General features: G+C 34.8%; 6 protein-coding genes and 1 pseudogene across 6 annotated transcripts; 3 read left to right on the top strand and 4 right to left on the bottom strand.

The window, feature by feature from the left end:
- The first annotated feature begins 5,501 nt into the window (after nucleotides 1–5,501).
- DER1 (DERLIN-1) lies at nucleotides 5,502–15,500 on the top strand. Its single transcript, XM_086452663.1, has 7 exons — nucleotides 5,502–5,660; nucleotides 10,836–10,971; nucleotides 12,651–12,724; nucleotides 12,856–12,949; nucleotides 13,100–13,228; nucleotides 13,329–13,489; nucleotides 15,069–15,500. The coding sequence occupies exons 1-7, from the start codon at nucleotides 5,644–5,646 to the stop codon at nucleotides 15,181–15,183; spliced, it is 726 nt and encodes a 241-aa protein (XP_086308789.1). The 5' UTR covers nucleotides 5,502–5,643; the 3' UTR covers nucleotides 15,184–15,500.
- Nucleotides 15,501–17,025: 1,525 nt separating this feature from the next.
- On the bottom strand, nucleotides 17,026–21,231 carry LOC147397163 (serine/threonine-protein kinase Aurora-2). Its single transcript, XM_086452662.1, has 9 exons — nucleotides 21,053–21,231; nucleotides 20,395–20,511; nucleotides 19,034–19,180; nucleotides 18,830–18,925; nucleotides 18,367–18,462; nucleotides 18,172–18,268; nucleotides 17,933–18,050; nucleotides 17,572–17,644; nucleotides 17,026–17,472 (listed from the first exon to the last, which is right to left on the bottom strand). The coding sequence occupies exons 1-9, from the start codon at nucleotides 21,086–21,088 to the stop codon at nucleotides 17,371–17,373; spliced, it is 882 nt and encodes a 293-aa protein (XP_086308788.1). The 5' UTR covers nucleotides 21,089–21,231; the 3' UTR covers nucleotides 17,026–17,370.
- Nucleotides 21,232–23,567: 2,336 nt separating this feature from the next.
- Nucleotides 23,568–26,563, top strand: LOC147397162 (proline--tRNA ligase, cytoplasmic pseudogene; annotated as a pseudogene).
- A 313-nt stretch (nucleotides 26,564–26,876) lies between these two features.
- LOC147397161 (uncharacterized) lies at nucleotides 26,877–29,840 on the bottom strand. Its single transcript, XM_086449738.1, has 6 exons — nucleotides 29,478–29,840; nucleotides 29,345–29,398; nucleotides 28,493–28,550; nucleotides 28,201–28,335; nucleotides 27,253–27,420; nucleotides 26,877–27,103 (listed from the first exon to the last, which is right to left on the bottom strand). Exons 1-6 carry the CDS (start codon nucleotides 29,555–29,557, stop codon nucleotides 27,005–27,007), a joined length of 594 nt encoding a protein of 197 aa, XP_086305864.1. The 5' UTR covers nucleotides 29,558–29,840; the 3' UTR covers nucleotides 26,877–27,004.
- A 3,081-nt stretch (nucleotides 29,841–32,921) lies between these two features.
- Nucleotides 32,922–39,301, top strand: LOC147397160 (SNARE-like superfamily protein). Its single transcript, XM_086452660.1, has 4 exons — nucleotides 32,922–33,108; nucleotides 33,404–33,490; nucleotides 38,764–38,832; nucleotides 38,921–39,301. Exons 1-4 carry the CDS (start codon nucleotides 32,968–32,970, stop codon nucleotides 39,053–39,055), a joined length of 432 nt encoding a protein of 143 aa, XP_086308786.1. The 5' UTR covers nucleotides 32,922–32,967; the 3' UTR covers nucleotides 39,056–39,301.
- Nucleotides 39,302–39,971: 670 nt separating this feature from the next.
- Nucleotides 39,972–45,857, bottom strand: LOC147397159 (CRS1 / YhbY (CRM) domain-containing protein). Its single transcript, XM_086452659.1, is given in 10 exon segments — nucleotides 39,972–40,439; nucleotides 40,560–40,649; nucleotides 40,746–40,805; nucleotides 41,044–41,336; nucleotides 41,785–41,941; nucleotides 42,075–42,425; nucleotides 43,577–43,707; nucleotides 43,810–43,899; nucleotides 43,902–44,289; nucleotides 44,795–45,857. Coding segments are annotated over 10 exon segments (2,679 nt in total). The 5' UTR covers nucleotides 45,836–45,857; the 3' UTR covers nucleotides 39,972–40,361.
- Nucleotides 45,858–52,222: 6,365 nt separating this feature from the next.
- Nucleotides 52,223–54,781, bottom strand: LOC147397158 (RNA-binding (RRM/RBD/RNP motifs) family protein). The gene is made up of 4 exons (XM_086452658.1): nucleotides 54,463–54,781; nucleotides 53,181–53,392; nucleotides 52,763–52,922; nucleotides 52,223–52,654 (listed from the first exon to the last, which is right to left on the bottom strand). Exons 1-4 carry the CDS (start codon nucleotides 54,494–54,496, stop codon nucleotides 52,488–52,490), a joined length of 573 nt encoding a protein of 190 aa, XP_086308784.1. The 5' UTR covers nucleotides 54,497–54,781; the 3' UTR covers nucleotides 52,223–52,487.
- Between the last annotated feature and the right edge of the window lie 1,885 nt (nucleotides 54,782–56,666).

Raw genomic sequence — 56,666 nt, 5'->3', positions numbered from 1 at the left:
TCAAACTCATCACCCTAATCTCTTGCATGTGTGCCATGTGTCTCTTTTTTCACTTATTGATTGAAGAGTACTGATTTTGTAACTTAACTCGACATGATAACTCAAAAACTCACCGACATGGTAGGTGCAAGAATCGTAAAAAAAATTCCCTTGGGATACTCAACTGGACATGTTTTATGGGGATGTGCAGTTGTGTATCCCAAGGGCAAAAATCTACGATTCTTGCAAGGAATACATCAAATGAGTTTTTGAGTTACTCGCTGGGTTGAGTTACAAAATCATTACACTTGATTAAAAACTTAAATTTGTTTGGACCGATTTGTATTTGATAAAAAAAAAAGTAGATTTTGTCCCTGGCTATGACCATCCTCTTTGGGATAAAGGAAATGGGTGGGCCACTTCAAAACTTTTAAGGAAGAAACCCTGATATTTTAAATTATTTCACACCACTACATTTTTGCCAAATTTTGAAATACCTCTTTGAAAATATCACCTTCAAAGTTTTTTCCAAGGTTAAGGAGGTAAAAGAGGGACATCCAAAGAGAAAAAATAATAAAGTTTAGAGATATTCTTAGAAAGGGAAAAGAGAAAAGGGAATAATTATTTTTGAGATTCATTATTATATCCCTACCCCAATTAATGTATGGGTAAATATTAGGATGAGAGCCGTTGTGTTTTATCATATAGATGATCCATGTGTGAAATATTGCTCTCTTTCTATAGCTTCCTATCTAAATCTACTAGTTTCTTCATTATTTGTAATAATATTTTACTTAGGCGGTTGGAATATTTCTATTCTGTACATATTCATTCTTGAACTTTTTGGAAAAAATGAAGTGGTTGGAGTCTTTGGAAATCAAATCAATGCCCATATTATCATTGTAGCAAAAAAAAAAAAAGATTTCTATAATGACAAAGTGTTATGATTTTCTAATGCCCCCACGACACATACCCCCGTACGCCCCATCACAAAATAGTAAATCAAGTTGCTGCGAGATACGCATAACCACAAATCTTTTCCTTGTGGTGGGGACATGTGTCAAAGGGGGGCAACATATTATCACGACTCAATGACAAATTTTAAGTTCTATAATTTTAAAAGGAGCACAATTCTTGAAAACCAATGGCTCAAAAGTTTGAACCATCAGTTGTAAGATAATCATCGATTTTACATAATTTATCATTTTTCAATGAACTAAATTGATATCCATGAAAATTTTGGTCGAACTTGGTCCAACCGTCAATCTGGTCCAATATTTAGAACATTGGTAGAGTGTCACACTAAGTTACTTAATTTGGTAGGTTTGAATTTCACTTCGTGGTTGACAATTCGATAGTTTAAAATGAATCTGAATTCCAATGCATGAGTATAATTCAAGCATGGTAGAGCTATGTCATTTTTGAGTTTGAAGATCACCGATACGAGGATTTGGAGTCGTCACCATTCTTTTTTTTTTAAAAAAAGGTGTAAATGGTCACCTAGAAAGTAGTTTTGAAATAGTGAAATAATGTTGTGACTCTCGTATGGATTAGGATATTAATTTACCTACGATTTAGGTAAGGGTTCGGTTAGAGATCGAGGAAAATGTTAGGCACTCCTATCTTTCTACCAAAAGATGGTAACCTTAAAATACATGGCCATTTTGGAAAAAAGAAAGTTGAAAAATACGATTTGTACCCCCTAAGTAAAAGAAGACATTATTTTTTATCTAAGTCACGAGAATCACCCCATTGAGAGAGGGAATCTCAATCGTAACTTTACCTTAAAGTCAAATAATTTTGAAGACTTTAGACTTTAATGGTTATGAGCCCAGTCTTATGAAAGAAAGGCTTAATTATCTTAGCCTTAAAACTAGTTTTTGGTGGTGTGTGCAAGTTGTGAGTCGGGATTAAATAAATATTTGTTTTTTTTTATTTTAAAAGGCTTCAATCCTTACACTTTCGACTGAACAAAAGTTCGATTTACCGAGAATAGGGGATGGTGAATATTACATCTTAGGGGGTTTTTAAATCAAAATTTAAAAAGTGGGGGTGGAAGATAGGAGATGGAGATGAAGATGGGTGTAATGCCTTTTAAATAAAAGCCTAATCTGACCAGCTTTTGAGACCTTGTTTTCTTGTATTTCTTGTTTTCTTTCTTCTTCTTCTTCTTCTTCCTCTTAGGTCCTTAGTAAAATTGTATGAGTTCTTTTTAAGAGGAGGGAGGAGAGAGAGAGAGAGATAGTTAAATAAAGTTTTTAGGCTTTTAAGGGGGCTTGAGAACTTAAGAAATTTTGTGGGGGGTGGGATTTTTATAAGTTTTGAAGATTGATTTTAGGGTTAGAAATACCAAAAATAGGAAGTTCAGGGAAAATGACATGAGGTTTAGGCATGAGGTGTTTTGCATTTTGATGTTGGGATGGGTAATTTGGTAAATGAAGATGGATGGGTTGCTTTTGACCCAAATCCATGGATAAAATCCAATTGGATTGGGTAGGCAACACATTCCTAAGTTGAATGTTGGTTAGTGTTGAGGGGTGTTGGTGTTAGGTTAAAAGAATAATTATGTAAGGAAGGTATGTATTTTGATTTTAGGAGGGTGAGTTTGGTGGTGATTTGTGTCCAATGGTATGGAGTGAGTGGGTTAAGTGAGTTGTTTAAGGAGAAATGGTGTAAGGATGACTTGTAATGGAGATTTAATGATGTTGGGTGATGACATGTGGTATGGGCTGGTTAGCTTTTGAAGGTGATGATGAGATTGGGTAAAATAATATTGGGAAGTGGGTTGTGGTGGTGACAAGTGTCCATATTGATGATCATGGGTTTTTGGTGTTGATTGATTATTTGAGTAGGAGTTTGATTTTAGAGTGGATTTTTGCATGTTGGGCTTAAGTTTCGGTTGTGAATTAGGTTAGAAATTTCATCGGAATTGCTTAGGTCTAGGGTTAAGGCTTAGGCTTGGGTTTGATTTAAGATTGGGCTACAATGAGGGTTTAAGGTGTGTAGAGATTGGTGGGTCCCAAGTGGGCCTAGAAATGGATTAGAGATACGATTTTAGATTTTGAGTTAGACTGATAAGTGGTTGAAAAAATGGTAAGTAGGTTTAAAAAAAAAAAAAAAAAAAACCTTATTGTGAGTCCATGAGACCTTTAGAGGTCTTAGGACCCATATTTTGAATAAAAGATTTGAGTATGAAGACTTGGGCCTTGAAGCCCGTTGACGATTTTTTGGGATAAAAATCCATCATGGACCTTTTTTCGATTGGGGGCCGTTCAAATTGGAGTGTCCATACATGACAAGGGTTTTTTTTTTTTTTTTTTGTGGATGGGTTTCTGAACCCGTAAACCCAACTAACAAGGGTGAGATACCATATTAGCCTAAATCCCTAGGGACACGCAAATATCCCACAAACCACACATACCAGGTAAGTAGGGATAAATCCATGTGGATGGACAATGAGGGGGTTTGAACTCAAGACCTCTCCATTTTTGGAGTAATGCCTTGACCACTGCGTTCAGCTTGGCAAGTCACAATAATAGATGGGTTCGCAAATCAATTATATGAGCTGTAGTACAAACTAGTTCATTGTAATGCTTGGTGATTCGGTTGAGTAGGAACCAATTTGGTAACACAACCACCATGTTTTAAAGGTAGCTATTTATTTTATGAACAAAGTTGAAGTGACCTCAAGAGTGGAGCTCTCATCGCACACCCTGATGTGAAAGTGTATGGGAACCATAGATGCCTTCCTCGAGATGTGAGTGGAAAAACACATATGGTTCCTGTCCACTTTCACGATGTACGATATGAGGTCCAATCTTGAGGTCACTCTAACACGACTCTTATTTTATATTTATACTATATATATATATATATATATATATATATTATATATATATATTTTGACATTTTCATTTCTCTTTGTTTTAAGGGATATTAACCCCCGAAAAAAAATAAAAAAAAAACTTTGATGTTAACAAAATTTTCATAGGATTAAAAACTTAATCTTAATTTAATCAATTTAGTACAATAAATAGTATTGTCGAATGAAAATTACAGTCATATACAAAACACTATATGTTAAGTGGATTGAAGCAAATAGAATTTGAGGGTTTGAGAACAATACTATTGTCCTTCTCATTTACCAGGAAAGTACTCAAATTGATCGAATCGATTGAGAGTTTTAATTGCCTTTACCCTTATTATGTTATTTGTTTACTTAAGCGTACGGTCTTAGCTCCACTAAGGAGACACCATTCATTGTAACTTACTAACTTCGATAAAAGAAAATTCTTATAAGTAGTGTAGTTGTGTTGAAAAATCGATATGAAATGATTTTTCCTGGAAAATATGATTCATTGGTGTGTGATTGCTCATTTTTGTGAAAAATCATTATTTTTTTTCTTTTGAAAAATCATTTTTTTTCTTGTATATCTTAGCATGAAAATATTCCCCAATCCAACTTCTGAAAAATGATTTTTTATTTATTTATCTAGAAGATAAATTCCTAAGGCTATTTTCTTAGCATAACCTTGTCCTAATTAAAAATCAGTTCTCTTTTTTGACATTTTCCTATATGGTAAAAACTATTTGAAAGATATTTAGTTTTACTAAGAAAAACATTTCTCTTCAATAATAAATTAGACTGATGATAAAGAGTTGTGCTACATTGCCTACTTTGGACGTTGGGTCCAACATTGAGTTGACCAGGCAATGCACAGATAACCATAAATTTATTTCTTAAAAATATAAATTAGAAAATTAACGTTTCTTTATGCACTGTTAAGTCAACTCAGTGTTGAACCTAGTGTCCAACGCATGGTGGTCTATATGCGGTTGAGATGGCTAGGGTATAGAACCATAGATCTTTTGAGTCATGATAATTGGACTCCATTTTTTTGTATGTTCCCTTTGCAGAATCGTTGATTCAAGAGTCTAAATTTTTTTTTTTAATTATCAAGATTCCTATCTTTTTTACTATGTATCTAGAAGAAAAAGATCTATTGATTTGTGTCTTTGCCACGTCAGCTGCGTATGTTTACCACAACTCAATAATTTATGTAAGATTCCATCAAGAACCTAAGCTGTTTGTTGGATTATCAGGTTTTCGGCTGAAGTTGAAAGAGAAATGAAGTTGGCAGTCACTCCAGCATGACTCTTTTTAAAATAATAAAACAATGGAAGAAACGAATCCCACTCGTTGATGTGAAAGTACAGAGAAGGATGGCGTGCCAGCTTTTACTTATAACACACAAATCCAAATGATATTGGTGTGTTGCAAGTAAAAGTTAATGTAGCAATATAATTTTTCTTGAAATAAACACTGAAAATTATAGGAATTTATGCATCATTATACCCACATCGTACGGTGGAGAATGAGTTCATAGCTGTGGTATTGTGATTTGTGGTCAATATTAATTCTCAAACAGCTTAGAAATTATTTAAAAATAAAAATAATTATTTTTAAGCAAATGTAAAGTCATAACTCGTGCGAAACAGATGCTTCTGGACCCTTTAAAACTGGTTATTTTTCTTTTATATTTTGGGTTTCTTGCTGCAAGTTTAGAGAGATAGAGTCCAGACCCTTTCCTTCTTCTTGAAGAAATAGAGAGAGAGAGAGAGTTGAAGTGTGGGGTTTTCTTTGAATCGGCTTTTGGGACTGAAATGTCTTCTCCTGGAGAGTAATCTTCTTCTCTCAATTGAGTTTTTGATGTTTAAGTTATTAAACTCTGTAAATGTTAATATTATTCTTTAAAAATTACAAGAATAATATTAGTTAGGTTGTTTTTATTTCATTTGAAATGGTTTCATAGCTTCAGGAATCTGGATCCTGTTCTTGTTATATTCTAATTTGATTTGATTTGATTTTTTTTGAACTATCTAATTATGTATTTAACCTGTTATAGATTTTCCTCATTTTAACTTGTATGTAAGGGATGCCTCAAATTTGTGGACTGTAGCCTAATCTGTCCACAGTAGGAAGAATTTGAGTTTGATATAGAAGTCATGTAAGGCTGCTTAGGGTGTGATTTTCACAGTATATGCGATCATGAATAGTATAGGGTGGATATTACTTTATCTTTGACTACCCTTTCAATAACAATTGGTTTTGATAACTTTATGTAGAATTTCTCAAAACTTTCGATTGTATCGTGGAACCGATCTTCAATATGTATTTTAATAGAATTTTGTTTCCTCTCCGTAATATCTGTTTGTATTGTTTAAATTTGATGCGTGTGAAAGTCATTCAATCTGATGGTGATTGAATGACTTTGTTAAAGAATCAAAAAAGAAGGAAAAAAAAAGTGAAGAGAGCACTATATCGCTTTGACGATTTTGTTTTCATACAGAATTGTCTAGTTTGGGAGTAGTTTCTTCCTCGTGGTGGCATCATAGCACTTTCTATGTATTGGGAGGTCTATTCGTTTTTTTTTCCCTCTGTTTATAAATCAATAAATTTTATTTTATGGATCAAAGGAAAAAAGAAGAACAGCAGACCTGATGTTGCAATCTTATAGAGGAAGCTCTACGGCTGCACCGCAGTATTTTAATTCCCTCAATGAGCTTTAGTGCTTTTGTTGCCTTTGAGTCACTTCCCTAACTAGCCTCAAGAAAATGTAAATGATTCTTTGCACCCTATTTTTTCAATTGAACCCAGTTCCTGAAGGCTTCGGATTACAAATTAAAACCCTAAAATCAGCACCCTAAAACCCTTTGCTGAAACCCATTAAAACCCTAGATCAATGTTCCATTCTAATTCTTGTTCCATATTCTTCAAATTAAGACATTGCTGTCCTACATCAAATGTGGACCTGGAATAGAAGATTCTATCTTGACATTTCCCTCATTTTTTACCACAAGCAATTTTTTTTATTTATCAAGAGTATCATAAATGATATTTCGACCTATGATATTATGACCTGTCTGCAGATTATGCTTGTTCTATATGTCTTCTTCTGACCTCATCTTCTCTTTCACACTTACGCATCTTTTACAAAATCCCCTAGTGAAGAGTGGATGGAACTGATCACCTTCATCAATCTCATGGCAAGAGCTTTGGATTGAATTTTTAGAAAAATTCCCACTACTATAATCAACCTTAAATCCTTGGCCTTTACCACAAGGCTATGAAAGTGGTTTTTATGCCTTTATTAATAATTATTTATCTAGAAAGGGAAAAAAAGAATCCTCAAATGTTAGAGGTATTGTGTTTTTTTTTTTTTTTGGTTAGTATAAGATTTTATGAATACTTAAAGGAGATACACGAAACAATGGAGGTCGAGGAGGCCCCTAAGCAGAAAAGCAAAATAACAAAAACAAAAGAAAATACTACTAGTTACACAAGCTATTCCATCTAAAAATGAAGTCTTCGAAAGAGATCCCAGCGAAATCCTTGCTTAACTTAGCCCAGAAAAATAGTAGTCTTAAAATCTCCATGTACACCGTATGTGATTTGCTCTCCTTGCACTAGAACACCCTGTTGTTTCTTTCTTTCCAAAGACCCCAAGCAATGGCCGCTGGAAGAATAGCCCTAAGATGTCTTTTTCTATAAGAAAAGATGTTGTAAGCCCACCCTTCAAGTATCAAGGGAAAATTGTTGGGGAAAACCCAAAACATATGAAATAAAGAAAGAAACGATTTCCAAATAGTACTAGAAAAAGAACAATGAAGAAGAGTGTGGTCCATAGATTCGCCATCTTTCATACAAAGGGGACAAAAATTTCGAGTGATCCATCCATGAGATGTCAGATTGTCCAAAGTAAGAATCCTCCCTAGGGAAGCATGTCAAACGAAGAAAGATACCTTAGAGGGAACAAGAGATGACCAGATAAGAGAAATAGGAAAAATAGTCTTCGAACTAGGACTCAAGGCTTTGTAGAAAGAACACGCAGTGAATCTCCTGTCCTTAGTCTTGACCCATTCCCACCCATCTTGGTCGTACTTCATTTAAGAGATTTAGAAGAGATGTTACCTCGGTTATCTCCCAATCATTGAAATTCCTCTTAAACCCCAAGTCCCAGGAAAAAGTGTTCTCGTTATGGATTGAACAATGCTTTATTGAGCAGTTTCTATATAAAAAACAAACGTACAAAGATGGGTATTGAGTTGATAACGTCGAAATCCCACACCACCTATCTTCCCAAAACCTCACTCTATCCTCTAAGCCTACTCTAAAACTGACCTCTCTCTCAAAATCGCTAGTTACCTTGACAATCCCCTTCCACACACTGCAACTGGAAGTCTCTTTGGCTTCCCCGTTATACCACCCGAGCCTCTTTTCCCAGTACTTATCACAAATCACCTTCCTCCACAAGCTATCCTTTTCTTCTTCAAACCTTCATAACCACTTGCTTAAAAGGGCTCTATTAATTAACCTTAGTCCTCTAATCCCCCAATCGCCATTCCTCTTTGGGGGTGCAAATCAACTTCCACTTAATCAAATGGTACCTCCATGCTTATCATTCCACAAAAAAATTCTTCATGAGTCTTTCTATCCTGATCTCTACAGATTTTGGCATTGAGAAAAGGGAAAGAAAATAACTAGGAATGCTAGACAACGTGTTTTTTATCAATGTTACCTTACCTCCCTAGAGAGATACTTCGCTTTCCACATACTCAGCTTTTTTACCATTGTCAATAACACCATCCCAAATACTTTTACTATTATACACTTCTACTAGGGGAAGACCTAAATAGGAAGAGGGAAGATTGTCACTAGGGCACCCCAAAATAGTAGTGAAAATAAGGAGATCGATGTCATCCCTAACCCCAAAAATCTTACTTTTTTGTAAGTTAACATGAAGACTGGATATAGCCTCAAAGCTACTTAATAACACTCACAAGATCCTAACCTATTCTCATGAGTAGTCCAAGAACACTAAAATGTCGTCAGCAAATTGAAGGTGGGAGATCAATAGACTCTCATTATTTACTCTAAATCCTGAAAGCTTTCCAACTCCCACGACTCTTTTGAACAATCTCCCCAAGGCCTCAGCCACAATCAGAAAAAGGAAAGGAAATAAAGGATCACCCTGTCTCAAGCCCCTCGAACCCCTAAAGAAACCTGTCGGAGTATTGTTGACTAAAATGGAATAAGAAATCGAGGTTATAAACTTCATAATCCAACCAATCCATTTTCTTCCAAAACCCATCCTCCCCCTCATGTACTCCAAAAAATCCCAACACACATGATCATAGGCTTCTTGTTCTTAATTATCGAATCTAGACACTCATTAGCAATTAACACCATCTAGGATTTGTCTCTCCCTAACAAAAGTTCCTTGTTCCACATCTATAAGACTTTTCAAAATTTCTTTCAATCTTGAGGCTAACACTTTAGAAATGATTTTGTACACTAAACCAACCAAACTAATGGGTCTAAAGTCCCCAACATTGTCAACCCCCACTCTTTTAGGGATCAACACCACGAAGGTATTGTTCAAACCATAGTCCAAGCAATTCTTCTCCTGCAACTCCTTAATCACTTCCATAAGATCCTTCGACACAATGTCCCAACAATGTTTAAAGAAAGCCATGGTGAAGCCATCCGGACTGGGGGCCTTATCTCTCTACTCATAGAAAACACAATAGATCTCACCTCTTCTTCTTCAACCGGCCTCTCCAACCAAGTTTTTCCTTCCAGCAACAAAGTATTAAACTCCAAATTATTTGGGCGAGGTCTTAGGTTCTCCTTTCCCTATAAAACTCTTTGTAGTACCTCACCACACCATCCCTTTCCTTTTCTCTTTGTATTTAAAGGTTTTCATCCTATGCGCTTTGTGTGTAATCTTAGTCTTTTACGGGTTGGACATTTTAGTGAGGGTACTAACTGTTTCTTTCTTAGATACTCATCGTATAAGGTTACAATAATTTTATTCTGTTAATGAGAAATTTCTGAGTTAGTGGACTGACATTTTTTTGAGCTTATCTTATGAGGATGGGAATTCTTCATTGTAATTTCTTTTCATGAGATGGATATGGGAGTTGTTTTGTAAGGGTCTTGGAATCCTACTGTACAGTCATCATGGGTGTTTGGTCAAGCAAACATACCACTTTTGACTAAATGCAGATAAAAGTAATGATGGAACAAATTAAAATTTAGGGATACAAGTCATAGACAACCAATCGGTGCCATGCTATTAAATTGTACCTTTATAAGGTAGTAAACAAGTTTTTTTAAAAAAATAGTTTTTATTGTGTAAAACATAACGGGAAAAACTTTATACTTTTTTTTTTTTTTTTGGACATGCTATCTATACTAGAATTTATTCTGGACATGCTATCTTAATTTCTTGATGTATGAAGAAATACTTTATTTTTAAAAACTTTCTCTCGCTATCTCCCTCTATGTGACTTACCGTTTAGGTTAGTGGACAATGACAATGTTGGCCCCTTTTTGGTTTGAACACTTGCAGATTTTATGAACTACAAGTTTTTATCCTACTATACTGGGATATGGTTACACTTTGCAAGTATTATCTCCAAGGTTTAAAATGCGCTTGAATGATGGCTCTACATTATTTACAGTTTTACGCATTTCATCTACTTACATTTCCCAGAATAACTACTATTTTAAAGTGATCTATGGAGTAGTATTTCCTATTAACGGTCTAAATTAGATGTTCCACACAAAACAAAGCTTTTCTCAATAGGGAAACTAGAGATAGTGACATTATTCGACCTAAAATGAAGCCTTTTCACCAACAGTGGCATTTTTTTCTTCGTAAGGCAATTGTTTCAATCCATTTTTATTGTCATTGAAAGCTTTATATATCTGTATTTTCTTGAACAATTAACCTCTGTCGCGGCTATTCTAATTTCCATCCCAATCTTCTTCTTGTTTCACATTGTTTCAGATTTTATAATTCACTTCCACCCATAAGCAAGGCTTATGGTACCCTGTGTTTGCTGGCCACTGCAGCATATCACTTGCATCTACATGATCCTGCTCATACTGCATTGGATTATGACCTGGTATTTCAACGTTTTCAGGTATGCTTTTCCATCTTCTGCTGGTTTTCAATTATATGTTGAAATATCTAGAGCTACAATCTACAACTTTTCACTTTAATATGGGCTTTTATTGTCATGTGTGGATGATTGGGCATGTAAATTTAGACCATCTATCTGCCGCTTGTATTTGTTTCCTTTTATCTATAATTTTTTTTTATAGACCATCTATATTATAGAACGACTTTATATTGACCATATGATAAGGTCCTTGTCCATGTAAACGTTTGTACGTGTTTTGATTGCTTAAAGTGTGAGGCAGGGCATAAGCCTTATAATCAACTTTTAAAATGAACAATAAAGATAAACAGATAAATAGTAGGATGAACTGAGTAAAAAAAAATACTGACATGTTATTTAATCTATAGTACCAGATTATTATTTAACTAAGAGTGGGGTGTGTGTTTGTTTGCGGGTGGGTTAGGCGGTGATAGAAAATAAAATTCAACTTTATATGCAACTATAATGTGCCACGACCAACATATGCACACCAGGGTTTATCTTTGATGTGTTCTCAAAATTTTAATGGAGAAACTGTGCGAGCTTTTAAATTTTATCATGGTATACTGCAGTTTGAAAGCTCTGCTTGGAGGGTATCCTTGAGGCATAAACCTCAAACGCTGTTTTAAAAATACTGGCCAATTCAGTTCGCTTAATGTCATGTCTATTTTGTCACGAGCTGGTTGGTTTGATGCTTTGAGGATTTCACATGTCTTTTGATATGTATTATTGTATTGAAAATCATGGAAGTTTAAGTTGAAAGTCAGTGGAAAGAATCTTTGTTGGGAAGTATAGGTAATTCTATGTTCTTTTCACGTGTCTTTCCTATCTATTCCAATTTTTGGTTGTATATAAAATTATTGAAATGATTTTTCAGAGAACTTTGTAGTTTGTACCTCCTCCAGATGACTAAATGTCTTATCATTCCTTTTCAATTGACTGGATGAAGTCAAAAAACATTTGGTTATCTTAATATGTCAAATGTTCTCTGGAGAAATCATGCCCTAAGAATTACTCTTATTCATAAAAGGAACAGTATGCGTGAACACGCACACACACAAGTATATGTATTTGTGTTGTGTGTATAATACTTTCTTATCATATTTTATGATAAATAATTATGTTTGTAGACCCCTTTTGGACATTTGTTGCCATGGGCATTAATCTTCATCAACGGTAAGTGCTCATATATACCCATAAGATACTGATACTGGTTGGGGGTATTGTGCCAGTGCTGGTGACTATTATTCTCATTTCCTGTTGTACCACTATTATTTTCTGGACTCCTAACTGTTCCCGTGCTTGTTTTGCAGCAAACATATATAAATAGTATAATGTTGTTTTGAACTATCATAGAACATTGTGCATGATTGGAAGTTTTTATATGTGGCATGATGTTTAAATACTAAACGCTGATACTAGCTTTAAAAATTTATGCTAAAGCATGTTATCAACATATTCAATGAGATGCTTCTATCAGTATCTGTTCTTGGATTCCACGAATCAGGAATTATATCCCCTTTTGCCTTTCTGGTGTCTGTATCTGAGAATCTGGGATCATGGTTCCTCATAGCTTCATGGCTCTTATTTATCTGAGGTCCCTTTGCTTTTCACTTTCTGGTGTCTTTATGTCTAAATGTTTCTTTTCTATTTATTTCTAGGTATGGAGACTGGTTACAAACTTTTTCTTCCTTGGCAAATTTTCTATCAATTTTGGGATTCGTCTCTTAATGATGTAAGCAAAAAATTTCTATCAAACTGCCTATGTGAAGCAGTTAGATGATTGTGACTTTACAAAGCAATTCTCTGTAGTTTTCCACGTTGAGGAAATCTACTGTTTGATAACATGGTGTTTCCACGTTGCAGAGCAAGGTATGGGGTCCAGCTAGAGAAAGGACCATTCGAAAGGCGTACAGCAGATTTCTTGTGGATGATGATATTTGGAGCCTTGTCGTTACTGGTGTGTGAGATACTAGGTGGTCTTTTCCATTTTGGTAGTCATTCTAAAGAACAGATGTGTTCTAATGATTGCATGATCATTTGAGTACACAAATTTATCTATTTTTAATCATTTTGTGTCCTGTCTTATTCTCTCTTTTTGATGCTGTAGGTATTGTCCGCCATCCCCTTTTTCCGGACATACTTCTTAGGGATCTCTTTGGTGTTCATGCTTCTCTATGTCTGGAGTAGAGAATTTCCAGATGCCCAAATCAACATATACGGCCTTGTGGCACTCAAGGTATGTGGACTTCTGTTCATCTTTTTATAAATATATATTTTACTGCTCAGATATTAATTTGGAATCTCTCTTATTTGTATTCATATTTAATTGCTTTCAGGCATTTTATCTCCCATGGGCAATGCTTGCTTTGGATGTTATTTTTGGTGCACCCCTCATGCTAGACCTGCTGGGCATCGTCGCTGGACATTTGTATTATTTCTTGACAGTGTTGCATCCACTTGCCGGTGGAAAGAATATATTGAAGACTCCAAACTGGTTGTATCCTTCCATTTTTGTTTTCTTTTTGTTGAAATCTGACACCACCATTATCATATCTTTCCTTCAGGTGATTAGACATTTAATTTCTGTCAGAAGTTTTTGCTACTTAGGTAAGGTAAATTTCTTGCATGGCCACTAAATTTCTATGGGAGTATCATTTAAGATTCAAGCTGTAATCAGCACTGTTCAATACCCCCATCTTACGGTTATGGCCCATACAAATGGCATAGCCATTTGCATGATGGGGCTGTACTGGGGATCTTCTGCACAATAATATTGAGCTACCATCCAACAATGATTCTTTATCTGAAATATTTCCCATCCCTACTGTATCTAATGAAAATGTAGCCTTTGTGGCTATATTTATTAAAAAAATACCCCCTATATTATTAATTCTTGCTAATATCATTATTTAGGGAGTTCTGTTATATATGCAGGGCACCTTTATAACCATCCCACAAGAAGTCTTGAATTACAACATTCCCAAGTTATTTTTTATAACTAACCATATCCACTACATTTATTAAAAAATGTTTTATTTTTTTGTTTGGAATTTTCAAAATCCATAACTTCCAAGCTTCAGGTGGTTGGAGATGAAGATTGTAGAGATATAAAAATAAAAAAACTCTCATTATGTTTGTTTACAATGAACGCTAATATTAAATTTTTTTATATAATTATAAAACTGTATGAAATTTTCCGTTCGTCTTACAAATTTGATTTTCCACTATCTATAAAAAAAAATCTGGCAACTATGATCTCTAACTACGGATTTGCCATTTTTATATTTTTCTTTTTTCTAATACTCTTATCCAAAATCCCCTTTATTAATCTTGAATGAAAATAGTAAGTAATGCTATTACATACGTAACATGTGCATTCTCCCTAGTATTCTTAATGATCGAAAGAAGGCAATAAATTGGATACCTACAATCATCCAGTCGGTTTTTCCCACACCCTGTATCTATGCTGCCATGTGACAGCTATGGCATTTGTGGACCATATATAGGAGAAGAATCTAGAATGTTTGCCTTTCCCCTTTGAACTCTTGTGGTTCATTCTGTTGGAATTTATGGGTCATTTCATTGGTTGCATGCTCGGCACCCGTGGGACGCTACTGTCTGCATTTTTACTTCATGCACTACTATGGTGCCTGATGGGCATTGTTCTTAAGCTCCCAGCTTTTGTCTGGGTAGTGATACTCTACTGTCTCCAATCTACGTTGTCCATATTCCAATCTATGTGACAAGTCGTCCTCTTGTGCTGCTCACGTGCCAACGCTTTTTTCAAATCGTTCCGAATTTGTTCTAATATTTTGTTTTCACCTATTATTTATATATTTTTCTATATAATTTTAATTTACATATTAGCTTATCTGAATACATTCTTTCTCAATTCTACACTTGATTGGGGGGCCTACTCCTTGTGCTGTTTGCTAGGGTTCCTATAGAGAGTTCCTATGTTTAACATAAAAACCATTTGCTTGCTATCTGAGATCGCATTTGTATGCCATTGATTTCAGTTTATATATTATCATATTTTTGTGTGTTATGCTATACCCTTAACTTGTACTTAATAGGCATAAACTTGTCATGAGGTGGGGGATTGGATATCAGGCAACTGGACGACCTGTCCAGCCTGATAGGACGACCAGTGGTGTGGCTTTCAGAGGGAGAAGCTATCGCCTTAGCTGATAAGAAGATCGCTCTCTTGCTTCACTCATCGGTTTGAATATCCAACCATCATCGATTTTCTCACCAACTTTTAGATGACACCGCCAACAACACAAATGAAGTTCCTCATGCTGGAAGAAGTAAGGGCTTTCTTGAGATGGTAAGAGACATTGCACAGCTTGGGAGAAGAGCTACCTTTACATTTCTTCCTGCCCACTTAGTTGTTTTGGACTACAAAAAGGGAAATAAACTTCACTCAAAACATTGTAGTTGAAGATTGATGGTGCTTTGTACTGCATAGCTACATAAAATTTCAATTCGTCGGTGTTTGTTTTGAATCTTTTCATTTTTAAATAGGCATTTAAAAATGATTTTGAATTGAGGTGCCATCGTGTTCAAGTCTATTTACATGTTCTCCCCTAAAGTTGAAAACACTCCCATCAAACAATTATTTTTAAATGGCAGGACTATCCTTATTTGCAATTTTATAAATTACAGAAGAGTAGGATTCAAAGATAAAAATATCCATCATTTTTAAAAGCTAGAAATCATATGGGTATCTTTGGTTTTTTGTTTTTTTTTTTTTTGTGCCTAAAATAATATAAACAAATAAAAATACTAAAACAAGAGTTCTAATATTTAGAGCATTACAATTCACTTTTTTTTTTTTTTTTTAAATTTTCTTATGGTTTGAAAAAGTAAAATTAGTTGAGGCATAAAATTAAGGGAATCTACCATGATTTTATTTAATTGGGCATTATAATTATCTTTTGTGTAAGTGAACTATATCATTTGTATATTAAAGGTATTTTCTGTTGATTAAATAATGGTTTTGAACATTGAAAGGGTTATGTGGTAATGGTGTCAGATGTTGAACAATATTTTTTTAATGGTGTTGGAAGGTTTTTTACTCGCAGATACATTTGGATCTGATCTCTGCAAAATAAGGGATTATCTTGTATATAAAGATTCATGATTTTGTAGCTAAGTTGAAAAAGTAAGGTTTGGGTTTGGATAGAGTTGTTTTGATATAGTGGAGAATGTGGTAATAATGAGTCGTGCTGGAGTGACTCTCAAGCTGGAATCTCACATCGCACTTCTTGACGTGAAAGTGGATGGGAATCATAGATGCTTTTTCACTCGTATCTCAATGAAAGGCATCTATGGTTCTCATACACTTTATAAGCCAAGAAAGGCGATATGAAGTTCCGAAGCCCGAGGTCACACTTCAGCATTATTGGGAAATAATACATGGACGACTAGATTTTGTGGATCCTGACGGATGATCTGGATCCTTATGTTACAAATATGGCTGCTTTAAAGTTGAGGAGAAGAAACAGGGAGAGAACGGATCTGGCCCCCATCAAAGTGGATCAAATCATATTAGTTGTTCTTATTTTCATGTTCATAACAATTGATATTAGAAAGTTGGGCTGAGGGTTGTGGGCTCAACTACTCACAAGATTTCCTTCAACTTTGCGTTCACATGGTGATATGAATAACACAAAAATGCATTTTCTCTGGAAAATAATCTCCTCATTTTGACAGGTAAACATAATCTAATATATTTCTCCCTAGAAAAACGATTTTCTCATCGTCGAAGTATGGGGTTTTTTTTATTGTTGTTCTCTCACAATTAACTGGGGACCCAACAAAACTATACCCTCACTTTTGACACTTTCCTAGGCAAAAATTTTATGAGCAAATCCATTTCTGAGGGAAAATGATTTCCCTCAGTTGAACATTTTATCTAAAATCATTCACTTCCCTGATAAATGAAAATTTTTTCTTCCCTAACTTCAAAATGGATTAATTTTGTCCAAATGGAAATAAATGCAAATCAAATCTAACTGAAGACTTCATTCTCAATTCCTTACTAATGCCATATATTGCCGTCACATAATTTGGACGAGCAGAATAATAGTGATGGTTACATACATGCACAGGAACCCCTATATGCTAAAGAAATGTAAAAGAGATTGTTACTATAGACGACATACCCGAGAAGACTAAAAAAGCATGCAACCTAATTAGTGAGGGTTATATGCCAAAGAAATGTAAAAGAGATTGTACTATGGACGACAGACCCGAGAAAAAAGCATGCTTTGCCAGGAAAAGCTTGCAATTAACATGATGGGATGATGTTGTTTCAGCCAGTTCTATAGCACTCGGCCTTAAAAGAGGGTGAAACATGTCCAGCCCTGCAAATCATCCCCTATAGATACCCGAGGGGTCTGCATTTTGAATGATCCAGGGATGTTCAAGAAGCTTGTGTAGAGGTAGACGTTGTGAGGAATCCTTGACAAGCATCTGTTGAGAGAATCAAAATTCAAACCAACCATAAACACACGAGTATCTCTGGCACATATAAATATTTACGAATAATATATCACAAGAGATCACACACACCTGGCTGATGAGGTCCTTTGCAGCAGCAGAAACAAATGGTTTAAGGGGAAACTTGAGATCCACTTTTATTATCCTGGATATAACAAGAAAGGAAAACTCCTTAATCCTATAAACAAACAGTTTCCATTAAATTGATATGCACAAAAGAAAGAGCAGAAATTATCATATTTAGCGAACATCATACATCTTTGCACAAATTAGAAGATAAAATAGAACTTTTACTTATCCAAAAGAAAAGAAAGAACATATAACAGAACATTGAAAAAGAAACATCACATAAGAAAACAAAGCCACATATTTCAATTCCCGTCCTCGAAGACCAATGAAAATCGTGTGTGAACCAAAACTGCTGCATGCATACCTTCTATAAGTGTCCGAATGTTCCTTTGCCTCAAATGGAGGGACCCCATAAAGAAACTCGTAACACAATATCCCAAGACTCCAAATGTCCACGCTTGCATCATGTTCTACACTCTCCACTGAAAACAAAGCAAAAAAATAAAATAAAATTTGCATTAGCTTTACATGAACCTCGAAGGTCGTAATAGAGAAAAATCTACAGACCTTGTAAAACCTATTTGCATCCTTGATCATACATACCCATCTCAGGTGGGAGGTAATCCAGTGTACCACACATGGTCCGTCTACGGTTAAATGTATGCACAGACCAACCAAAATCCGCAATTTTCAGCTCACCCTGCGAAGAAAACCCAATATACAACATAATGAGCACGTGAATTGCTTCATAACGAGATGAAGGAAAAGGAACAATGGCTCAATCACAGACTACTATACCTGGGATCCAATCAAAAGGTTCTCTGGTTTGATATCTCTGTGTATAACATGCTTTCCATGGCAATATATTAAAGCTCGAGCCAAGGATGAAATGTACTGGTGCCATCCATTGCATGCACAAGAACAAATTCTCAAATCAGATATACTTGTATCAATTGAAAAACATGAGAATTAAAGCTCAAGCCAAGGATGAAATGTACTGGTGCCATCCATTGCATGCACAAGAACAAATTCTCAAATCAAGAGAGGGGAAGTAGTATAGGAAGTTGTCATCAACATTCTAGCTCTAAGTTTCTTTCTGTGCAAAACCCTTCAAATAATAATTGTTTTGTTCTTGTTTTTTTGTTTTGTTTTGCTCTCAACCTCCTTCTGTACTTCCCTATCTTTGTTTAATGACGTTTTTATTTGTCAAAAAAAAGGAGAGAGGAAATGCAAGCTGGCAAGAGTGTCTGTAGAAACTCACAGTGGCAGTGCGTTGTTCACTGAAGTGTTTGCATCTCTGTAGTTCCTTATACAGTTCACCTTTTGCTGCATATTCTAGTATCAAATAAACCCTCGTCTGCAACAAATCAAAGAAGAGTAAAAAATGTTCAGGACTACTAATCTTTAAATTAAAATTGAGTGCTGCATATTGCATATAGGAGTGGCAGAATGAATGTTTCTGAACCTGATCATAGAAGTAGCCGTAGAGGCGTAAGATGTTGGGGTGGCGAAGATGGCTCTGTATCTCAATTTCTCGGCGCAGTTGATGTTCAACCTGAGACTGTTTCAGCTGGCTCTTAAAGAGTACTTTCAATGCCACTATGTGATTGCTCTGCTTCAGAATAATGAATAACTCAAGTTATTAGTCCATGGTAAAAAGAAAATACTAATTTAAATTTACAGGAAAATAACCGAAAAAAAGTTACAAGCAATTCGTGAATCAAACATTCAGCTTCACTTCTAAAAGAAATGAACAAATGATATGGGAAGACGATAGCCTCTTTGAGTACGAAAACTTCCACTGGGTGGACCCCTAATAGACCTTAAATGCAGCAAAAAAAAAAAAAAAGGTCTAGCAAAAGCAACATAATTTTGAGAATTGCAGGGGAAATCAGCTGGATACAACATAATCTAATTTGCAACAGAATAGAAAAGTAGCTACGATTTCTGTCACATAGTTGATCTCAGTTGTAGTCAAAGTGGACTCAAACTTCCCTTTCAAGTGCATTGGTTCTCCTTGCACAAAATCTCGTCTACAATGGTTCATCCACAACATTGTTTAAGAAAATTAAGACAAATTTTGTACCCAAACAAAGTTATAATTTCTCATTAATATAAGTGGAATCAAACTGCTCTTTGAGGTGCTTTGGTTCTCCTTGCACAAATCTCAGCTTCCATGGTTCATCCACAACATTGTTAAAGAAAATTAAGACAGCTTTGTAACCAAACAAAGTTACTGTTTCTCATTAATATAAGTGGACTCAAACTGCTTTTTCAAGTGCATTGGTTCTCCTTGCACAAAACCTCATCTTCCATGGCTCATCCACAACATTGTTTGAGAAAATTAAAACAGTTTTGTGACCAAACAAAGTCATAATTTCTCATTAATGTAAGTGGACAAACACATCTTTATCTTAGATCATGTACATGTATAACCAGAACCTTAGATCAAAACATCAAGGAAACATAAAAAGAAAAAGATAAGAAAGAATACCCAGAACACAAAAAAGATTTACACCATCATCTTTGAGAAAGATAATATCTGCCAATACCTGCCCGAAAATCCAAACCTTGAAACCCTAGTTTCAGGGTTTCAAATCTATCACAACACAAATTACAGACAGGAACTAAGAAACCCTTCACTCATCTACCATGAATAACAAACAAAAATCCATCGGCCATCGCAAACGAATTTAAATTCGACGTACAGATACCCAACTAGAATAACAAATCACGAAATCCAGAAACTTATAAAGGAAAAAAAGGGAGAAGCAACAAAAACACCAATAAATGTAAATGGAAGAAAATTATTTGACAATAACAAACCTCCTTTTCCCTCGCCAAATACACATGGCCAAACTTTCCTCTTCCAAGAGGCTTTCCAATGTCAAAGTCGTTGAGAATCCACCTCCGTTTCCCCGTCATCGTAACCTCTGAAGAAGCCTGAAAATTTGAAACTCTCAAACTTATCATCCATCCGAAACCTAATAATCCTAGATAGAATTGTCACAGATGAAGATCCTCACATATAAAATATGTTTTTGGAACAAATCCATGAAAAAATAACATTCCTGAAAAAAGAATCAATTTTATTTCTGTAAAGGCGGCGAAAAATTGATAAAAATGTAATCCTAAATTCCTGTTTCTATCCCCAATTTAATCCAAAACAGATGTTTCTTAGAACCATTTCAGGTAAAAACTGCCGTTTTTTCCGCCCAAAATCGTTATTCAAAGAGGGCTGACCTTCCTAAGAAAGTACAGGGATCAGGAACCCTAGGAAAGAACACAGAAAACTCCAAATTACCAAGAAACTTTCCTCCCTTCTTTTGAGGATGTTCCCCCTTATAAATTACAATCCTGGATTCGAGAACCCCCTAATCTAAAACCCTAATCAAGCAAACTATCATCAAGAACCTAACCAACCAAAACCCTAATTCAACTTCTTTTCTAGAACCATGGAAGATCTAGCATCTTTTTCGCTTACCTTCTCTTCTGGATGGTTTTCCGAAGCGATCGTCATGAGAGCAAGAGAGAGACGAAGATGAGGGAGGACCCAAGACGTATGTGTTGTTGAATGATCTTGTAACGGTCCTATTGCTGGAGTTCTTATTATATTTTTTCAAAATTTAGGTTCGGCTCTTCCAACGGTCGGATTTCTAGAGTTTAATTTTGTTTTCTTCTCCAAAAATTTGATAGCTTCGAAATTTGAAATGTGCATGAGTTTTGATCCAGTGCACCTTCGTGCAGTAAAAATACCACACTCCCATGATTTCTGCCGACACGTTTAGGACCAAACAGGGTTTTCTGGTCTTTTCACTCGTAAAAAATATATATATATTAAAGGCCTTTAAATAGACAAAAATGTCTCTTTCTTAGACCTCTCAAGTCAACTTCCAACACGTTCGGGAAACCAAAACTAAAATGAGAAACCCTTTCCTTACTAAGATAGTGAGGAAAAAGGCCTTACCAACCTTCATCCACCGTCAAAAATATCTTGAGATGCTTAACGTAAGACCTCGAGAATTTGTTTTACAAATCTCAATGACTTATTTTACGAATCTCGGTGTCCTTTTGATGAGGTTTAGTAAGATTTTTTTTTCCTCACTATCTTGGTAAGACTAGTCGGACTCAACTAAAATTCTAGGTAAGAGTTTGATATCTCTAGAAACATTAAACTTAATGTTACATAATGTTTTGGGAATCATTGATCAACCAATGTAGGGGTGTCAATGGATAGTCGAAAATTCGAATTCGATTCGAATTTGAATTTGAAAAATCGGATTTTATCCAAAATTTTCGAATATTATATTCGAATTCGGATAGTTTGATATTTTCGAATCTTTATCGAATACAGATTCAGATATTAACATTTCGAATCCGATTCAAAATAATATATAATATATATTATTTTATTTGATTAATTTTTTATATAAATAATATAATATAATATTTTATTTGATTTATTTATTATATAAATAATAGAATATATAATAAGTTTTTTTTAATAATGAAAAATCAGTTGGATAAGGCAAAATTATGTTTTTATTATTACTTATATATACAAATTATTTGAATTCTGGATAGAGTTTTAGAACATCCGTCGGATTCGAATTCAGATGTAGATTTGGATATTGCTGTATCCGGAAGTCCGTTGATATTCCTAAACCAATATACACAAAAATCATCTTGAGTGGTATGTTGGTTATATTTGAGTATTTTTATATGACGTCTTTTGGTACTCATATTTGTGATTCTAAAACATCAATAAATTTGATCTTGTTGTTGGTCATTGCAAAGAAAGATGTTGAAATCCACACAAAAATATTATAAGGGATATTTACAGGTCTAAGTCATCTAAATGAATCTTGTTCTTATAACCCGTTCATACTAGACTTCTATCATTGAGCGTGAGCTTATATTTTTCTGTCCACATTCTTTTGGATTTTTCTTTCATTGTTTTAAACTTTTATTTGAAAAAGTCCAATGATTTTATTTGACTTTCTCTTAGTTTATCATTTATTAGAGTTATAGCTACATTTTTAAATTTTTATTTTTTATTTTTATCTTCCATAGTCTTTTGCTAATTATGTAATGAGATGTGATTTTCCCCCACCTTCACCCTCACCCCCACCCCCACCCCCACCCCTGCATGGCTGTTTAGAGAACCATATATTTTCCTTGGGATACATAATTGCACATCCCCATAAATATGTGTAGTTGTGTATCCCAAGAAAAAATTTATGGTTTTATGCACAGTCATACAAGGAGTGTTTGGGGGGTGAGGAGTTTGTCGGTAGTAAGGATGAAAAAAAAAAAAAATCCATCCTAGTGATAACCCCCTTGCTTTTTCACCTAATTAGAGAAGAGTAAGTCTAGTCTTACTTGTTTAAGGGTTGTTGAACTCACCTTGTGGCATCAAATAACATGATCCGATGCCACAAAGATGTATAGGAGAAAATTTTAAGAAATTTCATTTTTTTATTTTTTAAAAAGAATTGTTTTTTATCATTTAGTTTTTATTTTACATTTGGGAGTTCAGTAGTCCTCCATTTTCAGAACCTTGGATTAAGCCCTTTTTATATATTTTGAATTTGGGTTTCTTAAGAAGTTCTATCTAGTGCTAAAGTTGAAAAAAAAAAAAAATCTGATTCACATTTACAATGTCAAGTTCAACGTTTTTTTATTGTTGAGTTCAATATTTTTTATTGTGGAGAACCGGAGATCAACATTTTTTATAAAAACATTGATCTCAATAGTAAAAAATATTGATCTCAAGTTCTCAACCATAAATTGTTGATCCCAGCAACAAAATTATTTATATCAACAACAAAATGTTGAACTTGACAATAAAAATGTTGAATTCACCATTGGCATTCTTCTTGTCATTATCTTCTAATTTAATAAACAAAGTGGTTATCAGGCTTAATTCGTGGTCCATCTGCACATCAGAAAAGAAATTGCGCTATCTCATACTAATAGTTTCTTTATACAGGTTGGGGTGATGGTGATGGTTCATGGAGATGACAAAGGCTTGTGTTGCCACCTAAAGTTGCATCTGTCCAAGTTATTGTGGTTCCTGTGCCTTACAAAGATGCTAATACACAAGCTATCCTTGATGCCTGCTCCACAAGTATAAAAACATTGAGCGAAGCTGGTTTCAGTGTTGAGGCAGATTTAAGAGATCATTACTCACTGGGTTGGAAGTATTCACATTGGGAAATGAAAGGTGTTCCTTTGAGGATTGAAATAGAGGCAAAAGACATGGCCATTAATCAGGTAAGCTTTAATCTAAACTATCTTCTTGGTATGTATTCTACGTAATTGTTATCCTTTCTTGTTGGAATTAATGTACACATGTTAATAATGACGTCTCCAACTCAATATTGATATGTCCTGTTTTCTATTTATGTTCTCATTACAACTCTGGCTGCTTTTGTTGATTCAAACCCCAATGAAGCAGTTTTCACTGCAACTGGATCTTCTGCGTGGAAAAACTTAATACACTATTTCAATATATTATAGGAAAATGCTGGAATGACACAGACGGAGACACAAAAGTGACACAAATGATGTGGTGGCGCGCACATAAACCGTAGATGCTTTTTACTCGTATCTCGTGGAAAAGCATCGACGGTTATGTGCGTGCCACCACATCATTTTGTCACCTATGTGTCACCCCAGCACGACTCTATATTATATAGTACACTAAATATGAACCGAATTAGGTTATTGGGTGACAGTGTGTTGGACATTTATATTCCTCTGCATGTCTTTATTACATAATGTCATTCCCATTCGTGTTTCAGTCAAAATTTCCTTTCCCATGAGGCTGGCTCTCAGGGTTTCTCTAGCTGTTTGATTTTGTTCTTTTTCTCTGTTGGCAAGATGACTAGAAAGGTTTATTGAATTAAAGCATTGTTTTATTTTTTATAATTTTCTTTTTGTGGATTTCTCCACTCTTTAGCTGATGCTAAATTTTTTAGACAAATTTATGTGCATTATATGTTGTGGACCCAAGTAACAAAATAGTATTTTTTATTTTTTAATTACAGTTTACTTTCATGACTTGTCAACACTCAACATTATGATTTTGTTGCACTTGTCCATGTACTTGAGATGACTGCTATGTCTTAAGTAGTGTCCTGTAAGAACAAGTTATATTCAATTTATACACAGGTGCATGTTGTCCGTCGTGACAACTCATCTAAAATGGACATACTGACATCCGATTTGGTGGAGCAAATTAAAGATATCTTGGATAATATTCAACAAAGCCTATTTGATGTTGCAAAGCAAAAAAGAGATGCCTGCTTTAAGGTTGCAAAGACTTGGGTAGAATTTTCCACTGCTCTTAATGAGAAGAAAATGATCCTTGCTCCTTGGTGTGACAAGGAGGTATGGTTTTCATCATTATGGTATATATGGTTTAATCCTTAGCATTTTATATTGTGATAGATCATGATTTTAGTTACTGGCATTTATGGTTATTGGTGGGGATATTGACACTTGCCCCTATGATTGCACGATCTTTGTTTGTTTGACAACTTTAAGAAGAATTTTGACCGATTTCTATGATTCTAACTTTTCGCAGTATTCCATTTTCGGTAAACTTGGACATGTGAACAAGAGGTCATGGAATAAAAGAAGTTAATGGTGTTAGAATTAGTCAAAATAGCTCTATTGTCTCATTAGCAAAATCAGTTTTGCTCCCCAGTTAGCTTTTGGAGGTCATGGAATAAAGAAATTAATGGTGTTGGAGTTATTCAATTCCTTGGAAATAAATAAAATAAATATGAACAGACTTCCAACAAGAGAAGGCCCTCGATAGACTTGAATGGAGGAACAAAGATCCGTTTTAACTGTCCCCCAATCTCTGGGATAAGGCTTCAATGATGAAGATGACAAGTAATGTCTTCTGATTTGGGGTTTCCGTCTGCCAAATTTTTATTGAGTTCTCTATTATTCTTCGTTTGATATGGTGCATTGTAGTTTATTTGTATAATTGTAAAGATTGGTAAGGGTGACTGGGTGTGCTCCCCATGTCCCAACTTCGAATCCTATATGCCCCTCCACTTAAAAGTGGCTACATTTAAATGTTGAACACGTGCTAGGGTGGTTTGTACGTGCGCCCGCCAAAGCAAATATATATATATGAAAAAACATATGTAAAAATAATGTAACATTAATAAATTTTCAAAATATGGGTTAGAAGTTTCAGATTGGACTGATTTTTTTTTGGATGATCTTCATCATCACAAAAATCAGTCCAATCAGAAACTTCTAACCCCATTAAAAGTGATTTAGAATGTGGACCGTCGATTTTTTGCCAATTTTTGTCAATAATTTGTATATCACTTTTGATGGATTTAGATGTTTCAGATTGAGCTGATTTTTTGTGAGGATGATCTTCTCATCATAGTGACCATCCTCGCAAAAAATCAGCTCAATCCAAAACCTTTAACCCATATTTTGAAAAACCATTGTTTTTACATATGTCCCTTGAACCACCCCCTATATATATAATTGTAAAGAGTTGTTTTGCTGTTTAATTCTTCTTTTTTGCTTTGCATTCATCACGGTGTTTATCTTTTTATTTCTCACAGTCGGTTAAAAACAATGTGAAAACATGAACCAATGGTGAAATGGGAGCAGCCAAGCTCCTATGCAATCCCTTCGATCAGCCCGAGCTTCCAGAGGGTAGTATTTCTATAATTTGCAATTGAAAATTGATTTTCCTTCCACTTGAATTCCTGAATTGAATTCTCTTAGTTGGGTCATGGTGTGTTCCATGTCCTTTTACAGTATTTTTTTTTTGTGCCATAATCATAATGCATTGCACTCTTTGCAGGAACACTTTGCTTTGCCTCAGGAAAGCCTGCAAATAAGTGGTCCTACTTGGGTAGGAGCTACTAAATCTAGGCGACACAGTCACCCGTATAGCATACACTGCGGGGCATGGACAGGAATGCTCTACCCTTATAACAGCCATACATAGAATTTTTTTTTTTTCAACCGAACAGAGAGAAAACATGAAAATGATTGAAAATTTTGAAATATGAGTTTTCATCTTTAATAGGTGACTTAAGTTTGAAGAATGATTGAGTCTGTTTCTTATTTTCGTATCATAATTGGTGACTACAATCATACTAGTAACCTTGAATTTTGAAGAATTGAGACTGTTTGAGTACAAAATAACATTGATTAAATACCTTAAATATGTGAACTCTATCATCTGTTTGGCTACAACAATGTAATTGTAAAATTTTTTTAAAAAAAAGAGGGGGGGGGGGGGGGGTTCACTAGTTGAATAAAACATTACTATCCAAAATCTGTTTTTGAACCGCAATGTGAGGTATTTTATATGGGTGGACGGGCCATGGTTTGATGGTTCAAAAGGTTCTCTCTCCCTTGCTGCCATTCCACTGTACGGGACACACTAAATATCTCTGGCATCTACAGACAATCCAGGGCTACCCACACATTCATTGCTGTGAAGAATTTGATTAACAAGTTTATTGATCCCAGTTCCTTTAGCCTACATGGAAGTGAGAATATTAATTAGTTTAAAATAAGAGAAAATAAATTAATGAAAAAATAACAATAAAATGAGTAAGATCGTGTCTTTTTCAAGTGTTACTATACCTGACCATATTTTTTTTTAATATAAGTAAATAATATCCTTACCTTTACTCCAATGGCGATAGCTGTTTTTAACTTCATGAGCTCACCTAATCTTAGGGAACCACCTTTCTTATCTTTGATAAAGATCAATGGCACCTGCCTTGATGAGGCCAAGCTAGGAAGATGCTTTGTTAACCATCGGGGGTTGCAATCAGAAGCTAAAAGCACAGCCTACATTCATGACAAAGATAACATAATTATATGGTTTCTCTTGATCATCATCACCATATATACCCACGTGAGTCGTGAAATTTAAACTAGTTGAAATTATATCAAGAATCTGGACCATTGTCCCTTGAGCCCATTAAAAAATGTTATAGTGCAAATGGTGATTTAGATATCATGACGAAGAGACTGAATACATCACAAATACTAGGAGTTCGAGAACTCAATGTGATGGACACTATGGAGTATGGAGTATACATGGCTAAGGAAACATTCAGTCCTTATAAATGAAAGATAATCACTTTTTTTTATGGCAATTGTAAAGAAACAGATATAGAATCAACTATTGAAAAATATAACCAAAACTTGTAGTGTTTAAAATGGGAATCACAGATTGCAAACAACTTAAGTTTGATAAGTGTATATTTTCCTCCACTCTCGAGTGTGTCATACCTTAGTTAAGCTCTGTGACCCTTTTATATTCATAGTTCTCCCCTTCTCCAATAGATCGGTCTTTTGAAGTAGCTGGTGGGTTAACATGGCATCAGAGCGCTAGGTTCGTATAGGTCATGGGTTTGATTCTTTCCACCCTTATGGGTGAGGGGGAGTGTTTAGTGTATATTTTCCTTCACTCTTAGGTGTCATACCCCAATTAAGCCCCGTGACCCTCTTATATTCATAGTTCTCCCCTTCTCCAACAGACCGGTCTTTTGGAGTAGTTGGTTAGTAAACAAAGTTGATAAATGGAAAATATTGAGTCTAAGAGAGAACAAAAGAGTAATTAACCTGAAGCCGAACTGAAGAAGCCTCGTGACCACAACAGTCCACAGGAGGTTCTTGAGCAAAACTTCCCAAACCAGCACTTGGCGTCATCCGCTCCAACACACGGGTGACATCATTGACCCCAATTGAAAATTGTTGCTACAAGAGACCACAAATTTCAACATAATTTTTTTCCTCATAAAATGCTAATATCCAGAGAATGTATAGTCGCTTTTTTTTTTTTTTCTTTATTGTGCTGGAGAAGAATCTTCCAAAAAAATGAAGAAAAAAAATGTTGTATCCAAGCACAAAATACCTTAATCCATATTTTTTCAGGCAACGCTCCCTGTGAGATCTTCGCTGACTCTATCTCCCTGTTAGAAAAATTATACACATATAAGAATAATGAAAAACTCCAAGGGGTTGGCCTAGAGGCAAGCCAAGCCTCGATAAACTTCTCAACAAAGAATAGGTCAAGTGTTCAAAACCCCACAAAGCTATGAATTTTTTTGGGGCCACCCTCCAGGGTCATGTTGACCCTTGACTCAACCTGTTGCACGTAGGACTTTCCAAGGGGGCGGTGCATGTTACCGCGGGATTAGTCCCACCCAAAGGGTGGGGATACCCATGTTATCTTTAAAAAAAAGAAAGAATAATGAAAGACTTCCCATAGCTCTGATGGTATCCCGTACCAACTAACCACCGAGGCTACAAAATCGCTCTCCTAAGAAAATTGGCAATGCACACAATGCCAAGCCAAGAAAGCCAAACCATCCTGAAGTGGGCTGAATTCTAGGATAGTCTCACTTCAATAAGTCTAATTTATTCCTTAACAAACTAAAAAATATAGCCCACTATAAATCAGTCAAAATTGTTACATAAGTCATAATTTTTCACCAAAATACACATTTCACAACAAGATGATCTAATTCACAAAACCAAGATAATTCTTTGAATTAAAAAAAATCCAATTGAAGGATATAAGTATTTTCTTATTTAAGTGAACAAAAAGAGTAATTTTGACAATGGGAAATACTAATAAGAAATCAAAGCAACAACTGGTCGACGAGATCACGAACCAAACAGTTGAGATGCCAATTATGTGAGTCATATTTAAAAATAAGAAAAACTGAACCCACTATACTTTTAGTGCTCTTGATTTGATTACCTGTCCAATGATTTGAGAAGATGAACAAGACGCTCTCCTTCATAGATATTAGACCTAAACCCCAATAAAAATCAAATATAAAAATTCAATCTAAATCAAATAACATAATGACATTGATCAATTGAGGACGTACTGTTGTTGTTCTTGTTGATAAGTAGAAACAGATTTTGGGGCCTCAAGGGAATTCTTGGACTTCTTATTTCTCTTTCGCATGGTGGGAAAAAGGTTTGATATTCACAAAGCTCTCTTGCACTCCAACTGTTTGAAATCACAGATTTTGTGAGATTTTCGACAGACCGAACGCATGAGAAGATGAATCTCGCAGACTAGAATGCTATTGCGGAGAAATCGGACGGTTAGAGGTGCTCGAAAGTGAATGAGGATTCTGGATTTGAAGGGTGGAGATTGAAGAGAAGGGCTTGTGAGGAGGTGAGAGAAACAAAGAGAGGAGATAGTTTTTGGTTCAGAGAGAGAGAGAAGGGTGGTTTTATTTGTTTTGGCCTAATGAGAGTCTGTCTCCAAATCTCCATCCTCTAACCATGGTTAGACTTTTAAAGCGTGGTTAATGTAACTGTGGTTAGACTAGTCTTGAATTCACGTGCGTTGCACGTGACATTGAATATTTGAAGAACTTAAAAAACGTGTTTTCTAGGAATTTTAGTGTTGCCCCCAAATTTGGGGATGCTAGGGATTCATTGCAAAGGTCATTGGGTAAACATTGAAATTTGGACAAAATTTCTATTTTACTCAAAATAGTCATTATATATTTAAAAAATTAAAAGAAAAAAAAAAAGAAAATTACTAAAAAAGGGTTAACTATTTTAATATTTACAAAAAAAAAAAAAGATTTTATTTATTTTAAAATTTATCAAAAATGAATTAAGTCGTTGGACGGTTCAATATTTTAGTAATTTGTTGGATTGTCCTGCGTTTTAGGGCCTGATTGATTCAGCTGCCAGAATCTGCTGTCAGTTTTTGCTGTCAGAATTTGCTGTCAGAATCTGAAACACTGAAAAGTTTACTTGATAGAGCTTTCTAAAAGTGTTATGCTGTCAGAATCTGGTAATTACTGCTTGATACAGCTTCAAAAATCTGCTGTATTAGGGTAACTAAATTTTAAAATTTATCGAAGCCAATTCACAGAGAGACAAAGAGATGGTAGTTACTTTCATGCATTTAAACAACGTTATCAAATTTACACTAAAAAAATATCACTCCAATGTAATTTACACTAAACAAAGCATTTAAAAATCTCTCCAATATCAAATTTATGATTCTTAGTGTAAAGGTTGAGTTGTAAAGGACAAAGCCCCATCAAAATGTTTTGAGGCGACATGAGCCCATGTTGGACGCTGTTATATAACGTTCCCAACGGCCAGATTGGGCTTACAATACTAGAAGGAAAGAATTTTTTTTCACCACAATTGAAATATGGTTGGGCAGTTCTTTATGATTACAACAGTGAAAAATGAATCAAGAAAGGCCAATAATAATAAAAAAAAATAATTAAAAGAAGCAAATACAACAATCAACTTATTATTAAGATGTGTCAACCGTATACATGAAAAAATGGGTTCAAGGTAGAGAAGAATATTTGGGTCCTTAGTCCTTAGTCCCCACTCATGTTTAATTGTATACATGTTTAACAATTCTAATTAGAATGGTTACAAAACAGCCCCTAAAACTCTTAAAATCCCTAAGCTCCATTAACTCCAAAAACAATTACTCATGACTCTAATATACAGCCCAAGAACAACATAAACATAGAAATTAAATCCCTTGTGAAAATTATATTCCTTCCGAAAACTAATTTACTGATTCATCTAAAATTGCTTCCTCCAACAATCATTCTAAACATGCACATAGCCAAAGGAATGTCAACCCATTCATTCAGAGCATCTCATGATAGTTCCTATCATTTTACTCATCTAATCGTTTGAGTTGTTCCACCAACTACGCAAAGTGAAAACTACATATTGAGACCTTTGTCACGCAAACAACTACTTCAACAACGCCTGAGTAACACCTTTCAATAACAAATATGTTTTTTCACCCCACTAACCATCTTTATAAATAAATAAAAATACAAACCACTCCTAACATCTAAGGTGGAATCTAAGCATACACGTTCATAGTATAGGCACGCGTTCATAGTATCTATCAAAAAAAAAAGTATGGGTATACCCATAAATATATGCACGCATTCGAAACACACTGTGACAAGCAAAAATACCATTAAAAAGTGCTCCCATATGATATGTCTATATACTTGATCATATAGGGCATATCTATATACTATATCAAAGAAACATAATTTACATCTTGAACATTTTAATTGCTCATAAATAGCCCTAAAAATGAACACAAAAACATCCACAATTTGGAATGGAAGAATATTTGGGTACACCCGATCAATTGGAATGGTAAATAAAAATAAACAACAAAAATATACAACAATTTCTAACCCAATCAATTGGTGAATATTAATTTTTTCTATTATAATTTTTTAATAAAAATCTAACAAGAAATTGAAAATTAGAAAAACCCCAACAGAAATTTTTCTGTTAATCGAACATTGAAGTTGGAATTTCGTAAAAAATCGAAATCCATGACAGAGAGAGAGAGAGAGAGAGAGAGCTCATAGGTCTTCTTAGAAGCTGCTGTGCGAATGAATCGAAAGTCGTCGATCGGAAAAGGGGCAAACAGAGAGATTGAGTTCGCTTGGACTTCGAATCGTCGTCGTCAATGGCGTCGATCGGACTCGGAGTCTTCAATGGCGTCTAAACGCAACTGCTGTGCGTGCTTGCTGTGCAGGTGAAGAGACCAAACGATTAGTAGATCTTAGTTGCAGAGAGAGTGATGGGTTACAATCGGATTTCAAGGTCGTCGGTTTAACCAAGACAACGTCTTCGTCGTCGTCGATGGGTTACGTTCAAAAAACTGATCGGTGTCGTCGAGGTGGGTCGCCGTTAGCTGTCGAAATCGATGAGAGAGAGAGAGAGACTGATAAAGATGAAAACAGTCGAAGTTTTAATTGCGGACTGAGTGTGTAAATTTGATAAATGAAGAAGGGTAAATTTGTCATTTCACTCAGACGCGTTAAAACGCAAATGTGCGAAGCGGCTCACATGGGATTTTCAAAACACCATTTTCTTTTTCATATTTGCGTTTACAACTTCAAAACGCCGCGTTTAGAAGCGATATCAAGCACACGAAATTTCATAAAATCCAACTTTTTGACGCAAACGCCGATAAAATTGCGTTTAGAAGTGCAATTAATCGACCCTAGTAACTCACTTGATTGTCCAACATTTTAAATTGAGACTAAATTGCTGGGCTTTTAGAGAAGCTATTAAAATGCTGGACAGTCCTGTGTTTTAATCATTTTGGAGGGCATATTTGGTAATACAATGGCCAACTTAATTTGTTTTTGTAAGTTTTTAAAAGGTATATATTTTTTTTAAATATTAAAATATTTAATCCCTCTTTTAATAATTTTACCTTATTTTAATTGGGATGTAATAAATAAAAATTGGGTGCCAATAGGAGGTCTATATAATATATACAGACTAGTGGTACGAGAAGAGGAGAAGAGAAGAGGGAAGGGGAGGCGTGGAAAAGAGATGGGGATCAGATTCATACTGATGGTGAACAAACAAGGCCAAACCCGTCTCGCCCAATACTACGAATACCTCACTATTGAACAGAGAAGGGCTCTAGAGGGCGAAATCGTCCGAAAATGTCTCGCTCGTACAGAGCAACAGGTACCATCTCCCTCTCCCTCTCGATCTTCATCCATATCATCGAGATCTTGTTGAATTCTTCTTCAATTATGATCAATTCTGCCTTATTTAATTGGAATTCTTCACAAACATCAAATTTTGCGCAATCAATCTGTACCAATGATCATACCCTAGATCAAACGTTTCGATCAGAAGAGAAAACAATTGTTAAGTTTTTTACGATAAAAAATTTCATGAATTAGGGAAAACATGTTTGTTTAGAAATTTTATTTTCTGTTTCTGATACAAAGATTTTATTTATTTATTCCAAATGAAGTGTTCCTTTGTGGAGCATCGGAACTACAAAGTTGTGTACAGGCGCTATGCATCACTCTTTTTCTTGGTTGGGGTAGACAACGGTGAGGTAAATCTCTTTACATCTTTTTTTTTTTTTTAAAAGGAATATAATTCTGCTACTTTGCATGTGTAAATCTGTCCTTGGAATTAGTAAATTTATGTATAGAATTGGTAATACATTTAAGCATTTCTGTGTGATGGCATATTTTTACCCAATAAGAACTCTGTCCTCAACGTGCCAAAGGATTCTAGTAGACGTTTAACATTTAACGTGAGTGATTAATAAAGGGTTGTTGAACAACTTATATATGTGTGTTTATGTCATTTTTTTTAAAAGAAAAAAATAATTTGTTCCTAATTATTTGATGGATAGGATTGGTTAGAAAATTTAATTGGGTGAAGAAGATTAGAAATGATTCATGGGAGGTATTCTGTTTGAGTAAATACTTGTAATTGAGTATAATAGACTGAATTTTATTTATTTATTTTTGGATGAAATATTATGGTTGAAAATTGTCTTACCTTTTGGAGATTCTATTTGTTCTTGTTGGATGGAATCTTTACATTTTCTTGTTTTCTAATGCTTTGATTTATCTCTCTCCAAAAGTTTTCAATTGCACCGATTTGAAGTGGGTTTTTATTTTCTTTTTCATTTTTTTGTAAAAAGGTTGAGTCCTATAACTTGCTGACATTAAAATTGCCATTGATGTTCCATTCCATATGGTCAAAATATCTTTGAGAGCCCCATATGGATTTGAGAGACATGGGTGAAGTTGTCAAAACTCTTGGTGGTTATAAGGTGATAAAGCCTTGAGAGCCATCCGGTTTTATAGTCCTTTGTACATATTTTTGTTATGGTTGCAAGAATAGCAAGGAGCAAAGTTTATGAACAAGATGAAAGAGATTTTTAAGAATGCCTACTTAAGAGAAATAAAATGCAACATTAACTCCTGTCATGAATCACTAGTTCCCAACTAAATACAAAATCCATGGATTGGACTCTCCTTGACCTTATGCTTTGCCTTTTAGAATGAGGTTTGATTTGGAATTTGGGCACGGGGGGGGGGGGGGGGGGGGGGATGTATTTTCTTAGCAATATTTTCAGTATTTGTTGGTTGATCTTCTTTTTGATTATTTGGAAAATCAATATGCCTTGGATACTAGGTTCTTATTTGGACTTTCATTTCACTATGTGATTGAGATCTTAATAGGCACTTTTAAGAAACGAGGGATGAAGGATTTATTAAAAGTTTTTGCGTAGTGGAGGGATAAAATCCCCTCCCATCTGGACCATTAATTTTGCACCAATCGGCACACATGACAACGTTTGAGTGAGATTCTATCTAATTAGGAAAGAATCCCTAATTTATGAGGATTATTACCTTTTAGATAATTACTAATTTGTCTGGGGGTAAATGTGACAATTGTAATCTAATTAGGATTAGGAGTTAGTTTTTTCTATTTAAAGGAGGCGAAAACCATTATAAAGGAGGAGGAAGGAAGGAGATTGAGTTGAGGAGGTCAAGTAATGGAAATTCATTATAGTGGAATGGCTCTCCGAGCCCGTGAACGTAGGCATGTTTGTCGAACCACATAAAAAATCATTAGCCTTCTTTATTTTATTTATTTATGATTTGTGTGTGAAATCTAGATTTAAATCGAGATTTCAAAGTAAATGCCAAAAATCGCATCTTCAATTGGCGCCGTCCGTGGGATACAAAAAAGGAATCACGAGAAATTTACGGTGATGGGGACTATCCCTAAAATCAATTCTTCGTGGATTTAGGGTTATAGATTTAATCTTAAAATGGGAAGAATCATAATTTGGTGGTTGAATTCTTTAATGGTCCGGATCGTGGTAATTGATATTTTGCAAATCTATATGGGATATTAATTATAGTTTTTTTGCCAGGTGATTCATGTTTGGTGGATATCTTCCAAAATCTTTTGGGTTCTAACAGTTGTATGGTATAAGGTTAATGGCAGCAATAGGTTGAAGGGTAGCAGCAGGGTACAAGGATTTTAGGTTTAAATGGAAGCCATTGATTGCAGTAGTTCAGGTATCAGGGGCGTAACATGGTTTATTGGAGGATTAACAACATCCAAGGAGAGTTAGGAGCAGATAATAGATCTAATTGGGTCGTCAATACCATCACAAAACGTGTAAATAAAAGTATGAAGAGGAAAAGGAAGGCTTTGATATTGCCCAGAGAAAAGCAACATGTACATTCTCAAACATATCCAACAAAAGAGAAAAGTATCACATGAGCTGTGATGCCACCAAGTATGTATTGCTATACTCAAGCTTTCTAGAAAGGGAAAGGTTGGGGTAGTTGCTTCACATGTACATCATTTCTTAATATGCATTGAAGGATTCTGTTAGTAAAATTGAACAGGAACATAAAAAGTGATATTTAAAATTGGGTAAAATATAATAGTTAAAGAGTCAAAAATAAATTGGAACCCCCTCTTGATAATGGAATTGTGTAAATTATAAAAGGTAAAGGATTGGCATCAAACTTGATGTTCATTGGGATCAATTGAGTTAGTAAGTCTAATTAGTGGGTCAGTGACTCGAGTCATGAGGGTTTGATTCAACCCAATTTGTAATTTGGAGACTCAATTGAGTCGAATGGAATAATTGGGGGCTCAATCCAGACTCAGCTCGATAAGCCGAGTTACTTAATTGTTGACTCAATCAAGTTGATTTAACTGAGTCATGAACATAGAAAAGGATAAAGGAAAATTAGAAGTATGCATCATATCAATTTTTTATGTATTGCTAAAAGCTAAACTAAGGAGGTATAAAAAGAGAAATTTGGGTGCATGGCTTTACATCATTTTGGATGTATATGATCCTCTCTTTTGGTTTGAAAAGTAATCAGAAACATGAGGTGGGAAAGAGGGAACTAGGTATTGGGCATATACATCACTTTTAATATGTTATTGTTGGTAAAAAGGTGAACTTGCTATATTCTGCTATAACCAAACTTTCATAAGGAGGTAATATAGCCAGGATACATTACTATAACCAAGTTTGCAAATATATATGTTAAAATGGTTGCCTCATTCATAGAGCAATCTAAGACATTTTAATGGTTGCCCCCGTTTAGTAGTCTTGGGGGTTGCTAGTGTTGAGGGCTACAATGCAACCAAGGCATGGGTGATTTTGAGAAAATCCTAGGCATTGGATTGGGAAAATATAATCTTTGTGGCTTATCTTGCGGTGCTGTGTTGCTAAGAAAAGGACAAAGTATGAGCTAAGGTATACCCGGGTTGAGTTGAATGCTTGGCATATACATCAATCTTGGATGTGGGTGTAAAATAAAATCTTTCCGGAGAAGTATAAAAAGGATAAGCAGACCATTTATTGCACCGAGCGATTGACAAATAAGGTTAGAGGCCAATCTCGTGACCAACTAGACCGAGTGTAGGGACTCTATTGAGTTAAGAGGTTCAATTCATTATTCGATTTCTGATCCATCATGGTATACTTGAGGGGCTAAGTGTAAACTCAATTATGAGGTAAGAGTTTAACTACCAAATTATGATCCTTCCCTTTGTAAGATTATATCTAAAATTCTAAATCCACGAATAATTGATTTTAGGGATAGCCCCCATTACCGTTGATTTCTCGTAGTTCTTTGTTCGTATTTCATGGATGACACCAATTGTAGATGCGATTTTTAGTATCCACATTGAGATCTCGATTCAAATCCAGATCTCACACACAGGTCAAAAATAAATAAATAAAATAAAGAAGACATGATTTTTTACGTGGTTCGGTAAATGTGCCTACGTCCACGGGTTCGGGGAGCCATTCCACTATAATAAATTTTCGTTACATGACCTCATCTCCTCAATCTCCCTCCTTCCCCTTCCTTTACAATGGCCTTCGCCTCCTTTAAATAGAAAAAATCATAATCCCTAAATGAAAATCCTAATTCTAATTAGATTACAATTGCTACATTTACTCCCATACAAATTAATTATAATCTAAATGGGAAGAATCCTCTTAAATTAAAGATTCTTTCCTAATTAGATAGAATCTTACTCAAATGTTGCCATGTGTTCGTCTTGAGAAATGTGCCGAATGATGCGAAATTAATGGTCCAGATGGAGGGGGTTTTATCAATCCACAGGTATAAACTTTAGAACAAAGAGGAGGCAAATTTTTTTCCGGTAGGTGTAAGACTTAAGGGAAAAAATACAAGGAAGTCGAGAAGACTACTATAGACATAATGAAATGCCTACCAAAGATAAACAAAATAAAACACTAACTACCCTCCTGAAATTCTAGATCCCACCTTAGTACAAAATCTTTGGTTTGTAAGTTCATCTCCTTCTTGGTTGTTTGCAAGATCAATACATGTCTCATCTCCACTTTGCCAATGATAAATTGATTTTACGATTTACATCTCAGATGCATTCTTTGATTTTTTGGAATGGTTATCTAGCTTTTATGTTAAACCTTGGCAAAAATGAAATAACTGGTGTGGGAAAGAGAGCAATCTAGAGAAAGAAATTGGCTAGTGGATAGCAAAATGGGAAGTTCCCTTTTGAGCACTCTCAATCTTATGTTTCTCCTAGAGCTTTGAGACTGCAATCAAAAGGCTTGAGAAGATTAGCTCCATGGTAGGAAGAGTTATTTGTCAATTGGCCAAAAACATGGTTCAAAGTTTCGTTCTATTTTGGAAAGCTTCGGTCGAAGATCATTTTGATTTTTCTCCTGATTGAAAACATTGCCTTGATACGAGATTTTAAACCTTTAAGAGGAAGGTTATTACTACAGTTAAATATGGTGATGAAGCAAAGGGTTGGCTCAATGGGGTGGTTCAGTCTAGCTGTGGAGAGCGTGTGTGGAAAAGTATCTCATGGTCTACCTATAGTATGCAAAAGGTATTAGATTTAGAGTGGGAGTGGGCAATGGAGTTGTTAGCGAAGAAAAAATTACCACCCCCCCACCCCCCTCCCCGCCCACTTTTTGGCGACTCAGTTTTTAATGTGCTTGAAGTTTTCCGTCTCCCATGGTGTTTAAACTCTGGGTGGTACAAGCATCAAATTTTGGTTGCCCACATGAACACATTCATACATTTTTTGGGTGATCCATGGTGTTAACATCCATACTTTTTTTTTTTTTTTTTGCAGTTTGGTTTAGATGTTTTTGCTATTTTTCGACATCCAGTCAGTCCCATGGTTCACCAAACACATTTTTTTTTTTTTCAACCTTGAGAAGTATGTTAGTTAACTGGCAGTTTTGTTTATGTATCAATTTATGGATTTTTCTATCTTGGATGGTTGTGCAATATTACATTAAATTTCCTTATTTCCATTTTGCAGAATGAGCTAGCTATTCTGGAATTCATACATCTGTTAGTTGAAACCATGGATCGCCATTTTGGGAATGTGGTAAGTCTTTCACTTGTTGCTCTTTTGATTAATATTCTTGGAATTTGTTTTGTTTGCCACATTATCTCTGATAAACTAAATTATGCAGTGTGAACTAGACATCATGTTCCATCTAGAGAAGGCACATTTCATGCTGGAGGAAATGGTCATGAATGGGTGTGTCGTTGAAACAAACAAATCAACCATTCTGTCACCGATACAGCTGATGGACAAAGCTTCGTAGTAGCCTATTCCAATCAGATACAATCAGTTCTTTGTTGTTGTTTCAAAGTGGGACACTCTTTGATTAGAATGAATGGCTGAGATGGAATCGTCTAGCTTCCAAATTTCTTATGTTCTTAGGGTGGCTGAGCCATCGTTTCGTTTGGAGGATTTAGTTTACTTGGTAAATGTTGTGTATCAAACTGAGCCATCGTTACGTTCCCTTTATTTTTGGTTGATCGGTTAATAATTGCATTCCTTCATCTCAGATTATTTGTATTTTGTAATACCTTGATTCTGTCCTTGATGCCTTATATATGGCATTCAAGGGATCGTACAGCCTAAGAAACATAGAGCCCATAAAATGCAGCATTGCTAGCAAAATATGCCCCAAAACATGTTGTTGCCACCTCAATTCCTTGGGATTCTATTGATAATCCCCATTGAAGAAAACACCAAAATCCCAAAGATCAAGAGAAACCTGAAGATCAACAGAAATTAAGAGAATCTCCATAAAGAAATCTGAAGAAAACTTCAAGAAACCTATAAAAATAAAATGAGCCAATGGAACATAAATCAATCTCCTTACATCAACTGAATACTGCATTATTCATTGTCTGACTTGAGCATTAAGAGGTTCTATATCAAGTACCCTGCCGGCATGAAGGGTTGGTTTCATTACCGCCTCACCAGGGAGTGCAGATAACATGAAGTAATGATTTATGAATGTTTCCAGTAGGTATTCTGAGTGCTTTTCCAAATGAAACCTAGAGTCCGTCAATACCATTTCAACCCAGTTCACTTTTGGTACACCGATCTTTGTGGCAAGTTCTACAAAATCTTGTTTTATTTTTGGTTGTAAACCCCCCATCTTATTTTCATTGGAAATAGAGATCCGACGTGTCAGGAGTTCTCCAACTGCCACAATTGAAAAAATCTAGCTCAAGCGCAATAAGCAATTTTTCATAATGGAATAAATGATGCAAGTTTTGTTGCCAGTGGAGTCTTTATTTACAAAATCGTAATACATGTAAACGAGAACTGCAATTAAATACTTCTTTTTCACTTGCCCCAACAAAGATACCAGGATTTGATGCCCAAGCCAAAAATGTAAAGCCATTGGCTTATCTCGCCATTAAGATCTCCTGTGGATGGTTTAGGAGAAAGACTCAGAGAGTGTAAACCTAAATGCTTGAGTCTTCTTGAGCACATATCTGCTATCATGGATTTCCCAACAAAGATTTAGAAATGTTCATCTTTTCCTTTGTAGAAATCTCGAATTCTTTCTCATTGTATAATTCGAATTGGCCTTGGAAGAAAAATCTCTTTCAGGTGAGCTTCTCAATCAGTGTATCCTCTTCGTCATCATCCCTATATGTTCCAAGATACGCCTCTTCACCTTCATCCTGATAAGAGAAACTCGGTTCATTATATACACAAAGAAAGGCCAATCTCAAAATAAAGATGGGATTCCTGTTAACTTGTAATTAATATTAAAAGTTAGGCTAGAAAACACACTCACGCACCTCCTCAAAGTCATCATCAGAATTATAAGCATCATTCAACCTTGAGTACAGTTTTTCGTTACCCGTTTCCTTAACAATCTCGATCTGATCCTGTAAAATTCATGGTGTCGGGAGAAATGGTCATAAGAAGACAGGTATGTTCATGTCATCAAACATAAATTACTCATCAATGAAAAGAAATCATACCAATTCAGATTTTAGCAACTCAATTCTATCCTGAAGATCTGAAATGTGATGCTTGAGTGCCTGCATATAGTAATGATTTGGTAACACAGTAAATTCTTGGAAGCAAGCAAAAAACGATAGCAGCTTTCAGAAGAAATGAATGAACAATAAAAAGGAGAGATTCTATTGTCACATCAACTTTGGCTAATGCCACCCCAATTCATATGTAAATCACCAAAGATTTAGCACACATCTTGGGGTGGCATTAGCAAAAGTTGGTGTGGCAATAGAAGCTCTCGTAAAAAGAATGCAATTTTACCTCACGTCTTTGAAGCTCGATTGAACGTGCTAATGCTTGCCTCCTTGTCAATAGATTCTTGGGCCTTATTGCTTGCGGACGTTGATAGTTCTTCCCACGGTAGATGATGATAGCATACCCTTTGGTTGTTTTGTCCAAAGATATTAATAAACCACCACTCTCGGCCTCAAGAGAGATTGCTATGTGCTTGACTTGTGGGAAACTCTTCCCCTTCACAAATATCTTGACAAGCTCCCGATACTTCCAATGTAAATGCATGTTTTCAACAGTCCCACCAAAGACTCCCCGCCTCCCTAAAAGAAGAAAACAGACACTCGTTTATTCTCCCATGTGTTCAGGGAATCAAACAGTTCCACTAACCAAGTGTTCTTCGATAGAGAAAATATTCCTCCTCTTGTTAACATCCTAAGTCAGGATAAAAGAGGTGTGCTCCACCTTTGATTGTAATGGCTAGCCTACCAGCTTGTATCTTTGTAGCTTTTGCCTTGTTAATTTAATCAGCTGGGGCCTGCATAAGGCCCCGATTACCTTCCATAAAAAGCACTCGTTTGAAGGGCTTGAACTCACACTCATCACTTCAAACCATTATGAAAAGAACCAAAAAAAGAGGACTTAGACCCATAGCTCAGTTGGTTTGACACATTGCAAAGCAACTTTGAGGTCATGGGCTCAAGTCCAGCTTACCCATAAAAAAACAAAACCAAAAAAGACAGTTATAATAATATAAGAGGGAGAGATTACCAAGAACCAAGAATGGTTTCATACTCAAACCAATTTTACGGAACAAAAATCTCTCCTCGTCAGTTATGGTTTCTAAATCAGTTGGGAGCTCTGTTGGATTTAGAGACTCCTGAACTTTTCCTAAAGCCCTTTCTGCCTTTTTGACCTTTTCTTGTGCCTGGTATAATCCAGAGTAGAAATCCAAAAATTGAGTAGTAGTCAATGAAATCAATAAAATGTGAAATTAGAGTAGCTTTCTTTAAGTCCCCACATTTACGACTGACGAACTCATTCTAATGCATCGAACTTACATGAGTGAGCTTTTTCTCGAGGTATCTGACTAGTGAAGCATGTTTCGATAATGCCAAATCCCTCTTCATTTTCTCTATATCCTCGCTGCTTGGTTGATTTCCCCAACGACTGTTTGCTGCCATGGTTTCAGCTAGGGTACCAGCCACCAATGGACCTATGGCAGCTTTAACATTTGAAACAGATAAGGCTGAAGCCCTCTGTCTTGCTTGCTCTTCTTCATCTTGTCGGAGATCCGCAAGTTTCTGCCTTTCAACCAATACGTTCGTAACTAAAGGTGGAAGGAAGTCATTACCCCGGTAAAAGACGATATAATCCTTGTTTCTAGAGACAAGTGTTCCTCCAGTCAGTTTCTGCATAAATGAAATGAAACTGGTCATGAACGAGTAGAAATTATTGCCACAAACATGCAGAATCTGATTTAAGATGTTATAGCAATCATATCATAATGGCAACAACAAAGGAGCATACAGGAGTGGAAGTTCTGATGGAAAACTATACACTTGTCCAACCTTTAAAATAAATAGCTATGTATCTATGTGTAACTACTATATTATTTTGAAAGGAAAATTTAATTCTTTCAAGAACTACATTTCTAGCATTTAATTTAATATTTGTACAAATCTTAGAAAACTACTAAGAAGTTCAAATTCTACTTATCCAAGTAAGGAAAGAAGAGTGAACTAATAATTCTTCATTTCACCCATTAAATCAATTTTTTCCACCAAACCAACATGACGCATAAATGGGAAGTGTTAGCATGTCATCGTCAATATTTTATTAAAACTCAATGCGTATTCCTAGGACATATATAGTATAAGCTTAGACTAAACCCTAAGAAGTGTGCATTCTAGAACATGATTAGGATTTCTTTGTAGTTAGCTATAGGGCATGGAAGTTGACCTTTCTAAGATCCAAGGAAATTTAGGGAATGCCTGCACCAAAAATGTTAAAAGGAATTTGAAGTTTTCAAATAAGGTAGAATGGTTCAGATTAGGAAAATTATATCTCAAGATATGATGCAACAAACTGTGCTTGGTCAATCACGAATTTATTGGGAACGTTCCTAGTGAGAGGAACAATCCCGCTAGGATAATTGGGATAGCTGCAATAGAAAATGCGCAGCTTTATACATCAGGGAGACGGACAACAAATTAACCACATAAAACAGGTTCAAACCAATCATATCAGCATTTCATATGATATCTAACATTCTACTTCATATTCAATCCATATATAAGTGCAGATTTTACTCTAGAAGAAATACTTAGACTACTATACTCAAGGACATGATATCTAAGTTTCTTTTGGTTCAAGCTCTTTAAAGAATTTTAAGGGTCTTTAGGGTGGTGGGATCAACTCACCACACACCTTACCAACTTCGCTAAGCTGGCACCTTCTTTTCGACCTTCTCCTGTTTGTTTCTTCCTTTATTTAAATGATGATTAAAATTATCAAAAGAAAAGAAAAATAAAAAGAAGTTAAAATGCTAAATATTGGTTACTTTGATTTCTTCTGCCATTCTCTCATTACAAGTATTCAGCACACCACGTTTAATGGCTATCTTTGCAATAGCACTTCTTTCCCATAGCTTCACCATAGCCATAGCTAAGCCTTGTAGTTCTCTGTTTCTTCCTACAAAAATTTAATCCCATTAGAAATATAATTTTAGAAGTAAAGGTAATTACATGAACATTATAGTATCATATAATCCTAAAAAGACCATTTATTACGTACCCAGAGCAAAATGAGGAGGCATTGTTCTTGCAAGCCTACGGTAAGATGTCATTTGCTTGTTTCCAAGACAATGTCTAATCCCAAAAGGAGAAGTCTAAATGGAGGTGTATAGCCAGGAATCACACAAGGAAGCAAGTCTGCATCAACAGGTTGCGGGTTACATCCTGACCAATCTTTGAATCGTGGACCCAACTCATCCAACAAATGGTTGTGATCACTTATATCCATCAATTGTACATCAGATGGACCGTTAGACGATTTCACAGAACCAGTACCAGAAGACTCTGTAGTTCTAACTGAGTCAGTCTGTTGTACATTCTCAACAGCATCAATAGTTGGATCTTTTAGGGGATGAGCAGCGTTCGGATTAGCTCGACTCTGATTAGTGTATGTTCGCACACAAGGAAGCTTGTAGGCAATTCCCCTGTACAACACAATTGTACTTCCAGACCTCCAGATCACCAGACCTCCAGTTTTACTCTGATTGAGCATAAAAGGTAATTTGTATCAAGAAACTAGTTGGCTTCTACGTAAGTAAAAAAAATCAATAGCTAATGAAAAGATAGGATGGATTTGCACAAAAGCAAACAAGTAAGCCATGGAAAATGGCAAGAACAGCACATACAAGTTTTTTTTTTTTTTTGGGATCAGTAAGCTTGCGTTGGAGGATCCCACTCTTTTATTAAAGAAATTAGTGAATGTAGTTACATGTTACATCATCAATAAAAATTTCCGCAAGCTCGTGAGGGACCGATGCAAAATCTGCAATAATAAAGTTAATGCTATTTTATCTTATACTGAAAGATGGTGCAATCCTAGCAATTACTCTAAAGATTTTGAGTGATAAAATAATCAAAATCAGAGATTTATAAGCTTCAACATTATCAAATTGGATCTCTTTTATAATTCGATTGTCTACTAGAAGCCGAAACGTCATAATGAGAACAAATTCAAGAAGCAAACAAAGACACCAAATGGTGCTAACCTCTAAGACCTCATGGGTCCTCTTCATATTAAGCACAGGTGGCCCTTCGAATTTCATCTTCACCACTTCATCTTCTTTCCACTTCTCATGAATTCTATCAACTAGTGCTTGTGTAATGCCCAAAGACCCGACTTTTATCCTCTCTTTCATCCTCAAAGCAACATTCCTAAGCCTCCGTAATTCAGGTTCAGGAATCGTCTTCTCTGCCAATTCTGTGTTGCTTCTTCTCCACTTCTCCCGATTCACCGACTCCAACTCCAAATCTCTATTCCTCTCCCATGGTAACGGAATTGAAACACCTTTACTTCTTAAACCCGAAGAATTGACAAAATGTTCAACCAACCCAGTATGCTTCTCATCCAAAGAAATACCATTAACTTCAAAGTTCATTTCTTTCTCTCCTACAAACTCAATTGGGGATGAACCTGAAAACCCTTCAAATTCTTGTTCCTCCTCAGACTTGCCATTAGTATCAGCAACCCTTTTCAAGTCTTCCAATTTTTCGCTTAATTCACCAAAATTTTCGCCTTCAAAACAACTATTTGGGGTAGTTTCAATTTCAGAATCAAAATGCGTTTTTCTTGGCTTGCTTCCATGAATCCAAGGAGGAGAAATTACACGATTTCTCATATTTTCCTTAGAAGAATTGGGTATTTGAGAAGAATGTTGTTGTTGTTGTTCTTCTTCTTCTTCTTCTTCTTCTTCATTTTCTTGTTGTTCTTGCTCTTGCCATGGAAATTTGAGTCTCTGTGAACCAATTTTTAGAGACCATTTATCACGAACTATGTCATGAAAACTGGGTCTGAGCTTTCTCTTCTTCTTTGGAGCCTTGTAGACGACTTTGGTCCTCTGGGGTTCCTCATTTTCAACTTCAATTGTCTGACAAGAACAATAAGTTTTGAGTTTGAGTGTTCTGAAGCTGTTTGAATAATTTTCTCTGGTTTGAAAAACCAGAAACGAAAGAGAAGAAGAAGAAGAAGAAGAAGAAGAGAAAAAGAGAGAAGAAGTGAAGAAATTCAGTGGACATGGAGAGAGCGCCATATTCACTCTCAGACACAGACTGTAGTCTAGGTTTTGATTGGGTGATAGACAATAAAGATTATAGATAAAAGATATGGTCTATTATCACTATGTCTAGTATATCTTCTCAAACAGAACAAGCTGCAAACAAACAACCCCTAAACATCGCTCCTAATTGGAGGGATTTGAAATTCAATCCACGATTTATTCCACATAGGGCTATGTTTATCAACGGTTGGGGTTCGGTTCGGATCAGAGATGTTCTCGATAAGAATCGGATCGGATTTGAAAATCTAGTACAGTAGTAAGGATGCAACTTGGTCCGGCTCAATCCGAGAGTCGAATCAAACCGATAGGTTTGGACTGGTTTGGTTCAGTGTGGAATAATCTACGGTTCGGTTCTTGATTCAAGGCTTGTATAGAACTGAATAAAATCGTGGATCGAACCCCTAATCACTTACTATTTTTAAGGAGTTGAGACATATATTAATGATTTTTTATTATAGATAAATTAATGATTTTTTATATGAAATTTCAGGTTCATTCTTTATTTATTTATTTCTATTAAAAATATATTGCTTCAAAATAAATTTATAGGATATTGGCAACCCATAGAACCAATCCGAATCAAATCAAATCAACCTTAGTTCAATTTGTTTTGATTGGGTGTTTTATGGACAATTCGGTTCAATTGTGATTCTTATTCGATTTCAATTTGGCCCTAAATCAAGCCAAGTTGCACCCTTATATAGTAGTATGTATTGGGCAGGGTCCTTATTAGATTGGATTCTTATCGATCTCAATAGTTGGATCCATATCTGATCCGACAGCAATCGGATTGGGTCTCAAAGGGACCAAAACCATTTTGATATAGAGAATATTGGTATCTGTCGTATATCCGAACAAAATGTATTATATTACATAGAGTCTGACTAGCCTTGATAAGGGTTCTTGGGCTCACCTTGTGGCATCCAAAAACATTGTCTGATACTTTGGGGTTGTAGAGGACAAAATTCAATTGATTTCGAAAATTTTATAAAAAAAACAGTTTTTGTTCCGAAGAATTAAACTATCAAATATGATAGAATTCAGTTTTTGTTGATTCTATGTTTCACTCAATTCTTACCAAGGTTTGTGGTTCGCCACTCTAGAGTTCGTACGTGTAGGTCTAAAGTTTGTAGGCTTAGATAATTTGTTTCTTCATTCGCTTCGTTTTCTTGGATTGGTTCAATTGCTTAGTTTGTTTGTGTGTGTATATATACATAGCTAAGGTGACAACAGGTCAAGTCATGTTGAGGTAAGAGTATTATGAAAATTTACCTAATAAAAAACGACCCATTTAATAATAGGTATACTTGATCCAACCCATACATAACTTGTTTAATAAAATTTTAATTTATATTGAAAAAAATAAGTTCCGTATCCACCACAAAAAATAAAGAGAGTTGTTATTACCACACTGATTTTTTACTAACACCACACCAATTATGTGCAATTCTTTGGTGATTTATATAAGAATTGGTGTTGCATTAGTAAAAGTTGGTGTGGCAATAGTAACTCTCAAAATAAAATATCATTACTAAAAATAAGTCACACAACCATAAATTAAGTTTAATATAGAAAAATAACTTTCTTTTTTATTTATTTTTTCAAAATTTATATAATTTTGTCCTTTACAACCATGTGGTGTGAGATCATATTTTTGGATGTCATAAGATGATGTTAGCAAAAAACTTTCATTACTCAGTAAGGAAAGTGATTTTCATTATTATTAGCATTATTGGCTAAGCAAAATATATTTCATTATCACATGAACATACTAGCCTTACTTACTAAGAATCTTAAATCTACTTGGGGGTTGTTTTGCTCACATGAATTGTTTTATTTGAAATCAAACACTACATACCTCTAGAATTTAATATTAAAAAAAAAAAGTTACAAAAATATAAATTAATAAATAACTTAATAAAGAAAGTGTTTTTTTCCCTAATTAAAAGTTTAACCATTAATTATTTGAAAAAATTATCTTAAAACTCTCTATATTTTATAGAGTATGAAGAAAAAAAATATTATGAAAAAATTCTAGGAAATTCTTGCAAAAAAGTGGGTAATTTAAAAAGTTCTTACAGATGATATATTTAAGAATACACATTAAGGCAGAATAACTAAACGTGTCAAAACATGTTAACCGGTTGACGCTCCTAACCCGACCCGACCCGACCCAGTTAATAATCTTGTTAGACAAGTTGACACTATTATAACCCAAACCGAATTAGACTTGACTCAAATCCAATAATTTTTTGTCGTTTTTGAGTCATGTTAAGATTGTTACCCCTTATATATGGATAGCATTTGACAATCAATGTTGGGAGTCAAAATTTGTCTTATATGACTTAAAAGTTTTGTATTGGACTAATTTTTGGGGATGATGGATTCTATGGTGAGGAGATCATCCCCAAAAAAATCAATACAATCTAAGCTTCTAAGCTCATCAAAAGTGGTTTACAAATTAACAGTTGAAAATTAATGATTCATAATTTTAAACCACTTTAAATAGGGTTAGAAGTTTTAGATTAGGCAGACTGTTTGTGAGGATGATCTCCTCAGCATTCTAAAACTTCTAACCCATACAGGACATATGTGTTGACTGTCGAACGAGACCCTATATATATATGATTTCATTCAGGGGACAATGTTAGGGAGGCAAAATTTGTCCTATATAACTTAAAAGTTTCGGATTCGGCTTATTTTTTGTAAGGATGGTCTCTATGGAGAAGAGATCATCCTCACAAAAAATTAGCCCAATTTGCAACCTTTAACCCTGTCAAAAGTGGTTTAGAATTGTGGATCATCGATTTAATACCGTTAAAATGTAAACCACTTTTGATGAGCTTAGAGGTTTTCTAATTGGGATGATTTTTTGTGAGTATGATCTTCTCACCATAGAGATCATTATATATATAGTATGGAGTGAGGTTCACATTTGGGTAAGGTGGACTACTTGTTAGTCCAAATGACAACTCAGTCCTTTCATTTGTGGTCTAGATTGGGTTTGAAAAAATAATCCAAAAAATAAAATAAAATAAAATTTGGAGCCAAATCTGAAAATGGATGACCATTGAACTCCTAGATTTATAATTTAAATCAACACTGAAAAAATTTATTTTTTCAATTATGTTTTTTTGGGAGTTCATAAAATGTTTTCATGTTCTACATATATGTGACTGTCAATGTTGTATTTAGGGCTACATAGACATGTGGTCCATAGAAATAGATGATTATTCAATCCATATAAACTCATCTCATATATATATATGGGTCAGGTTCAAGGGCCATATGAGAAAACTTTCGTTTTTCAAAATAAGGGTTAGAGGTTTTGGATTGAGCTGATTTTTTGCAAGGATGGTCACTATGATGAGAAGATCATCCTCACAAAACATCAGCTCAATCAGAAACTTCTAAATCCATCAAAAGTGATTTACAAATTAGTGATAAAAATTGGTAAAAAATCGACGGTCCACATTCTAAATCACTTTTAATGGGGTTAGAAGTTTCAGATTGGGCTGATTTTTTTTTTTTTTTGGATGATCTTCTCATCATAGAGATCATCCTCACAAAAAAATCAGCTCAATCCAAAATTTCTAACCCATATTTTAAAATTTTATTTACCGTCGAAAGTTTTCTTATATGTTTTCTCATATGGCCCTTGAACCTGACCCTATATATATATATGGTAATGTTCGACAAACAATGTTAGGGATACAACAGGAAACTACATTTGCCCTATATGACTTAAAAGTTTTGGATTGGACTGATTTTCCATGTGAGTACATCATCTTCACACAAAAAATCAGTCCAATCCAAAATTTTATAACCCTATCAAAAGTGGTTTAGAATTGTGAATCATCAATTTTTTACTGTTAATTGATAAATCATTTTTGATGGGTTTAGAAGTTTCAAATTGGGCTGAATTTTTGTGAGGATGACTTCCTCCTCATAGATATCACCCTCACAAAAAATCAGGAAAATCTCGAACTTTTAAGTCATATAGGACAAATTGTGTCTTACAAGCAGACAAATTATAAGTACAATTGGTTAACATAGTGCTATTTATCATTAAAAATGATGGTTATTAAAGCAATAAAATAGGTGAATTTTAGAAAGGTAAATAAAAAGCTCTTTGAATCTCTCAATTAATTTGGATAATTGATTTGTAGTTGATGAGACTTCAAAATTTAGTGATTTATATCCCATAAACTTCCATAACGATAAGAAACTGTGTAAGAGGGTGGAATTAGATGTGTTGCTTTGATGGGACCTAGCTTTGTCTTTAGCTTGTATGGCCTTTCAGATGGTGGCTTGCTTCTCTTCCCTTAAGAAATTTTGATTTTGTTATCAAAATACTTGAGTTAACATTTTATGAAGTGTTGTTGATGTTCTGTTACTAGAATTTTATGTATACTTTGATTATATGTTCAATTGACTCCAATATCTAAACTTTCATCTGCCAGTCCTAGTAAACAAATCTGAAAATTTTACAAAGATTAATTAGTACAATTGAAAAGTTTCGTAACATATAAGTAAGAACAAGTTCATTTTCTTACATTAAAATGATAATTTTATAATGGCCCCTTGCTAATAAGATGAGGGGAAAAAAATCCTTATTTTCGTAATATGAATGAATAAAAGGGTACTAATCTTTTGAAACGACATTGCATCTCTTCCAAGTGAAAAATGAAATCTTTTGCAAAGTTAAACTTCAATGGTAACAATTATATATAAATGATGATAATCATCTAATAAGTATGGAGTGATTTGTCATGTTAAATGGGCATGACCATATGTAATAAGCATGTGCCATATGTTAAAAATAACAAAAAATAAAAGAAAAAAAAAATGAGATTCCCCTACTACTTAGGGCTCTTTACGTATATACGGTAGATTCCATGAGTCATGAAGAATGACTAAATAGAGACAAAATCCAACAATTAGGTTTTGTAATATCCTGGTATAAATCTCGACGGTTGGAATTTTTTTTTACTATTTACATGGTCGAGACTATATGTTTTCTCGTGAGATCAGATAATGCAAAATTCAGCAATTGTTTTTGATAGGTTCATTTTCAGATGCTCTTAGTGGGCAAGATATGGCAATTTAAGAAGTCTAATTTTTTTTGCCTTTTTCTTATTAACCTTAATTTTTCAATATTAACAAGCTATTTAAATTATATGCAACACCACCAAAAGTATCTCTTCTCCATCATGAAAGACATTTATTATTCTTCTAAATGTCTTCTTTCCTAAATTTCTATGATCATCTTTTAAAAAGCATATTCATAAGGCTTATAACTTATGCCTCAAATTTCTTAAAACACTCTGGAAAGAAAATAATCAATGATCTTCACTACTCCAAAGGCAAGAAAAGAAAAGATGCACCAACGCATCTATGCAATGTTATGTAATTTTAGACTGGACTTTTGACTCTACTTTCTTCATATAAGGTCTAGAATTTATTTATTTATGTATAAGCCGGACTTGAACCCCCACAGCCTCAGAGTTGAAATTGAAATATGTAGAAATATTATGGCAACACCAAAATATTCCAATATTTTTAAAACCCTAAGACCAAAAATTTGTAATATTGTTTGGGCTGTAGTTCAATTTGGAGAAAGAATACTTCAAAATACGCGTCATTTCCATGTACCTATCAAGATCTCATCCTGACACCAAGAAGAAATCAAACATCAAATTTATAGTTCTTGACCATTAGATTTTTTTAGAGTAAAAAAACAAAGATTTTATTGAGGAAAAAAAAAAAAAGATGGTCGAGATGACGAAGATACAAAGGAAAAACCAACCCAAAACTCAAAAGACAATCAAATACAACAAATGCAATCCCATCTACCCACAAAATAATCAAAGAGAATTACTCTAAATTCCTTGAAAACCTAACATCAACAAAACAAGAGTCATGACAGATTTAATCAGGTCCTATGTCTTCTCTCTCTTTCATGCGAAAATCCTCCGCTTACACTCCTTCCAAATCCCCAACAAACGGCAAAAGAGGAATTGCTCCAAAGCAATCTCTTTTGACTCCTTAAAGGAAAAACCCCAAGCATTGCAAAGACTGAAACAGAGATACGATAGAGCATGGCAGACACCTCAATGCCAAAAATCTCAAAATATATTACAACATGCGATGTATGACTGTGCATTTGATGATAACATGGTCAGCCTATCGATACACATAAGACACATGTTTAGTGATTTGGTCCATCATAAAAAATTTCCCAAGGGCCACACACCAAGTGTAGAATGGACCTTAGATGGGACATTTGGAGACACCAAATAGCCAACGATGGGAACTGCTATAAACAGTTGAAATCAAACACTTACAGAGAAAATGCCATACCGATTACCAACCAGATATATTAGATAATTTAAGTTTAATGCTACAACCAGACAGAAACAGACCAAATTTACTACCCAGACACGTCATTTAATTCACATAGACACGGATGGGATGTAACCGCATCACACTACCCACCCACCGCCAAGAACAGCTTAGAACAGTTAAATTTTCAGTCTCACAAAAGCTATACTAGTACCTAGTGAAGTGATACAAAATGTACACTATCTGATACTACTGGTGAGAATTATCACTGTGGACAAGATCAATACGACGGATACATGATTGGGTTTCTTGAATCGTAGAATTTGCGGCTTGAACTTGTGCGGTTGATGCTATCTAATGTTGCCCCCAAAGCCCGACGACTGTAATTGTTGTCCTTGATAGCATAGCCATGCCCGTCAGGATGAACTAGAACAGGGGGAGTAGGCTCTGTATAGAAGACAACATTGCAAAGAAATAAGAAACAAAACAAAACAAAACAAAAAATGATGATATTTCGAAGGCAGTGAAAAAAAAGACATGAGAAAATCATATCACCTTGTTGAGCATAATTCAAGGGATAAGCTGAAACCCTGCAAGGGTATTGGGTAGATTCTATATTGCTAAGCTGTAATGGGTGAGACCTAGGTACAGGAGATGAGTTCAGAGTGGCTGTGACTGGTGTGATGTTTTGCGAGCGCTTATCCTGACCAGAAATCTGTTTCAAAGCCCATATGTTATTTCTTAAGAAGTGAGTTGAATCTGAACAATTAAACCAAGATCAAGAGTCCCAAAGCAATATCCAACAAATATGAACCAGAAACATTAGAAATAAAAATAAAAATTAGAATGATCGTGTCAACCACCAAGGAGGGATATTAAGGTTAAAACCAATCTTTCTAGGATCCAAACTTGTACGAATGTAATGATTTGATTTTTTTATTTTTTTAAAAAGAAATGGACAACAAGAACGCACCGCAAATTTCAATGTTCTATTGTAGAGATTCACAAGACCAGAGAAAAGTCTGACAGCATAATCTGCAATCTCCTCAGTTTCATATTCAGCAAAGGCAAAACCCTTGTGTCGATTGGTTTCTTTGTCTCGAGGAATATGTAAGTCTACTATCCTCCCTGCCTGAATAAGAATCTCATATAAGATTCTATCACTAACCCTCTCATCCAAATTACCTATGTACAATATAATTAGATTAAGTTAATAAAGTAACAAAGGGGTGATAAGAATCAGCACCAAGGCAAAGCCTTAAGCGGCAATTTGTTTTTTTTTTTTTTTCATTCATTTATTTTATTTCATGAGAATCAAATAACAAGAATAATATGCAAAAAGATAAGGGGCATCTTTGCATTTTATGATGACTCCAACTCCTTTAGACAACCAAACTCTGGAGTTCTCTCAATACTCAAACTCCACTTCCCACTACTCTGCCTTCCACACGACAGAACTTGAAGGAAAAAAAGTAATAAATTACCTATCCATAGTTGACCAAAGAAGAAAGTGAAAAATGAAGCTTAATTCAGTGGCTCAATAGTGCTCTAAAATAAACGGGGGAAAACAACTAAGTATTCATTAAAAAGGAAAGAAATACCCAAAAGAACATTTTTTTTTATCAGTAAGCCTGTTTTCAATGTTCATGCATTCATAGCATTTGTTGCACCAAGGCAAGGAGCCACCAACACGCACAAACAATACACCACTCATAACCCAAAAGAAGGTGGGTGACTATTTTTGTGTTTTCAACAATAATTCTCCTATAAACAAGAGAGAACGAAAGAGGGTTATCCCTTTCTTCCACCCGAGATCTACTAAATCGAATCATTCTTCTAGGAAAGAATGTGGTTGAGGTATATAGGAATTTTTTTTTAATGTTGAATAGATAGGAACCCTAAAAGTAGAAGTATGAGTTAGTTGAAGTTCAAAACACGAATAAAGGTGAGAAATATGTATTCGAGTGGTAATTTATAGCTCCAAAAGAATATAATTTGAATTTGGAGAGCGATCCTAAACGACTTGAATTTTAGAAAATTAACCAGAGAAAAACCTAAAAGGTCGAGATCCTAAGTTCAGACTTCAGAAACAAGTTAAAAAAAATTCAATCAAATCGAACCAGTAAACCCTAATAATCAAATCTAAATCTAAAATTAAAACAAAAGAAACCCTAATAAATCAAAAAACAAAACATGAAACCAGATCTAACAAGAAATATCAAAAAAAAAAAAACATAGAGATCATCCAAACAAACCTATATAAACAGCGCATCCTCGACTTCCTGACATGATTGCTTGAATTCGAACAAGAATCAAGAAGAATCAAATCCAACGTTGGCTGTTTTCCTGCAAAACCAAAAACCCTAGAAAACAACCAGGACAACCCGAAAATACCAAAAACCTTTAAAAAAACGGCGTCTCGAAACCCTAGAAATCGAGATTTCTTATAAGAGGATAAGATAACGGTGCGCTCTTCCTCTTATTAATCGGACTTTCAGTCAAACTCCCAACATATTTTAAAAATTAAAATAAAAAAAAAAAACACAAAAAGAAAAGAAAAAGGCAGGAAGTAAGGAACAGAGAGACAGGAGGAGTCCCACTTTGAAGGGAAATCATCTATCATCACTCGTCAGGCCTTTATTAATTTTAAATTTATAGATGTATCCTCCACGTTGGATGAATGTTTGAATTGTCCCTGTATTTTCAAAAAGATGACATACCCCCTTGACCTCTGTCTTATCTAATAGACAAACGCAAATGACCTCAATGCCCTTATCTTGAAAGAAAAAAAAGCAAAAATAAAACGTTGACCTTTCTCCCCAATACTAGTTATCTTCCGTCCATTTAGTGAAGGCATCTTGATGTTGTTAAAGGATCTTGATGAAAAGCATATATGGTCCTGACACACATCCATGTCTGAAATATCCTTCACGATATACATTTCAATGTTACTCATGCACGACTCTTATTTTTATTTATAAAATTATTACTTTTAAATTTTAGATAAATATAGGATTTTGTTAACATGTGTCCTAAGGGCACACATTAAAGTGTATTAATTACACTTGGGAAATTAAATTTTGTATTGAAAATGCCCTCAAACAAATATTTTTTTTACCAAAATACCCTATATGCTTATTCCAAAGTGTATTTATTACACTTTAATGTGTGCCCTAAGGGCACATGTTAACAAGACCCATAAATGTAATAACTTTTGGTAATTTAATTACCAATTTGTATAAATAGATATTTTTATTAATATTTTATCTTTACTTTGATATATTTTTTAAGTTTTTATTATTAATAATTATTAATACTAATGATAATAATAAGCGAGTAACTAGTTGCAAAACATCCATTACTAATTATACTCCATCACTTAAAATATCCCCTTTACCTTCTACGGGGGAAAAAAATAAGGTTTGCATTCCCCACCCTTTTTTTTCCTTTTTCCTCGAAGCCCAACAAAAAATGTCTGAGTCTCTCTATGCTCTAAGCATAAGTATAAGCATAGATCAAACAGTGGGTATAGATATTATTAAAACCTTCTTTACGATTGCGGTATCATATAGTGCTTGATCTCAAAGTTTGAAGAAGGTCCTTCGGAGCTAATCACTTTAATGAAAAATAGAGTATGAATCTAATCGTTCTAGGATTCATGATAACTAACAATATAAATGCACTTATATAGTTATAAACATAGGGGACTAGAATCACTTACATGACAATAAAGAGGGAGCATATCCTAGGGCGGATTTACAGTGGGAGCAATTGCCCCGACAAGAATTTTTAAATTATATTAGAATTTATGAGCTATTGTCCCCACAAAATTTATTTTGCTATTGGTTGCCTCCTAATAAATTTTTTTTTTTTTTTACCCTTATTGCCCCCAACGAGGACAAAATCCTGGCTCCGCCCCGGAGTGGATCCTCAATAATTTTTTTTTTTTTTTCCTATAGTTATCTAGAGTGATTTTTCTACAATCTTGATCGGATCACTTTGAAAATCAATAACATTCAAGTTCTTTAACTGTTTTAGCATAGATATAAGATTTTAAAAAAAAAAAATCACAAAAGCACTTTTGTAAAATCATAATCTAAAGTCTTATAAACTAAGAGTCACTGAACTCTTCAATTTAAGTGGTGTAGATTTAATTTTTTGTTGACATGGCGAAATCTCAACGGTTCAAAACAACTTCAAGGAACTATTATAAGAAAAAAGTGTACGAGGGATGGGGATCCGGTCCCCCAGTTAAGGGTCCTCATGAGCATTTTCGAAGCCATGACACAGTTGCCAGCAGATGGTCCACGTAAGCACCATTACCCATTTTGGATGCGCCAACAGTGACGCAATGAATGCAGATAACAAGTTTATTTGGGATTTTTTTGTTGGAAATTCAAAATATCTAAATAAATTATGCATAATTACATCATTTTCTCCAACATCAGTATGTCAAATG

This window comes from Akebia trifoliata, chromosome 8 (genome assembly GCF_017979445.1).
Source record: "Akebia trifoliata isolate Shusen 1 chromosome 8, ASM1797944v1, whole genome shotgun sequence".
In the NCBI taxonomy this organism is placed as follows: domain Eukaryota; kingdom Viridiplantae; phylum Streptophyta; class Magnoliopsida; order Ranunculales; family Lardizabalaceae; genus Akebia; species Akebia trifoliata.
This window is presented reverse-complemented; position numbering and strand designations above follow the sequence as displayed.

Excerpts from the sequence above, each read along its gene's own strand:
- LOC147397160 (XM_086452660.1), top strand. The coding sequence starts at position 32,968 with ATGGGGATCAGATTCATACTGATGGTGAACAAACAAGGCCAAACCCGT. Across the intron at positions 33,491-38,763 it reads TTGGGGTAGACAACGGTGAG|AATGAGCTAGCTATTCTGGA; the intron begins GTAAATCTCTTT and ends TCCATTTTGCAG. Across the intron at positions 38,833-38,920 it reads ATCGCCATTTTGGGAATGTG|TGTGAACTAGACATCATGTT; the intron begins GTAAGTCTTTCA and ends TAAATTATGCAG.
- DER1 (XM_086452663.1), top strand. Across the intron at positions 12,725-12,855 it reads GGGATTCGTCTCTTAATGAT|AGCAAGGTATGGGGTCCAGC; the intron begins GTAAGCAAAAAA and ends TCCACGTTGCAG. Across the intron at positions 13,229-13,328 it reads ACGGCCTTGTGGCACTCAAG|GCATTTTATCTCCCATGGGC; the intron begins GTATGTGGACTT and ends AATTGCTTTCAG.
- LOC147397158 (XM_086452658.1), bottom strand. The coding sequence starts at position 54,496 with ATGTCAGGAAGTCGAGGATGCGCTGTTTATATAG. Across the intron at positions 53,393-54,462 it reads AGGATGCGCTGTTTATATAG|GTAATTTGGATGAGAGGGTT; the intron begins GTTTGTTTGGAT and ends TATTGTACATAG. Across the intron at positions 52,655-52,762 it reads CTTGAATTATGCTCAACAAG|AGCCTACTCCCCCTGTTCTA; the intron begins GTGATATGATTT and ends TCTTCTATACAG.
- LOC147397161 (XM_086449738.1), bottom strand. The coding sequence starts at position 29,557 with ATGCGAAAGAGAAATAAGAAGTCCAAGAATTCCCTTGAGGCCCCAAAA. Across the intron at positions 29,399-29,477 it reads TATCAACAAGAACAACAACA|GTCTAATATCTATGAAGGAG; the intron begins GTACGTCCTCAA and ends ATTGGGGTTTAG. Across the intron at positions 27,104-27,252 it reads CTATCGCCATTGGAGTAAAG|GCTAAAGGAACTGGGATCAA; the intron begins GTAAGGATATTA and ends ACTTCCATGTAG.
- LOC147397163 (XM_086452662.1), bottom strand. The coding sequence starts at position 21,088 with ATGACGATCGCTTCGGAAAACCATCCAGAAGAGAAG. Across the intron at positions 18,463-18,829 it reads GTGAACAACGCACTGCCACT|TACATTTCATCCTTGGCTCG; the intron begins GTGAGTTTCTAC and ends GGATGGCACCAG. Across the intron at positions 17,645-17,932 it reads CATTCGGACACTTATAGAAG|GATAATAAAAGTGGATCTCA; the intron begins GTATGCATGCAG and ends TGTTATATCCAG.